The 52,743-nt window shown below is 36.4% G+C and overlaps 2 protein-coding genes across 2 annotated transcripts; one reads left to right on the plus strand and one right to left on the minus strand.

Annotated features, from left to right (window-relative positions):
* Positions 1-25,155: 25,155 nt before the first annotated feature.
* On the minus strand, positions 25,156-28,895 carry LOC116124828 (NF-X1-type zinc finger protein NFXL1-like). The gene is made up of 2 exons (XM_031410613.1): positions 28,747-28,895; positions 25,156-28,610 (listed from the first exon to the last, which is right to left on the minus strand). The coding sequence occupies exon 2, from the start codon at positions 28,510-28,512 to the stop codon at positions 25,210-25,212; it is 3,303 nt and encodes a 1,100-aa protein (XP_031266473.1). The 5' UTR covers positions 28,513-28,610; positions 28,747-28,895; the 3' UTR covers positions 25,156-25,209.
* A 5,773-nt stretch (positions 28,896-34,668) lies between these two features.
* Positions 34,669-49,517, plus strand: LOC116128822 (pentatricopeptide repeat-containing protein At5g39710-like). Its single transcript, XM_031414623.1, has 4 exons — positions 34,669-34,861; positions 34,962-35,069; positions 35,176-35,738; positions 49,125-49,517. The coding sequence occupies exons 1-4, from the start codon at positions 34,669-34,671 to the stop codon at positions 49,515-49,517; spliced, it is 1,257 nt and encodes a 418-aa protein (XP_031270483.1).
* The last annotated feature ends 3,226 nt before the right edge of the window (positions 49,518-52,743 follow it).

Consider the following 52,743-nt stretch of genomic DNA (forward strand, 5'->3'; position numbering starts at 1 on the left):
GAAAAAGATTGGGAAGAATGTACTATTAAGACATTATAGCGGTTGTTGAAAACATCTTTCAAAAAATATTTGGTATTTGTGGTCACAATGAGAAGAGTTATCAAGAAATAGGAAATTTTTTGAGTTTCAATTGAAATGATTGCTGAGTTTGATCAATAATGCAAGAACACCTTAGACATATTCAAATGGAGAAATTCATACTCATATCTGGGTTATAATAGACAAAATGAGTTGATAAATATTTTAGCATTAGAAATAAGAATACCATTATTAAAAAAATCAAAGAATCAAAATATTTTTCAGTTACACTTGATTGTACCCCAGATACAAGTCATCAAGAACAAATGCACTATATTAAGATGTGTAGATATTTTAAAAGTCCAATAAAAATAGAAGAGTACTTTATAGATTTTATAAAAGTGGATGATACTTTTGGTGCAAGGCCCTTTTTAATGTTCTAACAAGTATATATTAAAAAATCTTGAACTGTGTCAATAATGTGAGAGACAAAGGATATGATAATGGTCTAATATGAGAAGGTAAACATCAAGGTGTGTAAAAAAGATTATTAGATATAATTCTAGAGCATTTTATACACCTGTGGTTGTCACAGTCTTAATTTAGTTCTTTGTGATATGACTAATTCATGTACTAATGTATTACATTTTTGGAGTGCACCAACGTATAAACTCATTATTTTCTTCTTCTACAAAACGATGGAAAATTTGCAAGATCATGTTTCTAATTGACACTTAAGCCATTATCACAAACAGTTGGAAAGTCGTGTTGAAAAGTGTAAAGCAATAAAATTCAAGCTCCATAAATAAGAGATGCTTATATCAATTAGCAGAAATGTAACGCCCACTAAGGTACATAGTAAGATTTGAGATTGGCTGCTTGATGTTTATTGATTTGTCCTCATTGGAGTTCATGTTGTCATTTTGGTTGGTTGGCCTTGTTGGATTGATGAGTTGGTTTGTGGGAGTGTTTGCCCTGAAAATTATGAAGAATTGGCGAATTTTGGGGTTACAGGATTCGCCAGGGCGAAGAAGAAGCTTCGCCGCGGCGAAGAGGTGCTCTGCGCACACGAATAGTGTGCTGGATATTTCGCGCGGCACGGAAGCTTCTTCACCGCGGCGACGGAAGTCTTCTTCGTGCGGCGACAGGCGGCTGAAAAATTTGTTATTTTTAGATATTTTTTTTCCTAAGGGCAATTGACCATTTCTACCCTAATTAGTAGGAAAGTGGGGAGAAAAATGTAAGGAAATTCATGGAGAGTTGTTAGTGTGGGGGTGGTGATTGTAATGAATAAAGGATATAGGTGGAATTTCCAGAAAGAGCAAGGGCATTATGGGAATGAATGAGGATATTTTGAGCTAAAAAGGGTTGAAGCTTAGTAAACCTCATTCATTCTTTTTCCACTGCCTCCTATTCTCCATTCCTCTCAAGTTTTCTCAATCTTTCAAGGATTCAAGAGGCTTTTTGAGTAGTTTGAAGTGGGAAGTTAATCTAAAACATCCTAAGAGAATAGACCAGTTATCAAAGGTAAGAGAAGTGCTAGTGGAATCACTCCATCCAAGTAAGTAAAATCCAACTCAAGCTAAAGTTAAAGAAATCATTTGAGTAGAGATTTTTTATGTTTGTATGTATTAAGCTTGTTGAGAAATTGAGTTGAGATGTTATGATTTTTTTATCAATTTGTGATTGGTACACTTATTTAGAGAAGTGTTAAATGTGATGAGGGATGTAGTTTGAGATGGAGTTTGGAAGGTTTTGAGGAACCTTTTTAGAAGGTTTTTCCTTGATAGGAATGTAGCTTTATGGGGGATTTTCTCCCATTTGTGGATGGTTAGAGAAAGAAATAGAGCTATTGTTATAGTAGCGTTTATATAGCACTTGAGTTGTTTGATGAATGCTAAGGGAAGCATGAGAAGGAGTTATGAACCTTAATTATTGCAACATTGTATGTTGGCTTTCCTAAGTGCATTAGTGGAGATGAACCAATCCATATGCATTATTTGTGCATTGAGAAGTGACTTAAGAAGAGTAGAAAATTTGGTATGCACTTGCTTTACGAGTAGAGAACTTTGTGAATGCCAACTACTCTAAGGGTAGAGAGAATGAGAAGTGCTAGAGTAGAGAAAGTCATTAGAAATGGGTTGATCTTTGTGATCGTCACCCAATATTTAGTAGAAATGAGTTAATGCTTTGTGATCATCACCCGATATTATTAGACGGGTTGATCTTTTGTGATCGTCACCTGATAGTCATTAGAAAGGGTTGATGCTTTATGATGTCACCCGATAGTTATTTAAAAAAGGGTTGATGCTTTGTGATCGTCACCCAAAAGTCATGAGAAATGGGTAGGTGCTTGTGGTCTCCATCGGTAATTATGAAAAACGGGTAGAGCTTTGTGATCCCCACTCGGTAGTCACTAAGAGCGGGTTGGTGCTGTATGAATCCACCCGACAGTCATGAAGAGTGAGATGGTGTTGGGTGAACGCCATCCAGCCGTGCCTCCGGTCAGAAGAGGCGTGACATACATCAGAGAACATTATAGAGAAGAGTATGAGAAACGGAAACAGGAAACAGAAACAGAAAGAAAACAGAAATGAGAAAAGGTCACGAGTAGTGGGAGCTTTGTGATCTTCCAGCGTGCCTCCGGTAAGACGGGGCCGTGACATATGAGTGAGTAAAAGTCACGCAGAGCGGGCTTGAGTTCCGGCCGTTCCTCGGTAAGATGGGGCCGTGACATTAAGAAACAGTTGATAGAAAAAGAGCTATGTGGAAGAGAAACAGAAAGAACGAGAGAGTATTGTAAGGAAAAGAATTAAGAGAAAGAGTTACGGGGATAGATTAGTAGAGGATTTACTTACTGAGCCTTTCTGTGCTCACCCCGTCATTTTCCTTTGTGGTTGAGGTTCTAGGTGAGGATGAAGTCGGATGGGCGTCGGCAAGCAAAGAGAAATAGTTACAATGTCCACACCTGTTTTTGAGAGCTTTTGATCCATAATACTTTATATTTGTGTAAAGTAATGTATATTTAATAAAAGAAAATTTGGGGCCCATCTATTTATGTTATAATACATGTATTTTATCATATGTATTTTCTGAGTAAGAGTAGAAAGCAGCTGTTACAAGAAAAACTAGTGAACTCTAAAACAAAAAGTGAAGCTTTTTCTTAGTAACATATGAGATTGAAAATTTTGAATTTCTATTAGGCATTAATATTTGGTATGAAATGTTATTGCTGTTAATACGGTAGTAAATATATTTACAATCTAAAAATATGGACATTGTTGTTGCAACAGGATCAGTTGAAAGGTCTTGTTCATTTTTTAAAAAATATAGAGAAAATGGATTTACATCTCTATGATTCTACTAAAGAGATTGCAGAGAAAATGAATAATAGAACCAAAATTTCATGAAAAACGTATAATAAAGAGAAAAAAACAATTTGATGGGATGAAACGAAGAGAAGAAATTGTCTGCTGAAGAATCTTTTTAGAATAAATTATTTCACATATTTAGTTGATCAAGCCATTTCCTCACTTCAAAGTAGGTTTGAACAATTTGAAATATATAGAATAATTTGGTTTCATTTATAATATAGAAATGTTTAAAATGCTTGATGATGATAGTTTGCAGAAACATTGTTTAAATCTTGAAAACTTTTAAAACATGACATGCTCTCGATATTGATGGTTTAGATTTATATTCAGAAATTAAAAATTTTAAAGAAGAATTATAAACGTAGAAATTAAAACACCACTTGATGTACAGATTTTATAAAAAAAGGTGAATTTTTTTCCAAATGCATGGATAGCTTATAGAATACTGTTAACATTCATGTTACTGTAGCTTCAGCAGAAAGAAGTTTTTCAAAATTAAGTTAATAAAATCTTATTGCGTTCAACTATGTCCAAGAAGAATAGGTAATTTGGATATATATCAATTGAAAAAGATTTGGTTTCTAAACTTGAATATAAAAATTTAATTAGTAATTTTGCATCTCAAAAGGCAAGAAAAATAAATTTGAATAATTTTTTAATATATGCTTATATATAGAAGGCCCCTAAAGTAAATCTGCCTAGGGTCACAAATGTTCTGGAGACGGCCCCTGTACATTGTCACTGTTTTGAGAGTCTTTTGTACAAATGATATGTACTATGTAAAGAATGTATATTAGTAAAGAAATTTTTTGGCCCACTATTTTGATACGTCTATTGTATGTTTAGTAATATTTGTATGAATATGATAGTAAAAGAAGTCATTACATCTAAGTAATAAGCCGAATGGAGAAAGAATAAAGCAAATGAAGTTTATTTTAAAAGGTGAAGTAAAGGGTCGAATGGGACATACCTTTTCCCCTTAAGTGTTGCCACCATGCTTGTTGAGCCGAGTGCATCATTTGATTCTAGCATTTGAGAAAGTGGTATGAACTACCACTAGCTCATGGCGGAGTGGTTTTTTAGTGCCTTGGACAAAGCGAATTGATTCAGTCATTCTCAAAAGAGTTGCAGAGGGTGAACTTGAACAAGCCCATTCGCTGAGTTGATTAGATTGGTTACAAATGAATGATTTGGCCAAGCCGACTGAAAATGATTTAGTCTAAGCATGTATAAGGGTCGAAAAGGGGGTCTTGGAGATTTGCTCGGTTACAAGCAAGATGCACCTTGAAAGTGCCTTTTGTGGAGTCTTTTCATATCGACTATTGGAAGTGGCTTGACATTGGATGGTGTGACGATATCGTGCGTCCTGGGTGGTGATGGAAAAGTGTGTCTTTGAAGGCAACCTGTTGAGAGTTTCTTACTTCAACGAAAAAGCTGATATGTTTACTTGGTTAGCCAATGCTAGCAAATGGAGGTGCTTGCCGAATGGGATCGAATAAAGTTTGCTCTTGAAGTTTACCGTCGTGTAGATGGCTCTATACACTGTGGAGCCAAGAGTCAACTGATTTGTACAAGGCTAACTTAGTCAACTCAATCGTTCACACGTCAGCCTACTCTGTCAACTGGGAGTATTGAATGCTGTTTAATGGATTATTTGGTTGACTCGAGTTGGCCATGGGCATATTGAATTGAGTCAAAGTGATGTGTGGACGTAACATTTACAAGGGAGAATGCACATATACCCATTCAACCCAGCTCTGATCTTTGGTTCTATAATCCAACACAGACAATGTCTGTTGGTGAGACTGAGGTGGTGTGTAACTGTCGATGCTCCATACTTGAAAACAAGAGCATAGCAGCCGTAGAAGGTGTTGTCATGGAGTCAACGAGGCCGAATGGGATTCCTAGGCTGAATGAATTTGCTCGAAGCCGACTGGTTGTGCATGGCTGAGTGAGAGTACTTGTTTTAGACTAAACACTTTTGATTCTGGTTGAAGCTAGAATTTTAGTCACGGTGGAATTGATGTTGACCAAAGAATGTACATTATGTCTCGGAGGCGTTCGACGTGATGGCGGCATGAGTAGCGCAGGGTGAATAAGGTGTAAGGTAAATCTCTCTTCATCTTTTTAATTTGTTTGATAAAGAAGAGAGCTTCTAAATCTTCGTAAAACCATTCAAGATAAAGAAGAAGACCTAGAAGTTTCTCTAACTGCTAAAAAAACTAGAAAAGGAGAAACTTAAGTTGTAGTGGCCAACTTTGAAAAAGCGGACCAGGGTTGGTCAGTGGCATAAGAACTGAAGAAATAGTAGGAGACACATCTTGATGCATGAGAGAAGTAAATAAAGCCATAGGACTCTGTAAGAGTGTAGAAGCTTCACCGATTAAAGCCCTAGCTGGTTTCATCTCAAAAGCCTTTGGTATATCTCGACAACTAACAATAGAACAGGAAACGATGTTTGGAGGAGCACAAAATATTAAAAGAGGAGTGGGATTTCACTCTCGGTTATGTTGACTGAGCGAATGGAGAACATGTCCTGCCAGAAGTGCATGAAGCAGTGAACTAGCGAAGGGCGGATGAGATCCATAGCTTCAGTGGATGACCCATAGGGTCGTGAAACATGGAAACACATAACGGGTGGGAATACACTGGAGTAACTACTCCTGCATGTGTAGGTGAGTGCCATAAGGGGCACCAAAGAAGGAAGAAGCAAATGACAGTTGGTGGCAGGGGGACAGAGTGTTTGCAAACGGCAAGGAGGGCCCTTGTGATGTTTAGAGCAACACCAAGAGAGGCAATGTCTTAAAATGTTTTGCATCAGTCTTCAACATGTTTTAGTCTAGAGCTATGTTTTTAGAGTGGCAGAACCTCAGCCCTTAAACTAGAAATAAAAGAAATTGGTAGAGCTTAAGATGTAAACTTAAAGGAGGAAGAGACGAGGAGGAGGAAAGGTTTTTCAAATGGAGTCTTTCACCAAGAATTGGGGGACAAACGAGTCGTCTAGGTCCTTTTTTATATAGCTTACACTCAAAACCATGGATGTGCTGAGTTTCAATTTTCCAACAGGCTGGAGATATATACACAACTTCCAAGACTCTTTGAGCGGTTGGCACGTGGTTCTCATAGGATTGGGTCTACTTAACAAGAGAAAATCCCTTTGGGAGACCCATTTCTCGTTTCAAAAAGTTCTTTGGAGTTTCAAAGCTGGGATGGTTTTTTCCTTCCTTTTTTCATCGGCAACTTCCAAAAGAAAAATAGTAAGGCTGCTTCTCCTTTAAATTTTTTATTTTCCTTTGCTATTCTCTTTCTTCTTGGTGAGCCATGAGTGACTTGAGTGGCGTTTTGAAGAAGTTGTAGGAGGTTTTTGAAGAGACCTAGTGGGTTTTTGAGTTTCTTGTGTTTTTTGTCTGGAATTTGCTTCAAAGGCTTGATCCTTTATGGAATTTGGAAAGGTTGAGGTGCTTTCAATTGGGTTTTGGAGGAAGATTTTAAAACCTTTGGAAATTTTCTGTTGTTTGGTGGATTTTTATAAGTTCTGATCTGCTGTTGGGAAGAGGATGGAGGACCGTGGGTTCTTCATTCTCTTAGAGGTTGAGAGGTGTTTGAAAAAGAATCTTGGGATATAGAAAGTGACCGCTCGGCTCTTCTATTCTCATCTAATGTAGTCGAGCCGATCGAGAAATGAAGATTAGACTGCGAAGGTTTGTTGTGTAGGTCAGAGCCGAGTATAAAGGAAGAGTGTCTTGGACGTTTGGCATTGGGTTTGAATTCAAGTTTCTCATTTTCTGTTTGGGTTTCAGTGGTGAGTTGCTGTTCCATGGCGAGTTGGTGATAGAGGTTCAAGATTTCTTTAGTTCTTTGCCCTAGTTTTGTTTTGAATCTGCTGTTTTCCTTGTCTGGTGTTGATTTGCTTTAAGACTAGAGTATTTTTGGAGGAGAATGTGAAAAAGTTCCGAATAGTCTTGGTGTTGATTTTCTTCTTATTTCTTCTTTTACTCTTAACTGTTTTGGTGGATGGTGACGAGTATGAGATTGTAGAGCCTTATATCATGAGATCAGAAGTTGAACCCATGATCACACTGGCGTGGCTGTCTAGCTATCCATGCTGAGCTGAACCATGTGAGTGAAGATGTGGAGATTTAGGACTGTGTCTGAGGATGCTCCCATAATGTGTGGGGATGATGGAGATGAGCCGAATAGAGTTTGACAAGACGGTACTCTCCTTTGGATGGTCGAGGTGTGTAATAACCATATGTCATCCCGTTAGTCCAAAGATCAATGACCATTAATCACGTGTGATCATCAGGTAGCACGACTTCAAAAGAAGCTGCTCATGTGATCTTTATTCAATTTGATAAAAGCCAGTGGACAAGTTGGCTCAACTTTTCCCATTATGGGAGAATGTTTCAGTTTTTGCATGCTTTGAAGTGTCTACAATACTCAGACCATTGTAATTCGTTTTGGCACTTTGATTCGACTTAATGAAGTGGGTTGGGCAGAGCAAAACGTAAGGAGATACGTGAGGTCGCTATTCATTCATCACTTTCATTCAGCCAGGACGCCCGAATGGATCAAAGAGTATACTAAGTGGTGGTGGGGTTGGATAGAGTTAGAAGGTTTGCCTTAGAGGGACTCGTGCGAGTCGAGTGGGGAAAAGGTTGGGCATTTGCTCTTGAATTTATCCGAGATGTTAGGCCTCTGAGCATGAAGGTGCTTCCGCCTACATAGTGAATCCTAAAAGGGAAGTTTCCGAGTCGAACGAAGGTGCAAGTGTGGAGCTAGGAGGGCAGAGTCGATTGGAGTTATGGAGACAAGCTAAGGGGGCTTCTTAGTTTCCAGTCATGACTCAAGTCGTCTGTGTGAAGCAGGTCATTGCTAGCTAGATGATTTTCAGGGCCTCACAATGGGCGCCAATCTGTAGATACAAAAAATCTATGGTTACAGAAATAAGGTCTAATCCTATGACAATCTGTTGGACCTGTACATAAGAAGAGACAAGCGTGAAGCTTACGAAAAACACCAGGGTAGTGTTTGCCATAGGCGCTCTGAATTATCGGAGACCAAGACTACGGCAATGGTGTCAAGTTCTCACGAGCAAGCACTTAGGAGCAAGTAGGTGGTTTTGAGTAGTGGAGATTGGATGAATTATGAGAGGGCAGACCTCTGTTTATATAGTGAACCCAAGGGGTTGGAATCCTAGTAGGATTTTGAGTCCTACTTTGGGAGATAGTATTTCTTGCCTTTATTGGATTTAAGTTTACTAGTTTGAGTAAGATTCGGAATCTTAGCAGAAGAGGAAATAGAATGGAATTCTGATTTCCTATTTATGGACTGTTGTAGGCTAATAGGCCGAAACCCAGTTTAGCTTAACTTGCAAGATAACCCAACTCATATAGTGGGTAGTTCACAAGGTGACTTTAAGCGTAGGCCAAACCGAGATTGGGCTAAGGCCTTGGACCGTGACATATTTATTTCGTTATTGGGCCTCGTTAGGCCAAAACATTTTTTTGCCGATACAAATATTAACATTTTTAATTCACAATACAAGACCACTTTTTCTTAAATAAACTACTTATGCCTAGAAAAACTTAAAGTTGACGCATTTATCACATTACCACCATTATTCATCAAACTATTATACACAACAATACTCAAAGATTGTGTCCAACAATGACCAGGCCAGAATCTACTTACGAATGAATTACAACTCCATGAAATTTTGCAATTTCCTAAGAAACTCCCATGAAAGATCCTTAAACAATAAGACTTCGCTGCTCTACTAGCAGCAAACGAGTTGTGCAAACTGCTGCACAAAGGAGCTACGAAACAGACTGAAAAAATGTAGCAACTAGCACAAAAGAGTGCCTTTTTCTGTTGCACGCTTAACTACGATAGGTCTAGCACTACAGATTCTGCAAAATACAGCAGAAAATGCAGTAACCAAGCTGCAACAATAGAGAGGACTATAGCAAACTCAACCTCCCCTGGAAGAACTATTGAAGAGAGTGAAAACTAGTGTTAAGAGAGAAATTTAGGGGAAAAATTCGTATTGCATTGAGTAACACTATTCACTATTTTTATATTACAACTAACTTCATCCGCTAACTCAAGTTAATAACTAACTCAAGCTATAACAAACATTAAACCAACTCTTTTAACTAAAATTACATATTTACATTATATATAAACTAATACAGTAGACTAGCTACTTTAACACTCCCCTCAAGTTGGAAGGTAATAAAGGTGTAAAACCCCCAACTTGTGTAATAACTTGGAGTGAAGATTGCTTCCAAGTGCTTTAGTAAGCAAATCACCCGATTGTTCTGCAAAAGGAATGTAAGCAGTTTTGATATGGCCAAGCTTGAGCGGTTCTCTGACAATGTGATAGTCTATATCAATGTGTTTTGTCCTCTCATGAAATATGGGATTGGATGCAATATGGTTTGTAGTTTGGTTGTCACAATGAAGAGGAATGGGTAGCATCCTTGACTTTGAAAAATCAAGTTCTATAAGGAGTTGCACCAGCCAAAGAAGTTCACACACAGTAGAAGACATTGCCCTATACTCTACCTCTGAAGATGATTTAGAAATGGTTGCTTGCCTCTTAAGTTTCTAGGATATTAAGGACTTTCCAAAGAAAACACAATATCCAGTCACTGATTTTCTTGTCATGAGACAAGATGCCTAATCATAATTACAAAAGGCCAATGAGTCCATATTATTATCTGCGAAAAAAAGAGACCCAAACCTGGTGTATTTAACCACTTTAAGAGTTGCACTCATATGGCACTACTTGGGTTTATGCATGAATTGGCTTAACAAATTCAAAGGAAAACTCGAGTTTAGTCATGCATAAATATAGCAGCTTTCCCACCAACCTCTGATACGTACTTGGATCAAGAAACAATGGATCATTTTTAGTAGGGAAAAGGTCATCAAAGGCAATAGAAGTAAGCTTTAAAGTAGAGTCCATTGGAATTGCAAATGGTTTGGGACCAGACATACTAGATTCTAATATTAACTCTAATGCATATTTCCTTTGACACAAGCTTATCCCTTTAGAAGATCTAGTAACCTCAAAACTCAAAAAAATACCTTAGCAAACCCAAGTCCTTCAGCTTGAAGTGAATGCAGGAGTTGTTTAGTTTGGTGAATCATCTCTATATTGTTCCCTGTGATAACTATATCATTCACATACACTAATAACACCACAATATGAGAATTAACCTTCTTAATGAGCAAGGAGTAATCTGATTTCGATTGACAAAAACTACCAGCAAGTAAAGCTTGTGTAACCTTGTAATTCCAAGCTCTAGAAGTCTGCTTTAATCCATAAAGCGATTTTTGAAGCCTACAAACTATATTCTGCCACCCCTACTTAACAAAACCCTAAGGCAAAGTCATGTATATCTCCTCTTGTTAATCCCCTTGTAGAAACGCATTATCTACATCCATTTGATAAAGAGGCCAACCTTGCACAAAGGCTAAGGATAAACTGGTTCTGATAGTCACCATTTTGACGACAAGAGAAAAGGTTTTCGCATAATCCACCACAGCTTGTTGAGTATATCCCTTAGTCACTAATCTAGCCTTGTACCTCTCTAAAGAGCCATCAGCCTTATACTTCAACTTATATACCCATTTATAACCTATGGGAGTCTTACCATGGGGTAAAGGGACTAGAGACTAGGTATGATTCTGTTCTAATCTCTTTCTCCATTGCAACTCTCCAATTGGAATCCTGAGAAGCTAAAGAAAAAGAGGTAGGTTCCACTAGGTTGAGATAGGACAAGTAGACTTTGTAAAAAGTAAAAATCTGGTCATAGATAACAAAATTGAAAATGGGATAGGGAGTAGTATTAGTTCAGGAGAAAGTAGGAACGGATGGACAAATAAAATCTGAAGTCCAAATGGGAGGTCGTTTGGCTCTGCCGGGGGTTCTAATAGGAAATGAAACAGGCTGATGAGGTGAAGGGATAGTGAGGGCTATAACTTATTGGTCAACCAAGGAAGTAGGATGAGATGCTATAGGTTTTGTTGACTGGACAGTGGGTAATACATCATCAGAGAGAGGAATGACAAAAGAAGGAATAGACTCCACATCAAGAAAGTCAGAATCAGGAGGAAAAATATTATGTGAAGGTCTGGACCAGGTAAAAGGGAAGATATGCTCGTAAAAAATAACATCTCAGGTGACTGAAATAGAATGAGAGGAAAGGTTATAAAGCAAATAAGCTTTCTGAGTCAAAGAATAACCCAAAAAGACACAGGGAATAGACCGAGGGGACAATTTATCCTTGGAGGTAAGAATGGTAGTATAAGCCAAAGATCCAAATACTGTGATATGTTCCAATGAAGGAGATTTACCAAAAAAAAAATTCAAAAAGGATAAGCCTTTAAGAACAAAAGAAGGAAATCTATTAATCAAGTACACAGCTGTTTGCACATGATAACCCCAAAGATGACTTGGTATATTAGCCTGAAATTTTAGGTCCCTAGCTACCTCAAGAATATGTCTATGTTTCCTCTCAACAATGTCATTTTGTTGAGGGGAATATGCATAAGAACTTCGATGCACAATGCCTTTACTAAGGAACAACTCATTACAATTTTTATTGAAAAATTCAAACCCATTATTAGTTTTAATACACTTTGGAGTAGAATGACATTGAGTTTGTACCATTTGAAAGAAATGGTTGATGGTAACAAAAGAATGAGATTTATACTACATGAGGAATATCAAAGTGACTCTAGAATACTCATCAACTATAGTAATAAAGTACTTGGCATTACCATGAATTGGAGTCCTATATGGACCCCAAACATCCATGTGTAAGAGGTAAAAAATGCAACTAGATTGTGAGCTACTGTGACTGAAAGGAAGTCTAGTTTGCTTAGCTAAAGGGCAAACATGGTAGTGAGGACGTGCATACCCATTCAATTTTAGTGTATGATGCATATGCTGCAAAACTATATAGGGAACATGACCGAACCTTTTATGCCATACTCAAGATTATTAGATAAAGTGGTAGACAAAAAAGAACCAGGTGAACCAACATTTTTATTCAATTGTAAATCAAACGGTACAATGTTTTTCGAACACAAAATATTTGAAGCTTTGCAAACAATTTTATTTAATTTTCCTACATTTGGTAATGTTGATGCATGTTTGGAAATTGGATCAAGAAGGTATAGGCCTTGGTTATGCTTACCAATCTCCTTCAACTTTCCACTGCAAAGATCCTGAATGAGACAAAAATCAGGATAAAAGGTGATAGCACAATTATTGGAAATAGTAAACTTTGATACTGAAAGTAAATTGTGTTTGAAATCTGGGATGTGTAACACTTTGGAAAGATGAAAACCATTATCTAAATCCACAGAACCTATATGTGTAATGTGTGTTTTGGTGCCATTGGGTTATGAAGAAGGCTCTATGGTAATGGGGGATTTCATGATAGAATAATTGCAGGTCATATGGTCTGTAGCTCCAGTATCTATGATGTAAACATTATTATTCAAACAAGAAAAGTAAGGATTAACAACACTCGGGAGAGTACTTGCAAGATTAGTAGTTGGAAGAGTGTTTTCCTTGCCCAAAAGCTGAAGAATTTGATAGTATTGGTTAGATGTCAGAATAGGACCAATTGAGGCACTAACATTTCCAGCATCTGATAACTCTAAAGCTGAATTATGTGTTTGCACTTGATTAGCAGAAACCTTTGCTTTAGATGTCTTGCCTCTTGTGAACTGGTAGTCCACAGGATAGCCAGTCAATTTATAGCAACTTTCCCATTTATGACCAGGCAAATGTCAGTACTCACATTCAACCTAAGGCTTCTTACCCTTATACCTCTGGCCTTGATTCTGACTCTTGCTATTATTCTGAGCATAGAGCGCAGTTGACACCTCCGAATTAACATTCATACTAGTTAGAATTTTATGACTTTCATCATGATGTACTACTGAGTATGCTCGTTTAACACTTGATAAAGGATTCATTAACAAAATTTGACTCCTAACCATAAAATATGAGTCATTTAAGCCCATAAAAAATTGTAATAGCTTCTGTTGATTAAGATGCTCGAGAAATGCCTTGGTAGAGATGGTGTCTGGAGTAGGTAAGCTTACTAATGAATCTAACTCATCGCAAGGAGACTTAAGCTTGTTATAATAGACAGCCACTGTGTTTGTTCCTTGCGTGAGATTGATAATTTCTCAGTGGAGACAAAAAATTCTAGTTCCATTGACCTTATGATATTGCTCTTTCAATTCTTGCCAAACTTAAGAAGCATCAGTCGAGTAGACAATGCCATTGAAGATTTCCTTCGACATCGAATTGAAAATCCAAGTGAGTACTAAGGAATTGTATCTTTCCCACTATGGTACTAACCTAGAGTGAGCTGACAACTTTGTGCATGTTCCATTAACAAAACCCAATTTTTTCTTTGTACACAAAGAAACAGTCATTGCCCTACTTGATATTCCATAATTTTCAGTACCTACCAGCTTTTCAGAAACAAGAAAAAAACCTAGTGTATCTGAGGGATGAACATAGAGAGGAGAATTGGAATCAATCGAAGGAATAACAAACTCTTCAGTTGAACTTGCCATTATCGACGAAACTGAAAACTTTGAAGAATTCAAGCTAAAATTGAAGAAGCTAAAGGATTTTGAGCTGCTTCGAGCTTAATTGGAATGAAATTGGGAGTTTGATTGATCAATTTTTAGATCAAATTGCGGAAGAATTGTCGCTCTGATACCATGTTGAAGAGAGTGAAAACCAATGTAAAGAGAGAAATTTGGGGGAAAATTTCGTTTTGCATTGAGTAACACTATCCACTTTTTTTATATTACAATTAACTTCATCAACTAACTCAAGCTAATAACTAACTCAAGTTATAATAAACATTAAACTAACTCTTTTAACTAAAATTAAATATTTACATTATATATAAACTAATGCAGTAGACTAGCTACTTTAACAAGAACCTCATCGCCAATACCAAACATCCCTGCAGTCACACAAACAAAAACACACAAGTGCTGCATGTCCAGAAGCTCTGAGTCTGCTACAACTGCTACTAGGTCAAAATTTCCAAAATGGAACTGCATTAACAATCCTGGGCTTCCCTTGCAAAACATCAAACTCTGCACAGACTGCAACTCTGCTGGAAACTGGAAAGGAAAAGAAAAAACCTGGCTGCATCTCATAGTAGACTACAACAAGCCAGAACCTCTCCTAACTAAACCATAACGCAAGATCGTCCTTGCATGCACAAAAAATGCGGTTTCTGCTGCTGTATCTTCAACAGGTCCATACCGCATTTCAATAAAAAAATAAAGCACTACAATTATTCCAAACCAATTGTGCAGCTTCTAGTTGCAACAACATAAAAGTCGGCAACAGTCCCAAAACCTCCCCTGAAAACCTGTACAGAACTGAGCCAGTTATAACTACATAGAGCAAGCCCGAGCTTCACAACAAAAATGCAGCTTACAAACTGTAAATCCGGAAAATTCTGCCAAAACCAAACTTCTCTACCAAACACCGCATAGATAGCAAAAATGTTTGCAGTATTCAAGCTACAGCAAAAACAGATATCAAAGGACAGTAATCACATATCGAAATCCCACATGCTTTGGTATCCAACATCTTGCAATTATATAACAAAAGTCGTGTTATTTATTAATAAATAAAATAAAAATAAGAAAATAGTCAACAAAATTGATAATTACTAAATTTTCACCTTCAACTTTTTTTTATCAATTTCTTGATAAATAGAAAATAGGGACTAAATACCCATTTGCATCCTTCCTTTACATCCGGCACCATCAGGTTACTGCCTTTACGATAATTTTCTGCCGATTACAATTGGAAACTTTACATTCTGCATAATTTACATTGATTATTATCTGCTTTAGAACTATTTCTTCATGATAATTCACTGACTCACTGCTATTTTCTGCGTAGTTATTCTTTTTTAACTCTTGAAGCTTAGACCACCATTGATTGTTTTAGAGCGCTAAGTGCATGCATTCGTTGGCCATATGGGCAATTCCATGGGCTTTAACAAGGGCAAAACCTTATAAGAATGGGGTGAAACCAAAAGTAAATGAAGAATCTCTGTATAGCTATCGTGCAAGATTCTACAAAGTTACTCGCCTTCTAAAGGTATCGGATCAGAAAAAACTTGAAGATCTCTTACAGTCACTCTTTTATTACACTTGCAAGAAGATGTTTCCATAATTGATTGATTTTTGTAACTTATTACTATCATCTAATTTTGTGTATAGCAATGAGTTGTATTGTATAAGAGAATATTTGAAATGCTTATGTAAATTATATTGTTCTACTATTAGTTATCCAATTCTTGTAACTGTTTTCGAAATCTAGTTTTGATAGATACCATTGTTTCCAAATTTTGCAGGCAATGATCTTCATAACAGAGATTATAACGTTATAGGAAGCACATTCATACCAGAATTCTTTATTGAAATGTGTATATGTGTGACTGTCTAATCACTTGATATGTGTTGATCATATATGTTAATGTGCAGTGTATGTTGTAGATAAGCTAATGTGGAACATTACAATAGTATCATAAAGAACTAAGGACATCAAATCCTTCTATGAGATTTAACCATAATTCCATAAATTTCCTCTTCTTTCCTTATTATTAATAGATATTAGCTCCGTAGAATAATATATACTATAAATGAACAAATTTTATTAAATTTTCCCCATTCTAATATATAGCCCTAATTTAACAGCAGAATTTTTATTATTCATAAATAGATTATTTTTATTTATTAACATCAAGTGTCATATAACTATTTTATATAATATATTGAATCAAACCTGAATTAATTACTAAAGATAATTCACTAACTTCTCCATAAAACCTTCAAGATACTAGTAATAGTCATATTGTTTCCGGTCAAACTTTCATAATTTTAACTTTTATAATTTCGTTAACTGTTTATTAATTTAAAATATAAAAGTCATTTATTATTTTACTCTTTCTTGTCGAAATTATGTATAGAACCTAATATTAATTAACAGAGGGTTTGCGAAGCAAAGGTAGAGAATATCTAAATTCTAAATTCTAAAAAAAAAAAAAAAAATTCGGGCTTGTAAGAGGAGAGTTTACATATCATGAATTAGAGTCGCTCTGCATGTTATAATCATTCATTTTTTTAGTGTGTGATTGTGAACATAAAGATGATCTGTCAATTAGTGATTAAGGACCTTATACTCCAATAATATTTTTTCTACATCTAAAGCAAACATTGCCAGAGTATACTTTTGTGGATATCACAGCTTTCCACTTTGGGTTGCAAAACTTTCGAAGATCTCACATGTAAACTTTAATTAGATAATCTATTTTTTCAACTATAACATGTTTATACTTACGACTTTGAATGAATATTAAAAAAATATTATAATTTTACCAAAAAAAAAAAAGTTAAAAAGAATTCCAATTGAGCATTATATAAATTGGTTGGTTTGGGTTGCATTGTGGTTTGATCAATTGGATAATTTGGATTTACGTAGAAACATGCCTCAACTGAAAAGCACCCTCCACCCCTGAACATGGACGACATTTTAACCTTCAAGGTGCTAAGGGAACATTTTCAAATCCTGCAAGGTGTTTTGTAGAAAGTAGCGACACTTACATAAGTTTACAATTTTGAAACCATAAAGGTTGTTTGTTGAATTATTGTCAAACATTTCTCTTTATTGCCTTTGGATTTTGCAATTACCTACCTAGAAACGACCCACAAAAACACTCTTCACTAAATGTCTTGAGATCCCCAATTGTTGGTCTTTCAATCTCTCAAAACCCATCCTCTGAGAGGTAACTATTCATCTTTGTTAGCTATTCACGTAACACCTCCCAACTTCAAGCTCTAAAAATGAGTTCTATATCCTTGAAAAAACGCCCTGAACAACCTCACGCTCACTCGCTAACTTCATCAAAGAGTTTGTCGATCAGGTAACTTTACTTTGAATGAAGCATGTACTTTTTTTTATTACATGATAATTTGCACACCCTTTCTCCAATTTCATCATTAATCTTTGTTTATTGCACACTAGAAGAACGTATATATGAAGTGATTTCGCTTTATAAGTTTGTGAATTCAACTAATGTGTGTCTCTAATTTATGGCTTTGAACATTTGATAATATCATCTTGTTGTAATATTGAAAGTGTTTTTGGAAAGTTTTTGCGGTTTTGGGGGGATTTTGAAGAAGGGTTTTTTAAGCAATGCAGTGACTTTTAATTGTTGATTAAAGGTCTTGTTTATAGCGGAAAGAGTATAAGAGTCCGATGAATTGACTAGACGAAATGGGTGCTGTTGGTTGTAGCCCCTGTGGTCACTTGCAACACATGATTGATTTTATGCAAAACAAGGAAGATAAGTGTTTGCCATTAAGTTCTTTACAAGAAATGGCTAAGGGGAATGAAGATAATGTGGTGTTTTTTTGTAGGCCAGATGTTGTTACATTAAGTACCATAATGATGGTCTATTGTAAGGCTGGATTTCATTATAGAAGAAGCGAGTAGGATTGTATTTGGAATAAGGTTTTGGGAATTCAGTCACGTTATAACTACAACATTTTATTGAATGGTTATAGCTTGGCAGATAGAATGGGTTGTGCACGGTTGTTTTTCTCTAACTAGAAAGGGGTATGCGACCTATATGTTTGTTTGCTACAACCGTTACTCCATTGGTATTGCAGAGAGTAAGAATAAAAAGAGCTCTTAATCTTCTTTATGAAAATGATTTTTGAAGGATAGGCCTAATGGATTATGTCATACGCCTTGTTATTTGGTCTTTTTTTTTCTTAAGCCTAATGGTAAAAGATGCACGGATTTAGTTTGGTGAGATGTCGTACTTGAACGTGGCTTTCCTGATTCCTGACCTATTAGCATTTTCATTATGGACTTTGCAAGAAGGATAGTTTTTTGTAGAAGCGGTGGAAATGTTTATACATCTCCAGTAAATAATAATTTGCTAGCCTTGAAGGTTTGAATCCCCTCATTGATGGATTATGTAAACCAGGGAATTCGAAACTGCTTTGGACTCTATTTCAAAATTTTTTCTCTTCTGGAACCTGTCCAGTACATTGAATGTAATGACTTCTTTTTACTATCATATTCATACAATATTACTAAACTACAATAGACGTATCGAATATTTGGGCCCAAAAAATTTTCTTTCTAATATATACATTCTTTACATAGTACATATCATTGTACAAAAGGACTCTCAAACAGTACAAATGTACCAAGTCTCCCCGCTTGCGCTGTCCATCCGCCAGTCCTCACCTATGTCCTCAAAAACATAGAAAACAAGGTGAGCACAAAGATTCAGTAAGTAAATCCTCTATCCAATATCCCCGTGTATCACTCTTCAAATCTTTCCTTCCTCTTGTCACTTCTCTTATTCAATCTCTCTCTTGTTCTTTCTCTGCTTCTAGTTCTCACTGCTTTTTTTTTTTTTTTTTTTTCTCTTTCTTTCCTCTATTCTCATCACCATGAGGGAATATCATAATAACATGCATGGATGAGATGCTATGCAATAATGCAAAGCAATGCATTTTCTCTCTTTCTTTTCTTTCTATTCTTTTCTTTTCTTTCTCTCTGTTTTCTCATTCTTTTCTATTCTTATTCTTTCTCTTATTCTTTGCCGATGGTCTTGGTTGATGCATGGATTCAAACCCTTGGCCATGTGAGTGTACTCTCCGTTATAGCCCTCCTCGCATGTATTCTCACGGCTATACGAATTCTTTTTCCTCATTCTCATTCCGCTCTCTCATGGAGACCGCTCTCTCACGGCGGTTTACATGGGGTAATTCTACACTCACGGGTTCCCATCACAACCTATTCTCTTTCTCTTCTTTAGCATTTTTATTCCTTTTATTCTCTAGTGCAAATTCTTCTTTTTTCTTTATTCTAAGATATAGTTCTTTTCTTTATCTTTATTCTTAGAGTGTTTCTTTTCATTACACATATTATGCATATGGATGGCTCATGCCTAGAATCTTTCTTATGACTCATGAAATGCAAATATGCTATGTTGCTAAAGTAGTTCTCACTTCTACTCATGCTTCTCGGCATTCCACAACATATGTGTGCATACATAAACTCTACTCTACACTTAATTTCTACTTCTTTCTTAACCATCCAAAATTGGTGTTCAACTCCTTTAAATCATCACACATCCTGCAAAGAAAACACATTCAATATTCCTCTCAAATTCTTCTAATCTATCCATACTTCTACCAATTTTTATCTACACAATCCACCTTCTCATGTGAAATCTCTCCATAACTCAACATTGAACTCATTCATAAATCCATCAACTCATTTCAAACATAAAAATTCAAGCACATATCAAATCTCTATAAATCATGCAAATCACAACTTGGTGGATTGTACTTACCTTATACTCAAGTAGAATCCACTTAAGCTCTCTACTCTGATGCTTGATACCTTAAACCACAAACTTAGTAAGGATCCTACTCTTACACTACTAAAAATTCACTCTAGAGTAAGGATTCTTACCTTTAGTGCTTGGATCAACTGGTATCAACTCAGTCAAAAGCCCAAAAAACCCTTGGAACATTGAATAGCTTAGATAATTGAAGAATAGAAGAGGCTGTGGGAAAGAAAGAATGAAAGGTTTCTAAAGCTAAACTTTTAATATCTCATATTTTTCCACTCTTCTCCTTTTTACCCTTACTCTTTCTTAGAAATTCCAACTGTGCCTTTAATTCTTTGCAAATGCACCCCTATTAAACTATTCTCCATCATTTCCTTGCATTTCACTTCCCACTTTTCCTATATTAGGGGTAGAATGATCATTGTGCCCAAAGGAAGAATTCTTAGAAACTCATAAAAATTTTCACCGAGTCTTCGCCGCGGAGAGGCATTCTCACCCTCGTCGAAAAATCCAGGGCCTCACGTTGCCGCGTCGACGAGTCTCCTTCGTTCGGCGGCAAGTCTCCCTTAACAAATTTCAACAAGACTTCACCATTTTCAGGGAATATCAAACATTTCAACACATCACACACTTAACTAGGGCAACAAAACAACTTTAAGGGCAAAATGAGCAAATATGAGTTACGTACCTCAAGCGGGCATTACAGTAACATATAACATTTTGATCAATGGGTTGTGTAAAAATGGACAACTAGAAAAGGCAACTGAGTTGTTTTCATATATGGAAGAAAAAGGTTGTGCTCCAAATGTGGTCACATTTACTACGCTTATCTTTGGTTTCCTCAAAAATTATGAGATACCAAAAGTTGTTGAACTCCTTCATAGGACGGCAGGGAGAAACGTGAAGTTGACTGAATGTACAATGTCCTTAGTCATGCAGTTACTAATGAAGGCCGAAAATTATCATGACTGTTTGAACTAGCTTCCTCAATTTCCGATCCAAAAGCGAAATTGAAGTTTACGTGATAAAAGCTTTAGTGAGTATTAAACTTTTTTCGGAGCAGAATCCTGCAAAAGTTCATTTGGGTGCCCAAATGCTCTACTTTGGTTAGGGTAAGAAGAAGGTTTAGTAAACACTTTCATATATTCGAATTTGATAGGGATGGTGATGGGGATGATTGAGAATAATGGCTTCCTTGATCAGACATACGATATGTGATCTATCTTTGTTGTAAGTGCATATAGTGGTAGCATTCCAGACTGTGTCAGCATTTGCACATGAAGTAGATCTTAAGGGTTTGAGGATTATTTCTGGTGCAAATTTCAGTAAGCAAAAGTTGTATATGAGAAATTGTGGAATGGTTCTTACTTCAACTACGACAATAATGGTAGCCGCTCGAGCTCATCTATTCAAGCTAGTCAGTTTACTAGGATAATGGTATGTTGCAACTAATTAACTTCGTTCATTGATATTCTCAAATATCCAGGCCTGATAAATCTTGATTTGTTTGTAATGTTTCACATGTTTCTTTTTCTCAATATCGATTATTTTTAGTTCAAATCTAATAAGATTAGAACTTACCAGGTGTGTCTCTAATGTTGTTATGCACGAGCATGTGCTCTTTCAACGATAGTTGATGAAGACAAAGCAAGAAGAGCATTGGAAAAGGTATTTAACTATAATGTCTTAAAGAATATGGATGTAGAGTAGGGGTTGGTCAGTGGGATCTACCTTTTGGAACAGTTGACGTGACAACATTATAGTCAAGAGAAATATGGTCTAGTGCTACATATGCAGTTGTTGTAATGATAATCCATGGAGATTTGTAATTATTGCCATTGAAATTATGAAGCACTGTGGTATGAAAATGAGATTTCAATAGAAATATGGAATTTCAAATTGTCGCTGAAATCTATGAAGTAGCATGGTTTGAAAATAGACTCGGATAAGATACCCCTAAGGTTATCAAACGGTGTTATCTTACAGCTTAGTTAATAAGCTGTTAACTGAGCTATGAGTTTGTGTTTTTCATATCTAAATCTTTCTTAAATCTATATAGATTTCATTGTGGCATATGTTTTGTCAGTTCATTTAACCTTTTTTTGGTGGATGTGCCGTTTATCCATATTCCTGTAGATTCTTGATGCTGTGAAATGTTGGACAAAACTCTGGTAGTGATAGTGTCAAGTAGATAATATTTTTGCTCCTTGATAGAGGAAGAGAAGAATAACATAGATAGATAATTTAGGACTCTATGTAGGGGAGATAGAGAGAAATTAATAGGTTAAGAGAAGAAATCAAGAAAGGGATACCAAAAACTCAAATACTTTATCCTAAAATGTAGAAGATAAGGAGCATCCTTCCTTTATGTCCTACGTCATCAGGTTACTGCCTTTAGGATAATTTTCTGCCAATTAGAATTGGAAACTTTACATTCTCCATAATTTGCACTTATTATTATCTGCTCTAGAACTATTTGTTCCTGATAATTCACTAACTCATTGCTGTTTTCTACGTAGTTATTCTTTTTGAACTCTTGAAGCTTGGACCACCGTTGATTGTTTTAATGCGTTGAGTTACATGCATTTGTTGGCGATCTGGGCAATTCCATGGGCTCTAACAAGGCCAAAACCTTGTAAGAATGAGATGAAACATAGGAACCAGGACGGGGGGAGTTTTAATCCCTATCCCTAGCAGGGGTGTACCTGAGCAGAGCCATTTGTGTACGGCTTGGGCTCAGCTCAAGTAAAGATCGAATTCGGCTTGACAAAGAGCCCAATTTTGAACCCTTCGATTCGTTGACAAACCGAGTACCAAATATAGTGGTACTTGGCTCGCAGGCTCGAGAGCTTATTGAGCTTGAGCCAGCACGTGAGCCTACGCAGGTTCGCATATGTAATAAAAACTCTTCTAAAACCCAAATACCCAAAATCCCAAATAATGCTATAAGCCCTAATTTCCTAAACACATACACAGACTCTCCTAACCCCAACCCCAAAACCAATTGAAGAACTCAGCTTCCTCTCTCAACTCTCACATTGAATCTGATTTCCTGCAAAGCTCGAATATCGAATCTCATTTCGTCTCTCTCTCTCTCTCTCTTAATTCTCAAATAGTATCAGCCAAAGGTATTTGTTCTATAACTTGTGTCATATCAATCTTCAATCCTTGTTCAATTTAGGGTTAATTTTCCTTTATATTGTATTGATTTTGTTGAATGTTGACACTTGAGATTATGTTTTGTCATCACTCGTTAGCAAGAGGCCAATTTGAGCTTGATGCGTTGATCGCCAGTCTTCATTCTTCAATCCTTGGTCGATTTATATTGCGTTGGTTTCGTTTGCCGATTTCAGCTTGAAGCTTTGAACATCAGGTATTTTTTGTTGGCATAATAACTTGAGGTACTGACAGGCTATTCGCAAGTGTACGAAATCGTGTAAGTAGTAAAGCTCGAGTAAACGAGTGTTCGAATCCTAAGAGAACTACTTACCAAGTACCAAACTAATATATTTTATTACTATCTGATAAAATAGAATTTTATGAATGATTTAATGAAAAATAAAACAAACTAAAAACTAAAACAAGAGCTGAATTGTATTAATACTTTGGTAAAAAGATCAATATGATTAAACCTAGGGCATAGATTTCACACCAATTTAATCTTATGCATTGACAATTATTACTAACCTAATTAAGTTTATTTAAAAGGCCAAATTCCTTAGTATTTCACTAACTTTCTCTCGAACAATTAGCAAATTAACTCTTAAGCAACAACCCAAAATATCTCTAAGTTGGATTTAGAAGTTAAAAGATCATTAAGTTTTATGGAATTTACTAGAGCCTCATAGATCACGGTAACCTATGTCTAATGTTCACTCAACCTGTGGTTTTATTACCTTAGACTAATCAGATTTCATCTCTCGATCTCAACCCAACCCATGATATCATTCAACTCTCAAATCCATAAGAATTGAAAGCATTGCATACAATAATAAAACTTAAAATTAATGCTAATTAAAATTAACAACAATAATGTCAACACATATTCATGAATTGAGCTACATCTTTAGCCCTAGAAAAGAAATTTAGTTCATAATTACAATACTAGAAACAACCATTGTATTCAATAACACAAGTTTAAAATAGAAAAACTTCTCTAATTGGTGAACAAAAACTACAAGAATTTTGATCTCCAAAATAGTAGCCGCTCTCTCTCTCTTTCTTAATCTCCTTTAAAAATAGTTAAAGACATTTATTTTTAGTGCTAGGGTTGTAGAAGTATAGTTTGGACAATCCTATTCAAGTTAGGATAATGAAACTCGAATAATACTTTACAAAATTCGCATATTTGGACTTCAGGACGCTTGCTGTAGTGATAGTTTCTATCGCTGCGGCAATAGCTCAACCATGAAACTTGTTCACCCCTAAAACACACTCGTCACGGCAACAAAAATGGACGCTGCGGCAATAGTTATTTTCCTTCAACGTGCCCGATATATTCAGAATTAGACAAAGTCCTCAACATAAAAATTGTAGCTCTTTGAATCAGCTTCCAAACCCACAAGAATCACCCAATGCCGATTTCTATAGCTCAAGTAATGATCAAAACATTAAAGCATGTTTATCTTGAAGAAATTCCAAGATTTGAGTCTCATCTTCAAAGCATCATAACTTCCCCGTTTGAAATCCGATTCTTGATCCATTTGTTCCTACTCGTAACAAATTCCATCGATATCATCCTTCCTCATTCACATATCATTTATATGTTAGAGTAAGTGCCTTAGAGCCAATCAATTATTGTAGAATTGACTCTTTGTAATAATGTTCATTGATCAATAAAAGGCATTTTATACTATATCGCATAAATCATATTGTATGTACTGATATATGTTCTTAGAATGGAAGAACCGTGACGAGGGTATCAGGTGTTTCAAATCTTGACAGTGAGAACCCTATGAGCACATATGGTGGCCATTCTAGAAATGTCCGTAGCCCTAGTATTACTCTGAAGTAAGGGCACAGATAATACAGTAAGGCTATCATAGTGTTGAATAACCCTGTCAAAAGGCAGTGACTGATCTCACTTGTCAAGTGTAACAACTGCTGTAAACTAGTACAATGCATGCATAATAATAATAGAAAATGGGCCCAAAACTTTCTTTTTTATTATAAGTACTAAGTTTTTTATACACAAAGAGCATTATTTACAAAATGCCATTTAAAAAGACAAAACAAGGGAAACAGTGTAGCTATTGCTCCTCGCTTGCCGACGCCCCTCCGACTTCATTATCACCTAGATCCNTTTTTTTTTTTTTTTTTTTTTGCTCTCAAAATCATAAGTTTGTTCAAATATATCATTTCTATCAATCATACGCCTTCTCCCAGTCATCAACCACCTCTGACTGATCTGTTTCATTCAAAGTTGTTGTCCCAGGCTGCCCTGCTGGATTTGAGCTACTTGAATTTGACTCAAATCCTGAACTGGATTGAGTTGCTGCCCTTTTTAAAGGATCTTCAGCTCTCAGAGGTGCAGCAGATGAACTCGTAGATGTTTCTGAGTCTAGGACAGTCCAGCGGTTTATTGAAGCAGCAATAGGAGCATCTTTCTTTTTCCATGCGGATGCCTGCAGATCTCCGAAATCACCAGACCATTCTTCTTCACCCCATGAATTTTCTCTCAAACCCGGCTCTTGAACTACAGCCTTCTTCCATGGGTTGCCCTTCAGAGATGCAAGGGTCACTCCTTCCTTGACTGTCCCTGCACCTCCCCAGGCGTTGGTTGCTGTTGATGCTGCTGATGCACCATTTTGCATAACCACAACAGCCCCATAATAAACTGATCCGTGATCCAACCTCCTCATGGCAGTTGCTGCCCGGGCCGGATCATGAAATACAGCCAATGCATTCTTGTCGTTCAACCAAACCAGTTCACATTCCCCTCCAAATCTTAATACCAATGCACTTATATCTGCTTCCCTGGGCAAATCTGGAAAAGAAACAACAAGCCTGGGATCCATGTCCACTAGAGGATCAAAAGCTGGTGGATGAGTTGCATTTACAGTGGATGCACCCTTGATCCCCATAATCCGCGGTGGGGGCTTAGATTTGGGTGTGACATGAACCACAATGAAACGCTTCGGCTCCCAACCAGCAGCTTGGACAACAAGCTTCCACCTCTCAGCTATTAGCCTTACTGCATCTCTCTTATCCTTCAGCATTGGACAGAAAACATGAACCTTAAGACCATTTGTAGATACTCTGTTCTTTCCGAGCACCAAGACCTTGCATCTCTCCTCCACAGAAAGCAACCATTTCGGATCTCGCCTATACAGGTCTGCAAGCAACTCAGACACAGCAGAGTTCTCACCAAAATGAAGTGCGTCCAAATTTGGAGGGTTGATATCAAAGGCATCTGCAAGAACCCGTTTACGTTCCAATTTAGCACATTCATCATCACACATAAGCTTTCTCTGACCCAGAGGAATCTTCTTGCCAGTTGATTCCACTGGTTGAAGTGGCACAGGTAACTTTTGGAGAAGGGAAGCTTCTAAAACAGTATCAGCATTAAAACCACTATTGCTGCCTCCAGCATCGCAAGGAACACTGGCTGTGATTCTGCCACAAGAACAACTGATGGTAACAGTAAATTCACATCTTACATCAGGACAAATGGCAGAAGGGTGGCATAATGCTTTACATGTATGCCTGCAATCTCTCCTTGGAGCACCACAGATCTGCCCGCAAGAAGTTTTCAAGCCTGATACAGATACTCCAGCAGTATCACAAGGCGCTGGGTGACAAGTTCGGCCACATGCATGCATACCACACTGCCTGGTCTTGCCACAGAGCTTGTTACATCTAATATCCTTTGACCCACAAGGTATGTTCCTGAGAACCACATGCCCACCAATGCACTCCTTAGCTATAGGCACTGAACAAGGTGGGCAATCTCCAAAATGACAACTATGAGATGCTGAATGGCCACAAGGCTGAGGAACTACACAAGGGAGCTGACATGAAGGAGTAGGTGTACCGCAAGGCAAAGGAGGAGGGATTGAAGTCCTCCCACAAGCACAAGTCAGATCAGTGAAGATTGTTTCAAGGCAGGGAGGGCAATGACCACTGTGACACAACGATTCACAAGAATGCTGTCCACACCTCAGCTTCTTCCCACAGGACATTTGGCAAAAGTGTGGATCCCAATCTCCAGAAACAAGGTTGTTAGAGTTGGAAAGAGGGCAACACCGTTCACTACACCGGTGCCTGCCACAATTCTTCTTCCGCCCACAAGACTTTTCACATGTGAACTTCTCATCCCCTGTTGTTTTATAGCATTCCACAGTTCGAGATGTTGAACCACAACGACACTTTTGAGTGACATGAACCAAACAAGGTGGACAATCCCCAGAATGGCACACCTCATTACAATGGTGCACTCCACAAGCAAGAGCTTTGCCACATTTTTGTGTGCAAGTTGGAATTGGGTCCAAACAACTCTTCCTTTGCTCCTGCAAGCTTGTTTTTCCACAATGACAAGACTTGATCTTACTTGGCATCAATTCGCAATCCCCACAAGGGCCAGGGTGACAAATTTCACCACATTTATGGTGTCCACAACTAAGCTCCTTTCCACAAGTTGAACAACAAGAAAAGACACCATCTTCTGCTTTAATTTCCCCCTTCACAGCCATGTCTCCACAAAGAACAACCTCCAGCTTTTTCTTGCAAAAACATGATGCATTGACAAGAACCTGGCAAGGATCACAAGGACCCAAATGGCATATCTGCTCACACCGGTGCCGCAAGCAACTAAGAAGCTTATTGCACTGCTGACCACAGGTTAGAACAGACTTTCGATCAGAGCATCGAGTTGTAATTAGTTTTTTCCCACAAGGGCACAAACGGGGTGGAGCAAATGCCTTACAAGGAGGGCATGGACCTGGATGGCACTGCAAGACACAAACATGAGGGCAAAGATCCTCCTTACTCAAACCAGAATTTGGAATCTCGCTCTCAAGCTGCTTCCCACATGGTTCCCCACACGAATGTGGAGTCAAATACAAATCAGAAGGTGGGTCAGGCCTCTTCCCACAAAAACAAACATACCGAATCTCCTTTGATGACAGCAGCTGCACAGATTGACATCCCGGACACCGCCAGTTAAACCCCTGACTCTTCTCAGCTGACAAATCAACAGAAGTAGGCGCCCGAGCCCATTTCTTAATGCAATTCAAATGGAAAATTGAGTAACAACTCGAGCAAGACCATATTGGTGCAGACCTCCTAACCATATCATAACAAATCATGCACTCAACCGAACCCTTCGCGAGCTTCTCCTGAATTTCTTGTACAAGTTGTGGCATATTCGGGTCCTGCTCCTTCTTATCCTTACTCCCATTCCTATCCCGACGATTATTCACAGGTTGCCCCTTTTGCCCTCTGAAGTCAATTCTTCCTCTGCCGTGGTTATCTCGCGGCATGGAGCTATAACTTGTTGGCCCACCAATCCCATTTCCAATTACATTCGAGGCCTGAGGTGGGGTTATTACTGAAGACGTGGGTGTTGCTCCTCTTGGGATCCATTCTTGGCGGGCACCTTGAGCAGTAAATCTAGGCCTATCCCTTCTATCATTTCTATCATTTCGAACTTGAGAATGAGAGCTCATAATTCTTCTTCAATTCAATAACACAACACAGCTCAACTCAACCACTATTTCTAATTCAATCACGCACACAAAAACCCTTTTCTTGAATTCCTCAAGAACTGTAACAAAATATATATAAACAAGAAGATTATAAAACAGAAAACCCTAATATGAAACGAATTAAATCAAATAACATAATCTAATCACTTGCAAAACTGGAAATGAAAGAGAGAAAATGCATGAAAATAGAAATACCTGATGAACAAATAGCGTTTGTCTCGATCAAGATTGATTTATTTATTTGCTTTTCGGTTTCTCTCTAAAGAAACCAAGAGGAGAAAGTGGAGAAAATAACGACAAAAGAAATGGGTATTTATAGGCCCCCAGAGAGCGAGGAAATCGGCTTGGGGCCGAAGGAATAACCGAATAGAAAATTGGGTGATAATAAAAATAAATAAATAAACAGTCTCTCTCAGTTATATAAACACGTGTGTGTGCGTGGTGCTCACTCAACCGCCTTATGACTTATGAAGAAGGCGCCACCGGCGCGCTTAGGCCTCCATTTATGTCAAAATCCTTGCTTCTATAATCTATTATATGTAGGGAGGTATTTGCTATTTTTTGAAATAATAGTCATTGACCTTAGGCCAAAAAAGTCTCGAATCGTCAAAGGGCAAGCCTAGTATTCCACTGACTAGGTTTGCCCTTTCTATAAAGAGTTTCCAATAATTTCCCATACAAGGTTTAGTATTCCAGTGACTAGGTTTGCCCTTTCTATAAAGAGTTTCCAATAATTTCCCATACAAGGTTTGGCCTAACGACAATTTCTCACCCAAAAAGTTTCAAAATGAAACTTTCTCACCAACCGTTAAAATCCGTTAGTAAAATCTGTTAATTGAACTAGTATGATCACTAGGTTTTTTTTTTTGTAAACTTTAGAAAAATTTGGGTCCGTTTGGCACATTTTTCCTATCCTATCCTATTCCATTATCATATCCTAAAAACTCAAAAATGTATTTATTTTAATATTTTCAAAATTCAATCATATTCTATTTAACTCAAAATATTTAGATTGTTTTTAATCCCTTAGGTTTGTTAATTTAACTAAACACCCCTAAAAATAAAAGTTTATAAATTGACAAAAACACCCTCATCTACCCACATATTGTCATATTCCCGTCACCACCGTCAGAAGGTGGCCGAAATCTACCGTAATTGCTCACGACCGACTAGATCTGACCAGTCGTGCATCGATTTAGCTGGAAATCTAGTTGGAAATCTAGTCAGAAAATTTCAGATCTATGACCAAAGATCTGACTGTTGACAGCCAAACTTGGCCATTGATGACGACCATGTCTTGTGACGACCAAATCTGTGACTATAGATCTGGCCTTTTCTGACCAGATCCACAGTGGATCTAACCAGAAAAGGGCCATATCAACGCACGACTGGCTAGATCTAGTCGATCGTGCGCCATTGCGACAGATTCCAGCCACATTCTGACAGTGGTGGCTGGCTACAGGCAATACGTGGATGGGGTGTTTTTGTCAATTTATAAACTTTTATTATTGGGGGTGTTTAGTTAAATTAACAAACTATGGGATTAAAAATAATCTAAATATTTTCAGAAAATGTTATTCATAAATGTACAAAAAACTTCTCAGAATCTTATCTTAATTTCCAAAAATGCTAGAATGCTATTCTAAATAACCAACCAAACGGTGGGTACCCAAGGTTTCGATTTTGGTTCCTATAAGTAATTGTTATTAGCTCTTCTATAAATGATATAATTGATTGGAGGCGAGCAAAAAATCCAGGTAGAATCCGAATCGGTGGGTACCCAAGGTTTCGGTTTTGGTTCCTACCCAAAATCTGCATTTAAAGGGTCAGTTTTGGTTTCTAATTTGGTGGAACCGACACTATATGATTTCGATTTCGGTTCCACCATTTTAGGAACTGGAACCAGAAACTAAAGCCGGAACTGAGGTTTGGGTAACTGGGGCGGAATCGACGGGTGGTTAGGATTTATTTGTAANTGTTTGCACTTGATTAGCAGAAACCTTTGCTTTAGATGTCTTGCCTCTTGTGAACTGGTAGTCCACAGGATAGCCAGTCAATTTATAGCAACTTTCCCATTTATGACCAGGCAAATGTCAGTACTCACATTCAACATAAGGCTTCTTACCCTTATACCTCTGGCCTTGATTCTAACTCTTGCTATTATTCTGAGCATAGAGCGCAGTTGACACCTCCGAATTAACATTCATACTAGTTAGAATTTTATGACTTTCATCATGATTTACTACTGAGTATGCTAGTTTAACACTTGATAAAGGATTCATTAACAAAATTTGACTCCTAACCATAAAATATGAGTCATTTAAGCCCATAAAAAATTGTAACAGCTTCTATTGATTAAGATGCTCGAGAAATGCCTTGGCAGAGATGGTGTCTGGAGTAGGTAAGCTTACCAATGAATCTAACTCATCCCAATGAGACTTAAGCTTGTTATAATAGACAGCCACTGTGTTTGTTCCTTGCGTGAGATTGATAATTTCTCAGTGGAGACCAAAAATTCTAGTTCCATTGACCTTATGATATTGCTCTTTCAATTCTTGCCAAACTTGAGAAGCATCAGTCGAGTAGACAATGCCATTGAAGATTTCCTTCGACATCGAATTGAAAATCCAAGTGAGTACTAAGGAATTGTATCTTTCCCACTATGGTACTAACCTAGAGTGAGCAAACAACTTTGTGCATGTTCCATTAACAAAACCCAATTTTTTCTTTGCACACAAAGAAACAGTCATTGCCCTACTTGATATTCCATAATTTTCAGTACCTACCAGCTATTCAGAAACAAGAAAAAAACCTAGTGTATCTTAGGGATGAACATAGAGAGTAGAATTGGAATCATTCGAAGGAATAACAAACTCTTCAGTTGAACTTGCCATTATCGACGAAACTGAAAACTTCGAAGAATTCAAGCTAAAATTGAAGAAGCTAAAGGATTTTGAGCTGCTTCGAGCTTAATTGGAATGAAATTGGGAGTTTGATTGATCAATTTTTAGATCAAATTGCAGAAGAATTGTCGCTCTGATACCATGTTGAAGAGAGTGAAAACCAATGTAAAGAGAGAAATTTGGGGGAAAATTTCGTTTTGCATTGAGTAACACTATCCACTTTTTTTATATTACAATTAACTTCATCAACTAACTCAAGCTAATAACTAACTCAAGTTATAATAAACATTAAACTAACTCTTTTAACTAAAATTAAATATTTACATTATATATAAACTAATGCAGTAGACTAGCTTCTTTAACAAGAACCTCATCGCCAATACCAAACATCCCTGCAGTCACACAAACAAAAACACACAAGTGCTGCATGTCCAGAAGCTCTAAGTCTGCTACAACTGCTACTAGGTCAAAATTTCCAAAATGGAACTGCATTAACAATCCTGGGCTTCCCTTGCAAAACATCAAACTCTGCACAGACTGCAACTCTGCTGGAAACTGGATAGGAAAAGAAAAAATCTGGCTGCATCTCAAGTAGACTGCAACAAGCCAGAACCCCTCCTAACTAAACCATAACGCAAGATCGTCCCTGCATGCACAAAAAATGCCGTTTCTGCTGCTGTATCTTCAACAGGTCCATACCGCATTTCAATAAAAAAAAATAAAGCACTACAATTATTCCAAACCAAATGTGCAGCTTCTAGTTGCAACAACATAAAAGCCGGCAACAGTCCCAAAACCTCCCCTGAAAACCTGTACAGAACTGAGCCAGTTATAACTACATAGAGCAAGCCCGAGCTTCACAACAGCACACACAGTAGAAACAACGAAAAAAATGCAGCTTACAAGCTGTAAATCCGGAAAATTCTGCCAAAACCAAACTTCTCTACCAAACACCGCATAGATAGCAAAAATGTTTGCAGTATAAGCTACAGCAAAAACAGATATCAAAGAACACTAATTACATATCGAAATCCCACATGCTTTGGTATCCAACATCTTGCAATTATATAACAAAAGTCGTCTTATTTATTAATAAATAAAATAAAAATAAGAAAATAGCCAACAAAATTGATAATTACTAAATTTTCACCTTCAACGTTTTTTTATCAATTTCTTGATAAATAGAAGATAGGGACTAAATACCCATTTGCATCATTCCTTTACATCCTGCACCATCAGGTTACTGCCTTTAGGATAATTTTCTGCCCATTACAATTGGAAACTTTACATTCTGCATAATTTACATTGATTATTATGTGCTCTAGAACTATTTCTTCATGATAATTCGCTGATTCACTGCTATTTTCTGGGTAGTTATTCTTTTTTAACTCTTGAAGCTTAGACTACCGTTGATTGTTTTAGAGCGCTAAGTTCATGCCTTCGTTGGCCATATGGGCAATTCCATGGGCTCTAACAAGGGCAAAACCTTATAAGAATGGGGTGAAACCAAAAGTAAATGAAGAATCTCTATATAGCTATCGTGCAAGATTCTACAAAGTTGCTCGCCTTCTAAAGGTATCAGATGAGAAAAAACTTGAAGATCTCTTACAATCACTCTTTTATTACACTTGCAAGAAGATGTTTCCATAATTGATTGATTTTTGTAACTTATTACTATCATCTAATTTTGTGTACAGCAATGAGTTGTATTGTATAAGAGAATATTTGAAATGCTTATGTAAATTATATTGTTCTACTATTAGTTATCCAATTCTTGTAACTGTTTTCAAAATCTAGTTTTGATAGATACCATTGTTTCCAAATTTTGCAAGCAATGATCTTCATAACAGAGATTATGTTATAGGAAGCACATTCATACCAGAATTCTTTATTGAAATGGGTATATGTGTGACTGTCTAATCACTTGATATGTGTTGATCATATATGTTAATGTACAGTATATGTTGTTGATAAGCTAATGTGAAACATTACAATAGTATCATAAAGAACTAATGACATCAAATCAACTTCTATGAGATTTACCATAATTACATAAATTCTCTTATTTCCCTTATTATTAATAGACTATTAGTCCGCTAGAATATATATCTATAAATGAATAAATATTTATTAAATTTTCCCCATTCTAATATATTAGCCCTACTTTAATAGCAGAGATTTTTATTATTTCATAAATTAGATTATTTTTATTATATTAAACATCAAAGTTGTCAATATAACTATTTTATATAATATAGATTGAATCAAACGTGAAATTAATTACATAAAAGATAATTACACTAACTTCTCCATAAATCTTCAAAGATACTAGTAATAGTCAATAATTTTTTACCTCTGTCAAACTTTATAATTTCGTTAACTGTTATTAATTATAAAATATAAAAGTCATTTATTATTTTACCTCTTTCTTGTCGAAATTAATGATAGAACACTAATATTAATTAACAGAGGGTTTGCGAAGCAAATGTTAGAGAATATCTAAATTCTAAATTCTAAAAAAAAAAAAAAAAAAAAAATTATCAGGGATTGTAAGAGGGAGAGTTTAACATATCATGAATTAGAGTAGCTCTCATATTATAATCATTAATGTTTAGTGTGTGGATTGTGGAACATAAAAGATTGATCTGTAATTGATTAAAGTTATTATAATCATTATTTTCTACATCATAAAATGCAAAACAATTACCAAGGTATACTTTTGTGGATATCACGCTTCCACTTGCAAAACTTTCGAAGATCTCACATGGAAACTTTAATTAGATATTATATTTTCAAACTATAACATTTTATACTTACGACATTTTAATGAATATTAAAAAAATATTATAATTTTACCAAAAAAAAAAAGTTAAAAAGAATTCCAATTGAGCACTTATATAAATTGGTTGGTTTGGGTTGCATTGTGTTTGATCAATTGGATAAATTTGGATTTAGTAGAAAACCGCCTCAAACTGAAAAGCAACCATCCACACCTGAACATGGATCTACATTTTTAACCTTCAGGGTGCTAAGTGAACAATTTTCAAATCATGAAGGTGGTTTGTAAAAGAAGGATCGACACCTTACATAAGTTTACAATTTTGAAAACCATAAAGGTTGTTTGTGAAATTTGTCAAAACATTTCTCTTTTTTGCATTTGGATTTTGCAATGACCTTACCTAGGAAAAACGACCCACAAAAACACTCTTCATAAATGGCTTTGAGATCCCCAATTCGTTCATCTTCAATCTCTCAAAACCCATCTCTGAGAGCTAATATTTCATCTTTGTTAGCTCACTTACACAACCTCACAACTTCAAGCTCCAAAAATGAAGTTCTATATTCTTTGGAAAAACCCCTTGAACAATCCTCACTCGCTAAATTCGTCAAAGAAATTTGTCGATCAGGTAACTTTACTCTGAATGAAGCATTGTATTTTTTTTTATTACATGATTAATTCACAACCCATTTCTCCAATTTCATCATTCAAGACTTTGTTTATTGCAGTAGCTAAGAAGAAGCGTTATTATGAAGTGATTTTGCTTTATAAGTTGTTGGATTCAACTGGGTTGTCTCCAGATTTGATGTCTTTGAACATTTTGATAAATTCCTTGTGTAATATTGAAAGGGTTTTGGAAAGTTTTGCGGTTTTTTTTTGGGGGGGGGGGATTTTGAAGAAGGGTTTTAGCCAATGCTGTGACTTTTAATTGTTTGATTAAAGGTCTGTGTGTAGAGCAAAAGATTATGGAGTCGATGGAATTGATGACGAAAATGGGTGCTGTTGGTTATAGGCCTACTGTGGTCACTTGCAACACATTGATCGATGGATTATGTAAAACAGGGAAGATAAGTGTTGCCATTAAGTTGCTTAAAGAAATGGCTAAGGGGAATGAAGAATTTGGTGTTTTTTGTAGGCCAGATGTTGTTACTTATAGTACCATAATTGATGGTCTTTGTAAGGCTGGATTAATTGAGAAGGCGAGAGGATTGTATTTGGAAATGAAGGGTTTGGGAATTAGTCCAGACGTTTATACTTACAACATTTTAGTGAATGGTTATTGCTTGGTAGAGAGAATTGGTTGTGCAAGGGAGTTGTTTGATTCTCTAACTAGAAAGGGATATAGACCTAATGTTATTTGCTACAATCCTTTAATCCATTGGTATTGCAAGAGTAAAGAAGTAAAAAAAGCTCTTTATCTTTATCGAAAAATGATTTTTGAAGGAATTGGGCCTGATGTGATTATGTATAACACCTTGTTAATTGGTCTTTTTCTTAAAGCTAAGGTAAAAGATGCACGGAATTTAGTTGGTGAGATGCGACTTAACAGTGCTTTTCCTGATTCCTGGACATATAGCATTTTCATTGATGGACTTTGCAAGAATGGATGTGTTTTGGAAGCGGTGGAAATGTTTAATACACTAGTAAATAATAAGTTTGCAGTTAGCCTTGAAGGTTTGAATTCCCTCATTGATGGATTATGTAAACTAGGGAGATTCGAAACTGCTTGGGACCTATTTCAGAAATTTTCTCTTCATGGAAACCTGGTGTCAGACGTTGTAACTGTAATGACTTCTTTTTACTATCATATTCATACAATATATTACTAAACATACAAGTAAACATATCAAAATAGTTGGGCCCAAAAATTTTCTTTACTAATATATACATTCTTTACATAGTACAATATCATTTGTACAAAAGGACTCTCAAAATAGTGGACAATGTAGCCAAGTCTCCCCGCTTGCCGACGTCCATCCAACCATGTCCTCACCTATGTCCTGGAAAAACATAGAAAAGAACGGGGTGAGCACAAATATGCTCAGTAAGTAAATCCTCTACTCCAATATCCCCGTGTATCACGCTTCAATTCTTTCCTTACTCTTGTCACTTTCTCTTATTCAATCTCTCTTGTTCTTTCTCTGCTTCTAGTTCTCACTGTTCTTCTCTTTTTTTTTTACTCTTTCTTTCTCTCTATTCTCATCACCCATGAGGGATATCATAATAAAATGCATGGATGAGATGCATATGCAATAATGCAAAGCAATGCATTTTCTCTCTTTTCTTTTCTTTCTATTATTTTCTTATTCTTTTCTGATTCTTATTCATTTTGATTCTTATTCTTTCTCTTATTCTTTGCCGATCGGTCTTGGTTGATGCATGGATTCAAAACCCTTGGCCATGTGAGTGTACTCTCTCTCGTGTATAGCCCTCATCCGCATGTATTCTCATGGGCTATATGAATTCTTTTTCTCATTCTTATTCCGCTCTCTCATGGCGGAGACCACTCTCTCACGGCAGTTTACATATAGGTAATTCTACATTCACGGGTTCCCCATTGCACAACCTATTCTCTTTTCTCTTCTTTAGCACTTTTTATTCCTTTTATTCTCTAGTGCTAATTCTTTCTTTTTCTTTATTCTAAGAGAATTAGTTCTTTTCTTTATCTTTATTCTTAGAGTGTTTCTTTTTCATTACTCATATGTATGCATATGAATGGCTCATGCCTAGAATCTTTCTTATATGCACTCATGAAATGCAAATATACTATGTTGCATAAAGTAAGGTTCTCTACTTCTGCTCATGCTTCTCTTAGGCATTTCATCAAACAATATGTGTGCATACAAAACCCTACTCTAACTATAGTTCTACTTCTTTCTTAACCATCCAAAATTGGAGTTCAACTCCTTTAAATCATCACACATCCTACAAAGAAAACACACTTCAAATATTCCTCTCAAATTCTTCTAAATCTATCCATACTTCTACCAAATTTTATCAACACAATCCACCCTTCTCATGGTGGAAATCTCTCCATAACTCAACATTGAACTCATTCATAAATCCATCAACTCATTTCAAACATAAAAATTCAAGCATCATATACAAATCTCTATAAATCATGCAAATCACAACTTAGGTGGATTTACTTACCTTATACTCAAGTAGAATCCACTTAAGCTCTCTACTCTTAATGGCTTGATACCTTAAACACAAACTTAGTAAGGATCCTACTCTTACACTACTAAAAATTCACATCTAGAGTAAGGATTCTTACCTTTTAGTGCTTAGGATCAACTTGTATCAACTTCTAGTCAAAAGCCCTCCAAAAATCCTTGGAAAATTGAATGAAAGTTTGAGAGAATTGAAGAATAGAAGAGGCGGTGGGAAAGAAAGAATGAAAGGGTTTCTAAAGCTAAACCCTTAATATCTCATATTTTTCCACTCTTTCCCATTTTACCCTTACTCTTTCTTAGAAATTCCAACTGTGCCCTTTAATTCTTTGCAAATGCACCCCCATTTAAACTATTCTCCATGTAATTTCCTTGCATTTCACTCCCCACTTTTCCTACTAATTAGGGGTAGAATGGTCATTGTGCCCCAAAGGAAAAATTCTCTAGAAACTCATAAAAATTTTCAACTGAGTCTTCGCCGCGGCGAAGAGGAATTCTTCACCTCGGCAAAAAATTCCAAGGCCTACGTCGCCAGGGCGACGAGTCTTCTTCGCCGCGGCAAAGTATGCCTTTCACAAATTTCAACAAGACTTCACCGATTTTAGGGCATTCAAACAATTTCAACAGACACACACTTAACTAAGGGCACAAAACAACTTTAAGGGCAAAATGAGCAAATATGAGTTACGTACCTCAAGCGGGCATTACATTAACATATAACATTTTGATCAATAGGTTGTGTAAAAATGGACAACTAGAAAAGGCAACTGAGTTGTTTTCATATATGGAAGAAAAAGGTTGTGCTCCAAATGTGGTCACATTTACTACGCTTATCTTTGGTTTCCTAAAAAATTAAGAGATACCAAAGGTTGTTGAAATCCTTCATAGGATGGCAGAGAGAAACATGAAGCTGACTAAATGTACAATGTCCTTAGTCATGCAATTACTAATGAAGGCCAAAAATTATCATGAATGTTTGAACTAGCTTCCTCAATTTCCGATCCAAAAGCAAAATTGAAGTTTACGTGATAAAAGCTTTAGTGAGTATTAAACTTTTTTCGGATCAGAATCCAACAAAAGTTCATTTGGGTGCCCAAATGCTCTACTTTGGTTAGGGTAAGAAGAAGGTTTAGTTCATCTATTCAAATTTGATAGGGATGGTGATGGGGATGATTGAGAATGATGGCTTCCTTGATCAGACATACAATATGTGATCTGTCTTTGTTGTAAGTGCATATAGTGGCAGCATTCCAGACTGTGTCAGCATTTGCACATGAAGTAGATCTTAAGGGTTTGAGGATTATTTATGGTGAAAATTTCAGTAAGCAAAAGTTGTATATGAGAAATTGTGGAATGGTTCTTACTTCAACTACGACAATAATGGTAGCCGCTCGAGCTCATCTATTCAAGCTGATCAGTTTACTAGGATAATGGTATGTTGCAACTGATTAACTTCATTCATTGATATTCTCAAATATCCAGGCCTGATAAATCTTGATTTATTTGTAATGGTTCACATGTTTCTTTTTCTTAATATCGATTATTTTTAGTTCAAATCCAATAAGATTAGAACTTACCAGGTATGTCATTAATATTGTTATGCACGAGCATGTGCTCTGTTAACGATAGTTGATGAAGACAAAGCAAGAAGAGCATTGGAGAAGGTTTTTAACTATAATGTCTTAAAGAATATGGATGTAGAGCCAGGGTTGGTTAGTGGGATCTACCTTTTGGAACAGTTGACATGACAACATTACAGTCAAGAGAAATATGGTCTAGTGTTACATATGCAGTTGTTGTAACGATAATCCATGGAGATTTGTAATTATTGCCATTGAAATCTATGAAGCACTGTGGTATGAAAATGAGATTTCAATAGAAATATGGGATTTCAAATTGTCGCTGAAATCTATGAAGTAGCATGGTTTGAAAATAAACTCGGATAAGATACCCCTAAGGTTATCAAACGGTGTTATCTTATAGCTTAGTTAATAGGCTGTTAACTGAGCTATGAGTTTTTGTTTTTCATATCTAAATCTTTCTTAAATCTATATAGATTTCATTGTGGCATATGTTTTGTCAGTTCATTTAACCTTTTTTTGGTGGATGTGCCATTTATCCATATTCCTGTAGATTCTTGATGTTGTGAAATGTTGGACAAAACTCTGGTAGTGATAGTGTCAAGTAGATAATATTTTTGCTCCTTGATAGAGGAAGAGAAGAATAACATAGATAGATAATATAGGACTCCATGTAAGGGATATAGAGAGAAATTAATAGGTTAAGAGAAGAAATCAAGAAAAGGATACCAAGCACTCAAATACTTTATCCTAAAATGTAGAAGATAAGGAGCATCCTTCCTTTATGTCCTACGTCATCAGGTTACTACCTTTAGGATAATTTTCTGCCAATTAGAATTGGAAACTTTACATTCTCCATAATTTACACTTATTATTATCTGCTCTAGAACTATTTGTTCCTGATAATTCACTAACTCATTGCTGTTTTCTACATAGTTATTCTTTTTGAACTCTTGAAGCTTGGACCACTGTTGATTGTTTTAGTGCGTTGAGTTACATGCATTTGTTGGCAATCTGGGCAATTCCATGGGCTCTAACAAGGCCAAAACCTTGTAAGAATGAGATGAAACATAGGAACCAGGACGGGGGGAGTTTTAATCCCTGCCCCTAGTAGGGGTGTACTTGAGCAGAGCCATTTGTGTACGGCTTGGGCTCGGCTCAAGTAAAGATCGAATTCGGCCTGACAAAGAGCCCAATTTTGAACCCTTCAATTTGTTGACAAACCAAGTACCAAATATAGTGGTACTCGGCTCACAGGCTCGAGAGCTTATCTAGCTTGAGCCAGCACGTGAGCCTACACAGGTTCGCATATGTAATAAAAAATCTTCCGAAACCCAAATACCCAAAATCCCAAATAATGCTATAAGCCCTAATTTCCTAAACACATACACAGACTCTCCTAACCTGTAATATCTGCTTTCTAATCAAGTACTAATAAAATATACATAATGAAATTACATATAAGATAATAAAAGAGTTGGGCCCAAATTTTTCTTTTATTAAACATATAAATTCTTTTTACAAAGTTTGGGTTATGTACAAGAGTTATCAAAAACATGATGGACAGTGTAACCATTTCTCCTCTCGTGCTGATGCCCATCCGACCGCATTCTCACCTAGATCCTCCAACCACAAAGAAAACAATGGGGTGAGCACAAAACAATGCTCAGTAAGTAAATCCTCTACTCGACTGTGCAATTTCACGGTGCAATTAAATTTGCTAGGGTCGTAGCCTTTATTTAATTTGTTAGAAAAGTTAAATAAGTGAAATTACATTTAAATGTGTGTTTGCACATATTTAATTAAACCATCATTATTGTTAAATGTTAATTGAATATTAATTGATTTAATTGAGATAATGATGAATTAAATAAAAAATCTAATTGGGAGTGTTTGGCAACATGGGGTGTTTGGGTTGGAGCCCAAGCCCATTCCATGTGGGAATAGGGCAACTAAGTTTGCCTATAAAAGGAAAGGTGTTTGTGTGATTTGTTAATAATTCATTTTTGCCTTTTGATTAAAAAAACACAACACAACCCATTCTCTTTCCCACGCCAACTTTGGTTTGTGCCAAAATCATTGTTTTTTTTCTTGATTTCTTAAGGCCAAGGAGGATCTAGCAAATCCCTCCTTGGTTCCTTGCGATTGTCTTCGTGTGGACTTCTACGGTTCGATCCTACAACTGGATCGGTAGCAAACACGTTCAGAGACAATATTGGTGGAGCCTCCAACATGGGTATGAATCTAAACTCATGTTTATTTTTCTGCAGATTCTTGTAATATATATATACTGTAATTTCTGTGCCCTGATTTTGGGTTCTAAGGAATGATCCACTATTTTAAATTTTTTGTTTTTCCGCTACGCAACTCGGATCGTTTCTTAACATGGTGGTGCATGTGATCCTTAGCCTTGAGATCATCAGAGCACCTTGTGCACTGATTGGTGTAGTTTGACACTAGCCCAACGCAGTTCTATTCAGAGTTGTCAATACGGTTGTGATTGGCTGAATCAAGGAGTGTATCAAGACCATGATGGATCGATAGAGGATTAATCACTCCTGGGTACGGGGGAAGTTATCTCATGGCGCAATTCAGTAAATGGCAATGACACTAAAACTGTGGCCACAGTGGATTGAGTTGTTGCTCTATCTNGTTTAAATGTGTGTTCGCACATATTTAATTAAATCCTCATTATTGTTAAATGTTAATTAAATATTAATTGATTTTAATTGAGATAATGATGAATTAAATTAAAATATCTATTTGGGAGTGTTTGGCAACATGGGGTGTTTGGGTTGGAGCCCAAGCCCATTCCATGTGGGAATAGGGCAACTAAGTTTGCCTATAAAAGGAAAGGTGTTTGTGTGATTTGTTAATAATTCATTTTGGCCTTTTGATTAAAAAAACACAACACAACCCATTCTCTCTCCCACGTCAACTTTGGTTTGTGCCAAAATCATTGTTTTTCTTCTTGATTTCTTAAGGCCAAGGAGGATCTAGCCAATCCCTCATTGGTTCCTTGTGATTGTCTTCGTGTGGACTTCTATGGTTCGATCCTACACTTGGATCGGTAGCAAACACATTCAGAGACAATACTAGTGGAGCCTCCAACGTGGGTATGAATCTAAACTCATGTTTATTTTTCTGCAGATTCTTGTAATATATATATACTGTAATTTCTGTGCCCTGATTTTGGGTTCTAAGGAACGATCCATTGTTTTAAAATTTTTGTTTTTCCGTTGCGTAACTCGGATCGTTTCCTAACATGGTGGTGCATGTGATCCTTAGACTTGAGATCATCGGAGCACCTTGTGCACCGATTGGTGTAGTTTGACACTAGCCTAACGCAGTTCTATTCAGAGCTGTCAATACGGTTGTGATTGGCTGAATCAAGAAGTGTATCAAGACTATGATGGATCGATAGAGGATTAATCACTCCTGGGTACGGGGGAAGTTATCTCATGGCGCAATTCAGTAAATGGCAATGACACTAAAACTGTGGCCACAGTGGATTGAGTTGTTGCTCTATCCAGTTTATAATTCCGGTCATTGGTCTAGTGATTGAATACATACATATCGAGAGTAACTAAGGTTGACACTATTTCTGTGCCTCGGTCTGGATGAGATAACAGATGATGAAAGGATTGAATTGTACGGTAACCATATTATTGACAGGTAGCTACTTCATTGAATCCAAATCTATCGGGTGGCCATGATGTCTTGCTAGGGGCCAATCTTGGTCTGTGTGTAGTAAGACGATTAATTGGTGTTAATCGTGATACTACACACTGCCAGTATGATAAGGCGCCTACGAGTCACACACATAGAAGATAATTTAAGAATCAGTTTATGAGAAGGATGTTTTCGTCTTTCTAGCAAAAGGGTATTTTGGTAATCTCACAATGCAATTAAATTTGCTAAGGTTGTTGCCTTTATTTAATTTGATATTAAAATTAAATAAGTGAGATTATATTTAAATATGTGTTCGCATATATTTAAATGAATTATTGTTATTGTTAAATGTTAATATATTTTAGATATATTAATTGAATTTAATTGAAATAATAATAATTAAAATAAAAAAATCTAAATGGGGTTGTTTGGACATAAGGGCTGTTTGGGTTGGTGCCTAAGTCTATTCCTAAGTGGAATAGGGTTTCACATGCACTATATAAGTGCATGTGTTCCATGAATTAAAATAACTATTCATTAAGTCTTTAAATATTCATTTGATACAAAAGGCTCCAGCCCCTCTTCTCTCCACGCCACTTTACATTTGTGTGAATCAAATTTTTATTTGATTCTTGTTCTTGGTTCTTAAGGTTAATGAGGGTCTAGCAAATCCCTCTTTAGCTCTTAGGGTTATCTTCGTGTGGACTACTACTGGTTCGATCCTACTCTTGGATCGGTAGCGAAACCTATTCAAAGACAAGGTGGAAGGAGCCTCCAAACGTGCGTATGAATTCTTAACTCTAATATGAATTTACTGCAGATTTTGATTTCATGTATGAACTGAAAATTTGTTCCCTGATCTTGATTCTAAGGGAACGATCTGTGTTATATAATTTTTGTTTTCCGCTGCCATGACTTGATCGTTTCCTAACATTATAACCTAAAAATACTCAAAATACACATGTGGTCCCATAAAAGGTATTTATGAAATAATTAACTCAAATTTCGCAATTTAAACTAACTTTCACACAAATACTCTAAATAAATCAGTAACTAAACACATATTTTCAAGCTCTTATTATGTACTGAATGGTGAATAATGTGTATACATTTGTGGCTTTGGTGTGTAAATAACTAGTTTGTCACAGATTGGTAGTTTACATGAGCTTGAAAAACAAGTCTCTTAGCCTTAGGTAATGCTCGCTGTTCAACCTTCTAATTTCAACATTCAACTGAATTTGAATTCGGATTGGTTAAGGTTTGGGTGGATTTAGTTTTGCCCATGTGGAGATATTAGGTTATTAATGTTAGTAAAGTTAATGGATTGTGTACTTATGTGATTTGTTTTCTCTTTGTTTTATTAATCTCATCAAATTTTTTATTCCAAGTTTTTAAATTATATTATAATAATAACTAATCATGTGTTTTTCTTATTTGCGAATAGATATGGCATCGAGTTCCACTCCAACCAACTCTGCCACTTGGCCCACTCCACAGAAGCTCCCTTGTTCAGGTTCATGGGTGCTAGGTATGGAACAGTCAATTGGAAGTGACACTTAGAGTGACGACTTAGGCAGATGGTCCACCCCCACTGAAAGTGATGCATCAACTGCAACCACTGTTAATGATGAGACTGAACAGATTGATGTTAACCCTTTTGCAAGGACAAAGAGAGCTAAGTCATCTACAATGTGGAATGATTTTAGAGAAGTTGTTCAACCTAACGGAACAAAAATGGCAAAATGTATCCATTGCAAAATGAGGCTTGTGATAATGGTTATCAGGAGCACTACTCACCTTTCAAGGCATTTGAAGACTTGTGTATGACGAAAACTCTTTGAAAGGTAACAACAAAGGTTTTTCCAAGCAACATATCCATGTGATACAAACAGTGTGATCCCTGTTCTTACTGGAGGTAAATTTGACATGGCGAAAATGCAGGAATTAGTGGCCAATTGGGTGTTGATGCATGAGCATCCCTTTACTATTATGGAGGAGGAAGGATTTAACAACATGCAGAGGTATGCGATCCCTCAGTGGGAAAAGATTAGCCGTGGGACATGTAAAAATGATTAGTTTGTATGAAAGGAAGAAGATAAGGCTGAAGAGTTTATTGAAGGATGTTGATAAAATAAGATTGAAAACATATTTATGGAAGTCAGGTAACTATAGGATTGAGTAAATGGTATTAACGGGGCATTTCATAAATGGTAATTGGAGGTTGCAGAAACAGATTTTGAACTTCATGTACATAGCTCCTCCTCGCATCGGTTCCCAAATTACAGATTTAATTTAGAAGTGTTTGAAGGAATGGGGTATATAGAAGAAGGTGTACACGATCCTAGTGGATAATGCATCAAGTAATGATGCAACAATCAGGATTTTAAAGGAGAATTTGGTAGTAAACAATAGGCTACTTTGTGAAGGGAAATTATTCCACGTTAGGTGTTGCACACACATCTTGAACCTTATTGTTCAAGATGGTCTATCCCAAATAAGTCCATTATTGATGATGTTCGTGATAGTGTGGCTTATGTGAAACAATATGAGAGCAACCTTATTGTTTTTTTAGAGATAGTGCAAATTCCACTTTTGACTGAAGTTTAAAAATGTCTTTCAAAGGTATAAAGAGAAAGACCTACATTATAATTGTTTTCCAACCATAGAGGAATGGGTAAAGGTGGAACAAGTTTATGAAGTGTTGGGAGATGTGTTGTATGAAATTTACCAGGAGCAGGTTGATGATTATCAATCTTAATCCTCAAACATTGAACAACCAGTTACAATGGTTCCTCGGGGCAATGAACAAAGGACCTTAATGCGTTTGGTTTTGCAATTTTGCAAAACATATGAAAACGGTTCAAATTATTCTACCGAAGAAATCAAAGTTAGATAGTTATCTGGGAGAGGGCTGTTACATGTGTGCAAAAGGGGATTGTAAGAAATTTGAAGCATTGGAGCAGTGGAAAGTTAATACATTGAAGTACCGTATCTTGTCTAAGATGGCTCGTGATATACTAGCCATTCCTATAAGCACAGTAGCTTTGGAGGCCTCGTTTAGTGTTGGCAGCAGAGTAATAGAAATGTATTGGGCCTCATTGTCTCCGAAAATAATGCAAGTGCTCCTTTATGGAGGTGATTGGTGTCGCCATCTCAATGGAGTTCATTGAAAGAACAAAGTAAGTGTAAATTGTAATGAGTGATTAGTATTTATGCATTTTCACCTACTAGTTAGTAGTTACTTTCATTTTACAATTGAAACTAAATTTTCCCTTGATGTAATTTAGGAAGAGCAAAAAGAAGTGGAGATTTAGCTTCCCGTCGAATGAAGTTTTTACTTTACGAAGCTTGAATGCATTGTTTTGGCCAAAATCTTGAGGTAATACATCAGCTCTCAATTGCTTATGTAGTTCTATTTCATAATATAACAGTTTTCATTCTTCATTTACAACTGATCTTTTGTCTAAATTTTCAGGGTCTTTTGATATTTGCACATAAAGGTTGGTTTTTGTAAGGATCTGTTGGTTGTTTGAGAGGGTGGAGAAAAGATGTTTCATAATATAAAGGTTGTTTTTTTAAGGGTTTTGTGTTGTGAACCTGTGATGTTGTTGTTGTGAAGTGTAAATTTGTGATGTTGTTTGAGAGGGTGGAGAAGAGATATGTTTCATAATATAAAGGTTGGTTTTGTTAAGGGTTCTGTGTTGCTGTGAACCTGTGACGTTGTGAAGTGTTAATTTTTGATGTTGTTGAACTTGTGATGTTGTTTGAAAGGGTGGAGAAGAGATATGTTTCCTTGTTGTTGCTGTGTTCCTTTGTTGTTTCTGGGTGTATCTATTGGTTTGTTTGAGATATTCAAAAATTTTTAATTTATTGTGTATTGATTTGTTTGCTAATTCATACTCAAATCCTCGAACCTTAAAATTCTGTTTGTGAAGTTTTAATGGTCTCCATCTGATAAATTTTTGTTATGTTTGAAGAACTCCTACTCCTTATGCATTTGGTAAAGTTGATAAATTTGTATGATTTGATGGTTAAGCTGATAGTGAATCAGTGATAGGATACTAAAAACCATTCTTTTGTTGGGAGTTTAGTAGATTAAATAAAGATTATGATGATTTCTATGAAGTCATATTTTGGAAAATGTTTTAATGATTTGCCTTTTTGATTGTTCTAGTAATTGAATTGTGATTGAAGAATAAGTATTATTAGTTTTCTTGTGTCATTGAATGTTCCATTGAGTTTTAAACTGGAGACTTTGTTGATTTTAACCTTACATGTTTGTCTTGAAATTTAGATATTCAACTTATTTTTAGGCAGAATATGGATTTCTAAATCTGGCGTTTTGGACTTTGCTGGAAGGTTTTTTGCTCATTGCTGGGTAGAATGTGTTTGTCCTGAAATTTAGATATTCTAATGATGTATATATTTTGTTGCTGCAGGTCCGAAGGGTAAAAGAAATTGGTGAAAGATAATGAACACTTGGCTGTTATGAATTACACTTGGCTGCTGTAAATTTTGTTTGTGTTATTTTGGAAGCAGTTGGCTTGGCCATTGTATTGTGAATGCGCATGAGATAAATCCAAAGTCCTAAGTCCCAACCTATATATGTATTATGTATTGTGCACTTGATCCTTAATCTTGAAAATCTTAATTAATAAATTTCTCCTCTAGATTCTGCAATTGTGGACATCTTAACTTGAATTCAATTAAAAGTGTAATTTGATTGGTTTCAATTTCAGTTTGTAATTCTGTATCTGAAACTCCTAAACAAGCTCTAAAACGATCTAGATTTCTAGCGAGCTAAACAAGCTAAGCTCGAGCTCAAGTAATAAATGAGCTAAACGAATCAAACTCGAGCTTACAAATATTATCAATCTCGATCTCAATCCTACTTTTCTTAGGTTCACTGGGCTGGAGCTCGAGATCGAGTTCGGTATAATTTATGCGAGTTGAGCATGAGTTGGGTAGTGTTTGGCTCGACTTGGCTTGGCTCGTATACACCGCTAGTCCCTGGGGATGGTGCAGGGAGTGCCTTTCTCTCGCACCGCCTTGTATATAATATATAATTAAATATATACCCCTATATATTTTACCTAATTACATAATTATCCTGCCTATATAAACTTATATTTTCCAAATTTCCCTAAACCTAAGTCCTAATGTCTTAAATAATTGAACAAGACCAAACCCTAACCTAAGTTTAAACTTGTCGGTTGTCGTCCCTTAGCCAATTTCATATTGTCTTCCACTGATGCCAATTTCTTCATGTTGTTTACAATGTTTTAAAAACCCCGGGTGAAACTCGGTGGCAAAATGGCTAGGTCCCAAGTTGATTGGTTGAATCGTTCTCGGTCGATTCAACCGATGTCATCATGTTGACATAAAAAAAATTTCCAAATTACAAATGCAGAATGAACAACAGAAAAATCACAAAAGAAAGAAAGAAGTAAAACAAAAAAAAAAAAAAAAAAAAACTTGAATTAGTAGGGCTTACCTCCCTCCACTTGCCACTTGGCTCTACCTCCCGCACCCCCCCCCCCCCCCCCCCCCCCCCCCCCTCTCTTCATCATCCAAGTAAGTCTTTTCTTTTTTCATGTTTTTCTTATCTAGGTATTTGCTCTTTTTCTTGTGTTTTTTATTTTGATGTGTGTTGTTTGTTTGACTTGGAACATCATCTTTTGAGAGGAGAGAATCACTCCTGAAGTTCTTCTCCAGTACCTTCCTTTTGGACTCCATGCTTCTCCTCATAATTATATCGAAAAAGAAAATGAAATGACAATTGAAACCTTCGACGGTGATTGGAGTTTGCCGAACATGAAATAAAATAATGAGATGAAACAAAGTTTTCGTTGAAGTGGAAATAAAAGATTAGAGATGAAACAAAAAACAACAAGAAATGAAGAATAGACAATGAAGAGTTCAAATATGGGTAGGGGCTAAAAAGAATAAAAATTTGGGAAAATGTTAAAAAATTGTCATTTTGGAGGAGGTAAGTTTACCCGAGAAGCGTTTGACACAAAAACACAATACGGATTGCACCGATGGTTGGTTACAGTAGAGTAGACCGTCGGTCCAACTGCCAGTAATGACTGGGTAAAGTAAACGTCTTCGGTGTTTTATGCCTAGACCGGGCATGGTGCCAAACTATGAGTTCAAGTCGCTAGGTCTCGATCGAATAGACATCAACCCTCGCTGGACAGACAGCCCTCTCGCATTCTCATATACTCGGCATAGGTTTATTACTACGCTTAGCTTGCTGTTGTGAATCGGTCTGCCGCTGTGCGTGAAACCAAACTTCCACTCTCGTGTAACAAAGCTAGGTTTTTCGTGGTAAAGCTTGAGACGATTAGCTTGAAAAGGGATAAATGAGCTCGAACGTAGCGAACTCTACTGATCCACTGCCTCTAAAATAAATGGGGGGATTGTTGTGAAATGTTGATTAAAGTGATTTATATTGGTGATCTAGTCCGTTTGGAGCAATATTGTGGGTGTGCAGAAAATTGTCTATTGTGCAAGAGCACTGTTAGTATCATACAAAAAGATTATTATAGTTGCTCTTCAGTGGTCAGTTGTTGCCTCTCGAATACGCATTAAACAATCTCCCATTACGTACAATGACAGGGGGTACGGAAGTGGACCAGAGGTATTGGGTCAGGCAGTATTATTCGCTGAACGGGATTATGACCTTGGAGCGGGTAATGATATGCTAACCTCTCTAAAACGCTTCTATAACGGTCTAATTCGAGTGCAGGGTGCAAATTACTCAAAGGTTGATGCTCCCAGTGATTCAGTAGTTAGGAAACAAGTAAGTACAAACGAACATGGAAAGAGGAGTGAATGTAGTTCAACTGTAAATTGAATTGGTGAGGGGTGAACGTATTACAATGGCGGTAAAGAAGTCTGACATACAAGTCAGTGGGCGGTGTGTGGTCTTCAGCGCGCACTAAGAGTACTTCAGAGAGGACTGAGAATATGGAAGGTCGATGCAACACGATCAAGGAAATGACAACAACCTGGGAGTTGTAATCTGCAATTAAAAGTAACGATATCAGGCGGAAGATCAGACATCATAGTCAACAATGAAAGATGCACATTAAAGCTCATGAGGGGTTACGTGTACACAACAAACCCCCCTATAAGTAATAAAAATAAAAATAAAATGATTAGACGCCTACAGCGGAGGGGTGGGTTTGTAATGATCAACAAACAAAGGTGGTCACATATCGATTAGCCTTAGATTAGTGGAGCTGAATCATGGGCCGACGATAGGGGAGTAGACAGGGATATTTTTTTGGTGGTCTTTGAATTGAAACTGAGTGCTTCATTGTATGGGTTTTTTGTTCATGTGATCAATCTGAATACTTGAGGTTGAAGTTCTTTGTTAACAATGAGGGCCGATCGTTTAAATTTCTTCGCCGAAGGCCTCTAATCAAGTTATTCGGCAAATGGGGAGGGGAGGTTCAACTTGTATGCAACTCCAATCCATTGACAGTACCAAGTGCAATCGTCTAGTGCAGATCTGGCACCAACACATTTAAATAGGCCTCGAACACCTCTCCAGAACCACCCTGACAGTGCTTGGGATAGTGTAAGGTCTATCTAAATCAGTGGTATGACAACGTTTCAAGAAAGTGAAAGTTAATCAAGGATAAGGCAGAGGTGTAACTTTGTGTAGACACTTGGCGTGATGAACTAAAAGTAAGACACTTGCTGATCATTATAAAATTTGCCAAAAGAGACAAAGATCAAGATATAGGACAAAGTTGCTTGCTTTTCCCAAAAGAGGATTCAAAGTCCGAGTACGTTTGGCACTTATCATTTTAATCAAGAGAGGGGAGGAAGGACCTAGGAACTATGATAATCACATGATGTCCTCTTAGCATGATTGCATCATTGGATGGAAGATGCAACCATTCAACCATTTCAAGGTGTGTCCAGAAACATTAAGGCAGACATATTGAAATGTTTATTTGAAAAGCAAAAGACAATAAATTGTTAAACAAAATACAGTGTAAATTGCTATCACTATAGATTTAGGACCCAACCATAAAAACAAAGGATATATGAAGTCATTTTGGCATTTGAGCTAATTGTTATTTAGTAGACATATGAGGATTTGTGTCCAACATGTTTTTTATTAAGGGTAATTGCTATGAATAGTGGATTACCCTGTAATAAAAAAATAACACCATTTTAGATGGTATCGAATTACCCCCTATATTACCTACGTAATCACTATTGGTATTGGTCGATCACCAAAATATTTCATTACTTAACAGCATGTGGTTATTGTTAGATTAAAAGATAGATTATCGATGTTATCTTTTATGACCTCAAACCAAACATACAGAAGAAGAAGCAAAGCAAGCTGTGTTAATGTTTTTTTAAGAGTTAATGTTTCCTTTTTGATACAATGATCCCACTTTCATTAACTACATGCTTTCTTTTTGTTTATATGTAAACTTTTTATTGAATTTACTTATGCAACTTATCTTTAACTTTCACCCATTCTTTTTGCACATTACCTAATATTTTCATATGTTTTATTATTTTCATTTATTAATATTTATAGTTGTTAATTGTGATGTTACTCCTTCAAGTGTGGTTACACTAATCCTAGGAGTGTGGAATTAAAGACTCCACTAACACCAACATTGTGAATGAATATGAACTAGCCAGAATTTCTTTAGTTGAACATTGCGAACTAATTTTATGTTTATGTATTTGTATTTTTCATTTGTGTTATTTTGTTTTGTGTTTTAGTGTTTATGTATTTTTTCTATAGATTTATGTTTGCTGGTTTTAAATTGATGAGAAATTGATTTGGTTTGTGACTTTTGTGGTGATTGAATTGAATTTGGAGTATTGATTGTCGGGTGTATTGAAAAATTGAAAACTATAGGATTTTGTGTGTTTGAGTGAACGTATGGGTACCCACTAGTCCACCTTACGCTATGTAGGGTCTGAGTTCAAACTATTGGATATGTTTTGAACCAACCCATTTTGTCTCATACCTGTGGGGCTCGTACCTATTGGCCTAGCTTGAACCGGCCCACCGCCTATTTTTAGGTCTACTAAGCATATGGTGGGAGGTCTGGTACCTGCCAAATCCCATGGAACTGGTTAATTCAGTTCCTACGATTTGGAACCAAACCAAAACCACTAGTTCCTTTCCTAATGCATACCACTGAACGGCTGACAGGAAAATTATGAGAACACCCTCTATTCACAAAAATGACAAATATACCATACAAAAATACAAATACACCTCAATTGTTTACAAATTTAAAATACACCTTGCATTCTGTTTACAAAAATTACAATTTTTATCTTCTATCTTTTTTTCTTCAAACCCTAACACTAAATTTTCTTATCACTTCTCCTCTTCCTCTTCTTCAAACCATAACCACTAACTTTTTTTAAATTAAAATGGCTACAAGAGGGAGCAGATCAAAGAAGGTAAAGAGATTTTTTCAACAATTCGATTCAAATCGTGATAGTGGCCTTAATAGAGAAGAAATGGCTACTCTAGTGCTAGTCGTAAATGTCACACCCCCTCCCGGTTGGTCCCTTTCCCGTCGGATCATGGTGCTTCGAGAGACTCAAGATCCCAATAGGAGGGTGAAATTTTTTTCAACAAAACAATTTATAAAACTGCATTCATAAAAATATTTATTGTCATAAGTACAACTTAAAACGTAAATCTTAGCAAGCAGTTTACATAAAACAACTGTATCAAAGTGTTCTAAGATGTACAAGCATCGTGCCAATGAACATGTGTCTATGGGCCAGCTGAAAGCATTTAGCAAGTGCCTCATGTACCTTGTATGCAATCCTGGGGAGAAAACATAAAACAGTGAGTTGGGAAGCCTAGTGAGTGGATAATATAGTATATTTATACGAAAATAGCCTTAAAACATGCATGAGGAAAACTGTAGAACCTTAAAGTGTACAACTCGTGCCAGACAAAGTAATCCACACCCTCGTACCAAATTTCCAAATGCCATGAGTCATCATATCAAATTCACCTGAATTGATACACCCATCACCAAACTGAGTATATGTACCTCTAAAAAATGAATCCA

Source organism: Pistacia vera, unplaced genomic scaffold, assembly GCF_008641045.1.
Source record: "Pistacia vera cultivar Batoury unplaced genomic scaffold, PisVer_v2 Contig100, whole genome shotgun sequence".
NCBI classification, from domain to species: domain Eukaryota; kingdom Viridiplantae; phylum Streptophyta; class Magnoliopsida; order Sapindales; family Anacardiaceae; genus Pistacia; species Pistacia vera.

What these genes read in the sequence shown, in the direction of transcription:
- LOC116124828 (XM_031410613.1), bottom strand. Translation starts at nt 28,512, where the DNA reads ATGAGCTCTCATTCTCAAGTTCGAAATGATAGAAATGATAGAAGGGAT.
- LOC116128822 (XM_031414623.1), top strand. Translation starts at nt 34,669, where the DNA reads ATGGCTTTGAGATCCCCAATTCGTTCATCTTCAATCTCTCAAAACCCA. An exon ending in CATTTTGATAAATTCCTTGT is followed by an intron (nt 35,070 to 35,175) that starts GTAATATTGAAA and finishes GTTTGATTAAAG; the next exon opens with GTCTGTGTGTAGAGCAAAAG. An exon ending in GTCTTTTTCTTAAAGCTAAG is followed by an intron (nt 35,739 to 49,124) that starts GTAAAAGATGCA and finishes TTGGTGATCTAG; the next exon opens with TCCGTTTGGAGCAATATTGT.